General features: G+C 32.6%; 3 protein-coding genes across 3 annotated transcripts; 2 read left to right on the plus strand and 1 right to left on the minus strand.

The window, feature by feature from the left end:
• The first annotated feature begins 621 nt into the window (after positions 1 to 621).
• Positions 622 to 25,685, plus strand: LOC134694511 (coagulation factor X-activating enzyme heavy chain-like). Its single transcript, XM_063555523.1, has 13 exons — positions 622 to 839; positions 2,247 to 2,455; positions 5,130 to 5,219; positions 8,085 to 8,220; positions 13,538 to 13,646; positions 14,533 to 14,611; positions 16,454 to 16,531; positions 16,911 to 17,068; positions 21,023 to 21,060; positions 21,696 to 21,801; positions 22,287 to 22,451; positions 24,632 to 24,773; positions 25,665 to 25,685. Exons 1-13 carry the CDS (start codon positions 728 to 730, stop codon positions 25,683 to 25,685), a joined length of 1,443 nt encoding a protein of 480 aa, XP_063411593.1. The 5' UTR covers positions 622 to 727.
• Positions 25,686 to 28,492: 2,807 nt separating this feature from the next.
• On the plus strand, positions 28,493 to 35,764 carry LOC134694622 (mucin-4-like). Its single transcript, XM_063555661.1, has 6 exons — positions 28,493 to 28,616; positions 29,401 to 30,213; positions 31,337 to 31,443; positions 33,133 to 33,242; positions 34,029 to 34,819; positions 35,599 to 35,764. The coding sequence occupies exons 1-6, from the start codon at positions 28,520 to 28,522 to the stop codon at positions 35,640 to 35,642; spliced, it is 1,962 nt and encodes a 653-aa protein (XP_063411731.1). The 5' UTR covers positions 28,493 to 28,519; the 3' UTR covers positions 35,643 to 35,764.
• A 1,039-nt stretch (positions 35,765 to 36,803) lies between these two features.
• Positions 36,804 to 45,893, minus strand: LOC134695186 (perlucin-like). The gene is made up of 5 exons (XM_063556396.1): positions 45,774 to 45,893; positions 45,136 to 45,242; positions 40,051 to 40,138; positions 39,358 to 39,574; positions 36,804 to 36,876 (listed from the first exon to the last, which is right to left on the minus strand). Exons 1-5 carry the CDS (start codon positions 45,811 to 45,813, stop codon positions 36,849 to 36,851), a joined length of 480 nt encoding a protein of 159 aa, XP_063412466.1. The 5' UTR covers positions 45,814 to 45,893; the 3' UTR covers positions 36,804 to 36,848.
• Between the last annotated feature and the right edge of the window lie 5,915 nt (positions 45,894 to 51,808).

A 51,808-nucleotide genomic window follows, 5' to 3' on the forward strand; every position in this document is an offset into this window, starting at 1 on the left:
ATTGTGGCCTGCTCGTTGGTCTTTGACATATTCCCCACTTTCATTCTTAATTTCACTATATACCATAGAACTTTGGCTTTCCAAACTACAGATGTATCAAAAGATGTTGCTATAGAAGTTGTAAAGTCACAATACAATCTTTGTTATCAATGAGGCCCCTCGTGTTGATAGTAACGTGTATCCATTCATGAAAATTAGTTCCGTATTTGCATAAAATGCTGATTTATTTCTTTTATTTAAAATACTTTGTAAAAGTAGAACAAATTAGACTACGGTAATTACCTACAACGTTGTAATTTATAATAGATTAAGAATAATGAAAATATCTCATATTTAATAACCCATTCAGTGGAACGTTAAAAAGTACAAATAAACTTTTTTGAAATTTAACAAAAGAAGTTATAAGTTAGCAAAGTCATTGTTTAATTGTTTTACAATATATGTTATTTAATCACGCTAATATCGACGACCTATTTAAAACAAAAACGGTGTGTAATTTTAACTAGGTGTTATACGTTAATGAATTAACAAAAATGTAAAGAATAGTTCTTATTCCTTGTTAACCGTTTTAAAGTATACTTTGTATATATATAATAGTTTTCAATAATGGGATTTGACAAGTAAACAAAACAATTTTGATGTCCGCAGAATGAGCTTTTGTTGCAGTGTTGCTTTTGGATAAATAACGTGTTGATGTTTCGATGTATTGGTGCTTTACGTCTTAAAAATGACACTTCTTAAGTATTTTCCGATAGTCTTGCTCTTTTCTTGTCTAATTTTGGATTTTTCTACAGTTAATAGTCTACATTTGCCAGATTCATACAAATCTAACCATCAAGGTACAGTTATTTTTTGTACTTGTAGCTAATTTTAATAAATCGTTGATATATGTCACTCTTTTTTTATTTTAAATTAGTGTTTTAAAGTAGAAAAAACGCACAAAGGGAAATTAGCAATTGTGCGGGGTATCAAAAGCACAACCCATCAGTTGGATTGGAAATCTGAATGACGAGAGAGTGTACCACTATCTGCATGTTAAAGATCTCCTCCCCGTAACAATCTTTCAATTCTCGTTAGTGTCCGACCTGTCCCAGGACCAAGTTCTGACCTTTCTCAAACGTCCTGCCATCGAATCTTGTCAACCACCTCTTACATATGCAAAGTATTGCTAAAGGTGTTCTCGTCTCGAACATGCATAAACTATTTTCCACTGAGTCTTTTAACAAACTACAAACAATTAATTGGTATAGAATAGAATAGAATAGAATAGAATATTTTTATTTCCCAAATTACAGGGCCCATAAAGGGCATAAAATGAGATACAATTGATTTACATACGTAAACGTTAAACATTACTATAAGTGCGCATGAATTAATTATCTGAACTCGAATAAATACTGATCCCTCTATCCGTCAATGTCTTTAATAGCTGAAGTGATAGTACTGAAGGGAATATCACGACTGAATTATTCAATTTACATCTTTCTTATTTGACTTCCAAGGGGTGAGGGGAATGCGTAATACTAAAACGGGAAAATGCACAATTTCAAATGGTCTAAAGCAAATTATAATGCCTTGAAATAACAGTCAAAACAGTATAGGGTTATCTTTCTTATTCCTAATTCACTATTCTATATGTCATTCGGCAATCCTCGGTAGAATCCGCTACTCTCCGTTAGATGGGGGTACGGAATCGGCCGAGTTGAGACGAATGTTCTATATGAGTCTGATGCACTTTTCTCTCTCCTTGGTTTGTGCGGCCCATTTTTATCAATCTAATTTGTTTCATATTATTCTTTAATTTGTTTTCATAATTGTCTATTGGCTATACCCCTAAATGTGAGTGCGGAATAGTGTATACTAAAGAGCCAATCAAACCCAACGTCGAAGAAAGCCAGAAAGCAACAAGGCAAACAAAAAAAGATGCAAGAAAAAACAGCAATCGAAAAATCAAGCACATGAGATGTTTACTCAAATTCTTCAGTAGACGGTTCCGGAATATACTAAAAATCTTAATCAAGTTTCACGCATTGCTGTATTAAGTATCGTTTTAAAATCGAAATCACATTTAATAATTTATTGTAACAAGGCGTAGAATTGTAATTTTTTTTCAATGCTTAAAATAACTTAAAATTGAGAATTGAAATTGAATTGTTTACATGTCTCTTTGAGATTTTAGTTATCAACTCTACAAACATTTGTACTAATTTAAATGTCGGAGATGGATTTTTTTCTTTCTTTTTCAGCTTATGTATCCTTTTCATTTTCTTCTGATGCTTCTATACGAGGAAAACGATCAACCGTTCTTAGTCTACCACGCAAACTATCACCTAGATTCGTATTCCAGGATGAACTAGTGAATCTTGATCTCTTTACAAACACAAAGCTGTTAGCACTGCCACCTATCCATAGAAACATTAATGGGAAAATCACCAAAGATGCAGAAATAACTAAAGTACGTTCTCACTTTTTCATTTGTTCACTAAGTATGCATTACGATAAAACGTAAGAAATACCAAAAGAAGCACAGAGGCGGATTGAGGGGGGAGGGCAGGGGCCCGGGCCCCCAAAAAATTGGCTGCTTATTATAGGGAATCACTGAAGCGTGACGAGATCGGGCCCCCTCTTAAGCAGTCAATGAGCCCCCACTTATGAAAATATCTGGATCCGCCAATGAAGCAGAGGCATCGGAGCTCATGTTCACCATCCATTTTTCACTTTGGTTGATATTTGTCTCCATGGCAATTATACCACGTGATCCTTTCTGAATAAAGGAGTAGGTCCAGTAAGACCCCTTTTTTGCCCCAAAATATAGCAGTTTTACAAAATTGTTAAAATGTATACTTTTAGTTATTTATTGGACAGTATAATGCTTCTGCTACAGAAATATGGGCTGTTTTTGACAATACGTTGTACATATATCGAGTACTAGCACCAGTAAGTCATGCTAAATTACTGAAATCTTCACAATTCTAGCATTTTGGTTAAATTTTAGACGATTTCCGGGTAAAACGAAGGTGGCCGCATTCGTGTTCATCCAAAATATTTAAATGTAAGTTGTATTTGATGATAATACATAACATATATAAAGGTCGAGGATGAACACGGATGCGGCCCCTTTTATTTTTGACAAAAAACATCTGAAAAGTGACATTTTTCAGCATATTTGGTAGATTTTTCATATTTTGAATTGGAGCGTTTTTAATAACTAAATTAGTTAAGATCTTTCACATAAATTAATTGAGTCAAATAAAATAGACACTTAAGTGTTTAAAAAGTGGTCAACATCTTTCGTTACATGAACCTGAAATTTGAGGCCAAAATCGGTCCTTACCGGACGTACTCCTTTATAATCAGAAAGTAGCTCGATATTTTGTATTTGAATTTACTAACTATAATCTGCGCAATATCTAAACTTATAAAGTTTTACCTAAGCCGTATACATTTTGAAAAATATTTCAGAAATAGTCCGATATCGCATCACACTTGACCATTTTTCGGTTTCCTGTTTTCGGAGACCTGATACAAATCTTAGATTTTGACTCGAAATAGTGATATTTTTTGTAATACAATTTTGTCTATTTCCGTAAACAATCATCATTGTTATCAATTGTGGAGAAATTTCCCGGTTTCCTATTCCTCTGAACGGAGATTTTAAGATAAAATTTTAGGTTTTATCTATGATTATTAATTCCTGGTCATGATATTTATGATAGTTTCCTTACACATCTATGCCTGTGAGGTTTCAAATAAGATATATTGCAATCATCATTATGCTGCTCCATCAAATTTTCCAGTTTTCATTGTTTTTTATGCCCTTTTTGCATTACGTTTTACAGTATGTACGTCCGTCCGTTCGTCCGTTCGTCCGTCCATATGTCCCGCTTCAGATTAATGATTTGATCAAGGTAATTTGTTATGGAGTGCAAGTCCCATCAACCTCAGCCTTGTCAATTAGTACACATGTTTTCTATATAATTTTTCTAATTTTAATGCCAAATTAGAGAGTTTTTAACCCAATTTCACAGTCCACTGAACATCGAAAATGATAGTGCAAGTGGGCTATCTTTGTACTGTGGACACGTTCCTGTTAAATATAAAACGATGACTTAAACTAAATCAGATATAGTATTTCAACTTTTAACTTAGCCTTTCAGCTAACATATAGAAAATATAAAGACATCCTGGACAGTGTCACTTGTGTTACTTGGCGAAAAAAATAATAAAGTGGCGAAAAATATATTGTTTTGGCGAAAGAGGTGGCGAAAGAATAACAAACCCAGGGGAAACACTACTGGACACCCAAAACACTAAGGAACCTGTTATTCAGTGGTTGCCGTTTGTTGCCGTGTAACATATTTGTTTTGCGTTCCTTATTTTGAAGATAACTTAGACTGTATATGATTAGCTTTGCATTTGTCATTTCAAGGCCTGTTATAAACGCCTATGTGGTATTGGCTTTGTTCATTGATGAAGGCCGAACATTGAGCTAAATTTTATGTGTTATTTGGTTTCATGTGGAGAGTTGTCTCTTTGCCACTCTTACCACATGTTCTTTTCATATTTTATATTTTACAATGCAATTTAATTGATATTTAAGCCTTTTCTATATAGATTGACTGAACCATAAGCCGCCAGTCACTGATTGAAAATGCACTCATTTCCAGGGATAAATATGAAAATAAAATATTTTTACAAGAAACACTGTTGACTCAGAGATATGCCTCGCCTTTATGTCATTTTGATATTGTAAGGCAAACTTTTAAATGGCGAAACTTGCAAAACACACAGCATCATTGAATAATGAATAAAGCGACAGGACCAACTAATCTCTATGGACATGAGATAATCCACACTAAGCAGACACCACTTAAGTTTTCTTTCATTCTGAAGGATTTCCCATGCTTGGGGAAACGTAGCAAAAACGACACTGTCCTCAGCAGACAAGCTTGACTAATGAAATCACGTGCACCTAACACAATAATATACGACATTTGATATCATGAAATATCTTCTATACGCCAAAAATGTTTTATAAAATTTATTTATTTTATATATTCACAACAGCAAATATTTTAGCATATTTATTTACTGTCTGAATGTTGCATTTTTCAATTGTATTCTTGTAGTTACAACCAAGTGAAAGATATTATCAAGATTTGAACAGAGGCGCATCATTTCATGTCGAATGCCGGGATCCATGTATTGATTACTTAATGGTAAGATTAGTCCCATAGATAGGGAGCTACCATTTGATATTTAGGGGGCTGCGCTATGATGAAACATTTTGACATGCATTGCACAAGGTCATGTTTTTATCTGGCTATTTATGACCTCTTTACACTAAATCCATTGGATGTTGGATGTGTACAGATTTATAGAATAGTCTTAGATGCATGATTTTTTTTATTAGTTGTTAGTGGCTTTGAAGTAGCTGTCAGATAACTGCGAGTACTCCCAGATCTGTTCATTGTGTTTTTGTATCGGGATGTATAAGTACCTTGCCACGTCCACTTGCATTTTTGTCCATCTGATGAGTTAAGCCTTTTTCAGCTGATTTTTATAGTTCGTTCTTATGTTGTACTGTTATACCACTTTCCCAGGTTAGGGGGAGGGTTGGGATCCCGCTAACATGTTTAACCCCGCCACATTATTTATTTATGTGCCTGTCCCAAGTCAGGAGCCTGTAAAGTCAGTGGTTGTCGTTTGTTGATATAAATGTGTTACTTATTTGTTTTTCGTTCATTTTTTTTACATAAATAAGGCCGTTAGTTTTCTCGTTTTAATTGTTTTACATTCCCTTATCGGGGCCTTTGATAGCTGACTATGCGGTATGGGCTTTGCTCATTGTTGAAGGCCGTACGGTGAGCTATAGTTGTTAATGTCTGTGTATTATGGTCTTTTGTGGATAGATGTCTCATTGGCAATCATACCACATCTTCTTTTTTATATTTGAATTGCAATCTCTGTCCTGACTTTTTATTGTTGTGTCTATCCGGTCCTGCCTGTCTTTGATTAGTTTATCCTGATTTTTTTTAACATTTTTGTTTTAACACAGTTTTTTATCCTCCCCTTTTCACTCGAAACTCCTGTCCTGCATTTTTTAAAATTCATCTTAGCCCCTCCCACTTTCCCCCTCATCCCACCACACCGCTAGATATCAAATGGTGGCTTCCTTGAATATAAGGATTAAACCTTTATTTACATGTACTTTGACGCATGCACCCAACATATATCTTCGTCTTTCGACCCTTTCTATAGATACTTGAGTCGACCTTGGGTTTTGAATTTCTATGTATTTTAACGTTTAATGTTAAAGGGAATTATCTATGGTTAGCCATAGGGTTAATCCTCTATTTTCCCTGACGTATAAACTCAAAAAATATCTTCCTGTTTCGCTGTTAATACGATAGATACTGGATCCGACCCCGGTTTTTTGAACTACTATGTACTAAGGGAAATATACGCAATGCAAAATAATATATTATATTGTTTGTTTACGGAGAGATAGTGTAATACTGATAGTAAGATATGTATGTTTATCTATTATGTCAAACAGGAAGTGAAGATAGTAAGATAATTATACCTGTTAGTTATCAAAGGTCAATATCCGATGGCAAAAACTATGGGGAAATTTCACAAATAAAGCATTATCCTGTTTGAATGCTTAAAATAGTTAAAACGAAAATCTTTTCGGAGATTATTATATAACATCATATAAAGGTCGTTTAAAAGTACTTTAAGATTTTAAGTACCTGTAAGGGACGACATCAAAAGATCGATGTAGGATAAAAAAAAACTTAAATCAAGTAGTTTGGGGGTAAAGGGGGGGGGGGGAGGGGGGGGGGTCAACATTCCTGCAAGTTTTGTCAATCTAAAATCAATTTTACATATATCTCTATAAGTCAATCAAATTTTTCCCAAAGTAAGTTAAGAGGGGGTCAGTGAAAAAACTATGTGAATTAAGTTTTTTTATCCTTCATTGAACTTTTGATGTAGATATAGGAAGATGTGGTGTGAGTGCCAATGAGACAACTCTCCATCCAAATAACAATTTAAAAATTAAACCATTATAGGTTAAAGTACGGCCTTCAACACGGAGCCTTGGCTCACACCGAAGAACAAGCTATAAAGGGCCCCAACATTACTAGTGTAAAACCATTCAAACGGGAAAACCGACGGTATAATCTATATAAACAAAACGAGAAACGAGAAACACGTATATATTACATAAACAAACGACACCTACTGTACATCAGATTCCTGACTTAGGACAGGTGCAAACATTTGCAGCGGGATTAAACGTTTTAATGGATCCAAACCTTCTCCCTTTTTCTGAAACAATAGCATAACATCACAACATAGAATGTCGTCCCTAATGAAATGTTGTCCGCGATTTTGAAATTTATATGACTTTTTGTTTGCTTTTGTAATATATTTGAATCTTAGTCGATAAAAGACAACGGAAAGATATCGAGCGTATGTATATCTGGATTTAGCGATTGCAAGGACGCTTTATGTCATTTTTTTTTTGTAAATTGAAGACCTATAACTATTTGAAAGGGATTATATCATGAGAACCCAAAGTAGACAGAAAAAGACACTAAAGGTTAGCCCTGAATTATGATGAATGTTTCCATAAAGTAAGCAAACTGTGAACTAAGCCATTGCTTTATACAGTAGTATCCGTGTCTGCAGGAAGTATAAATCATAAGATAATTATAATTTTTAGTCAATAGCAGTTAGCAAAAACTACAGGGAAATTTCCCAATAATTCATAATCCTGTTTGCTTAAAATATTAAATACATGCATAATTCAATGGTAAACATTGAATTGAATTTATTAAAAACTTAAAAGGAATATTGACACAAACACATAGCTCTATTTAGTATTCTTTTATCTAAAAATATATTTAACTTAAACAACATATTTACAAAACAGCATATAAAACATAAATGAAATATTGACAAAAACACAATGCTGTTTTTTTCTTTCTAAAATTGTATTTGACTAAAACAGCATATTTACATAACAGCACATATATTATTAAAATATAAATATAAAGAATCTCATTTGTTTTCAGACTGGATCATTCATGCTGAGAGAAGAGACATATTTCGTATCTCCAATAAATACCATGAATAATACCACGTATAGAATCATTCACCAAATAACTAAACCAGATCCGTTAATGTCCTTTAATGATTTTATTGTAGAAGGTATGTGCAAATATATTTCCCTAAAGTCATCAAAACCTTGTCACAGAATACAGAACAAATATCTAGAAAGACATATCCTATATCTTTATGATTTGAAGGGTAGTATGTGCAACTGGTTTTACTCATTGTTACTCAGTAACCTATGGTTGTTCATTTCTGTGTGATTTGGTCTCTTGTAGAGAGTTGTCTCATTGGCATTCATACCACATCTTCCGAGTGACCCCTGTGAAAAAAGGCAAATAAATCTTTAAAAAAAGCACTCTGTTGCTATGTGGTAGCCAACAATCTTATGACTAGTTGCAAAATTGTTCACTTTACGTCATGTCTAGGAAGTACGATAGTTATATGATTAGAGCACCATAAAATGTATTTTCCCTCATTGTTTGAAAGCATAATGTTTATCATTTCTAAAATATAATATTCACAACGCGAAAAAAAAGTCATGAGATTTGGAGCAGCTAACATGTATAACAAATACTTATGTAACTATTCAATATCAATGCCGTTTATAACATCATGTCTTTGGTCTTTGTGGATACACATACATGTATCATAGGCAATCACACCTCATGGAAGGTTTTCGTTTTTCTTCCAACAAAATTTCGTTGTAATTTTAAATAGTTGATAAATTTAACATCTCTTCTACTAAAAGAAGTTAGAAATTGCCATAGCAGTCGATACATGTAGCACGAACAAGGAGCAGCTTAATATTTTGCGATAATATAAGAAAATTAATGATGAATATTTAAAAAACCGAAAACATTGTTAACAGTAGATATCAATTGATACACCTAAATATCAAACCAACAGACATGCCATTCACCCTTGGCCGTTGTTCTCGATGAAAACTATATCTCTGGGGTTAAAAAATATTGCATCAACATAATCAAAATGTATAATGTCCTGACAATGTATAAAAAACGTGACTAAGAGTAAGATGACAATCGTTCGTTTTGTTTGCTATTCTTCTTGTTTTCTCTATAGTGTCATACACATTACTTAATCACATTTGTATAACACGCACATTGGGAATCGTAAACAATATCAATGTAACAAACAAACAATTATGAACCATTGAAATTTGAAAAGGATGAGCTATTGTCCTGTTGATGTACATTAGATATATTTCGAGCTTAAAAACAATAAAATGTTTTCTAAAGTTTAAAATGTAAAATAAGGAAGAGCGTAAACATCTGCAACTAATTCACGTTGTAACATCTAAAGTCGACACAGAGACGACCAGGTTGACATATCAAATAAACACCTTTCCATTGTAATACATAGTATTCCATATTTGTGATATTATGTTTTGTTGTTGTAGCCTGCGATCCGCTAAATTAACGTATACTACAAGTCTCATGTCAGTCATATCATAAGCATAGCATGCAATATAATCGCACCTTTAGCAATAATTTACAATCATCGTTCTCAACAACAGTCTTCGGTAAATACCTTGCAATATATGAAACTTAAGGCTGTGCAAAATTTTTCGGAATTATAAAGTTTACCTCACCCGAATAAGAAAGTCTGCTTCAATATGTGTCGATATTTATCTTAAGGAATACTAGTTGAGCTTCACTTTTGCCTTTTGTTGATGAACAGCCTATTTTCAAAATGTCATTTTCTCCTATGCATACACTACATGGAGCAATAAAGTTAAGCTGCATTGTTTTCTGGCACAATAACACATCTCCTTTCATAGATAAAACATGTATAGCATGATTGTTACAGTCAGTAATGACTATATGACCTTGAGAGGTCGTAGCTATTCCTTCAGGGTTAAATTTGTTCCATCCACCGTTCACATCTGGATTCCCTATATAACTCCATTTCACTGAGCCGTCATTACCAAGAACAGTAACTCTTCCAGAGTTATCGGCAGTGATAATGTCAGACACACAAATATCACCGTTAATATTCGTTGTTATACGGTACGGACACGTAAATAACCTTCGTTTGTCTTTGTCGTATTCGAAAGTAAATTTCACTTTTCTGTCCATACCAAGTTTTCTAATTCCTCTGCGAGATGTTTCAGTTATTGGAAAGGTTGGGGCATTTTCCTGGAATCCGACTAAAATATCGTTTTCCCTAGTGATATGAATTCCTAATGGAAGAAATGGTGATATACTTGACAATTGTTTTAATTGTCCTTTAGGAGTTAACATTTTAAGAATATGATTACTGTAAAATGACAATAAATATTCCTCATCATTGACCAGTTTCGCTATGTCATACACTTTAACACTGGTCAATTCTTGAATTAAATCTATTTTTTCATTGACTTTCACTTTTTGAAGTATTTTTTCTTGAGGATTATTGATCCACAGAATATCACCATTTTCTACTATTCCAACAACAGCCGGAAGTTCGGTAGTGACTACTTTAATGACGTCCATAGTCAAAGCAAGTTTTGTTCCTTTTTTCTATATTTTACATTATCCAACTGTTATATCCATACTCTACTGATATATATATACGACTCCGTTATCTAAGTTGCACTAGGTGTAATATATGGGTTTTAAATTTTTGAATTTAAATTTAAATTTAACGACAAGCTTAACATGACCTTGTACCGTGTTCGATCCTTTTATACTGAGCAACACGACGTATAAAACATTGATTTAAAATGGTTTTCATTTCCGAGATTCATCAAAACTGAAACTGATTAACATAATAAACGGAAACAAAATGGTAAAATATCTTTTCTAGAGTATTCATCAAATTTGTTATAATTATATGCATGTATTATAATAATTATCTATCATTATATCGTTATGACTTACTGAATCAACTATTAATAATAATAGTCATATTCAGACTAGAAATTTGAAACGACGATTTTATTTGTACAATATCATATATCCACGATCAACAACAAGAAAAGATAGATTATAAGGAAAAGCATCAGCTTTATTTCTCAGAAATTTATCTTTTTTTTTTAAATCTTTATTGTCTAGTTCAGTATTGATGTCATTTATACAAAGTCCAGCGGAAAATATGTCATGCATAATCAGGATTTTTAAAAACATAATGGTAGAATACGATATTGGTATTCTGTGTAATTGTACCATTAGTACGTTAACTTCAATTTCTCTCCTTCTAATTGTACCTGTACTTTCCTCTACTGATTGTACATATACACCTGCATTTCAATTTTCGGTCATTACAAATTGTTCAGAAAATGGACGATGAATAAATTTCAGGTTTTTTGTTTGATCTCAATTTGAATAAATGTTTACCTTGAAAATAAACTTCAATCAATCAACCAATCAATCAATCAATCAATCAATCAATCATGCATGCATGCATTCAATCAATCAATCAATCAATCAGGTAACTAATTGATTAATCGATCAGGTAATTAATCAATTCAACCAATCAGCTATTTTATGTCTTTTATCAATTACTCAATAAATCAATCATTTCATAATCAATCAACAACTGAATCATTATTATTTCTCCCGCCATCACAAATGCAATGTGGACTATTTCTTCATCTCATACAATAGTGTAAACATGGCACTTAGTATACAATGTTTATATATAGCAACTAATTGATTTTGTAATGGTAAATCTTTAATTTACAACATGCAATAATTTATATTTATTTTCACCACTACACCATTGTTGAACTTCACATGCAAAGAATTTTAATGTCCCATAAATAAGTTTACTATACAACGTTCCTTTTAAAAGATGATTTTGAAAAGAATTTAAACAGGTAATCATATCTGTTTTGGTATACTAATTTTAATTGTATAAATGAAATGATTGAGGATTAAATAGATCGTCAAAAGTTCAAAAAGATTAAAATCGAATGATAAACATGTGTAACAAAGGGTGTTTGGTCTACTTTAATCATTTATTATTAATAAACGAATGTGTTGATTATATATGAAAACCTTGAACGAGTCTATGTCGAAAACCTCAGGGTAAAAAATCACAGAGAAAATTATAGGGTAAAAATTACATTGAAAACCAAAGGGTACAAATCATAAGAAAACCATAGGGGTAATTCAAAAAGAAAACAATTGGGTAAAAAGAAAAAAAAAAACCATAGGATAAAAATCAAATAGAAAACCATAAGGTTAAAATCGAATATAAAACCATAGGGTAAAACTCAAATAAAAAAATCAAATAGAAAGCCATAGGGTAAAAAACAAAATGAAAACCTGAGGGTAAAAAACAAAATGAAAACCAGAGGGTAAAACAAGACAAAAAGAAAACCATAGGATAGAAATCACATACACAAATCAAATAGAAAACCATAGGGTAAAAAACAAAAGAAAAAAACATAGGTTAAAATCTAATAGAAAACCATATATAAAACCATAGGGTAAAACTCAAATAAGAAAATCAAATAGAAAACCATAGGGTCAAAATCAAATAGAAAACCATATAGGGTAAAAAAAAAAGAAAACCATAGGGTTATAATCACATAGAAACAATAGAGTGGATATCAAATAGAAAACCATAGGGTAAAAACTCAAAAGAAAAACCATAGGTTAAAAATCTCATAGAAAAACATTTACGGAAATATGTAAAATTCATCCAAATCTTTGATAATATGAAATAGGGTTGCTGTCCCCACATTTCCTTACAGATTGAAATGAATTGCATATTCAGTAATTAATGTGCCATTTTGTCTTATGCTTAGTTCGTTTCTGTGTGTGTTACATTTTAATGTTGTGTCGTCATTCTCTAATATTTAATGCGTTTCCCTCGGTTTTGGTTTGTGAACCGGATTTGGTTTTTTTCTATCGATTTATGAGTTTTGAACATCGTTATACTACTGTTGCCTTTATTTATTGAATTAAAATGCATGAGAATATTAAAAAGCGAAGCATCGCAAAATATGAAACTTAGATGTAATTGAAATGGAAGCAATGTTCTGCTCAATCTAGTAAAAATAAGTTCCCTGCACTTGCTCTTTTTTGTTTATATGACGCTCGCGACAAATATGCACACGGGGCAAGTTCTGCTTTAAAATCTACAACAATCGCATGAGATCTCTTAACATTGCCGCTTGTCAAAAATTATCAATAATAGATGTTGGTTCTGATTTTTTGAATAAACAGAAAACAAGTATTGGCAATCATAAAACATCTTCTTTTGTATATATGCCTACCATGTAAAATCTCGCCACAAAAACACATTTAAAATACGCATATAGTGTTCAGGATAATAACAGTCGTACATTGTTTGGAAATCAAAGGTTTATTATACTGGACTTGGTAAATAAGATTAAACTTCATATAAATTCGTCAGATTCGTGTTACCTGACCTATTATTACAAGCTGCTTTCCATTCATTCTAGGTAATGTTTCTCACAATAGCCGAGCAGAAGATAACCAAAGGTTCAAAAGACAAACATTTAGATATGCAATAGAAATATTTCTAGTCATAGATTATTCAGTTTTCAAATTGTAAGTATTTATGAGAGTATATAAAAAGTAATTTTGCTATAAATTTGTTAAAAACATCATTTACAGACTTTAAATTCCATTCTCAATTTTAATATATTTTTTTTTAAGGTAAACGTACTTTTTTTATACGGTTATAAATGAGAATGGAAACATTAAAATGCGTCAAAAAGACATTGTCAACAACCCGACCAAAGAGCAAAAATACAAACCAAGGCAAACAATGATTCTTCAACACAGCGTGAAAATCACGCTCCCGGATGCAGGCTTCAGGTAGCCCATACACAACAAATTGTATGTAAAGTTATTAAATCATTGCAAATGGTATTTGAGCATGAACACGTTTTTTTGTTTTTTTGCATTCTGCAATTTCTTCGTGGTCTTGTATAAGATAATATCTATCCGTGCTGTGAATGATGTTAAAGTATGAAATCATTTAAACGAAGAATATATATTAAAATTAGACTGTGGAACTAAAGGGATATCGTTATATGCATATTTTCCTTCTTATTTTGGTTAATTAAATGTAAATTTTAGATCTTTGATAGTTTACACTACATATAATAGTTATCAAAGGTACCAGGATTATGATTTAGTACACTAGACGCGCGTTTTTTCTACATAAGACTCATCAGTGACGCTCATATCGAAATAGTTATTAAGCCTAAAAAGTACAAAGTTGAAGAGCATTGAGGATAAAAAATTCCAAAAAGTTGGGTGAAAAAACATACATGTATTTCACCTCCGAAATATTGACTACACGGGATTGGATCATATGACAGTCGACAGGCATATCTAAAATACAATAAAAAACAACTTAAAACATACATTATATCATTGAATTGTGAAGCTAATCTGAAAGATTTTTAATCATAACTTTATTTTTTAGTTGGATGGACGAAAGTGAACAGAATAAAACAGTTGCTATGGATAGAATTAACACATATTATGCGTTCATGATCAATGGGGTAAGCAAATAAGCTAAAAAAAACCTCAAACAGCAACGATTGGTATGCCAGTTTAACAGACTAACCAAGAGGGAGTTCGCTTAATAACCAAATTGTGAATACCAAATCACATTACAACTTTACTTCAGTGTGTAACCTTACGATTTGCATGATGAGTGTGATGAAGAAAAATAATGCATTAGTGATAAATATAAACATCAATATGAAAAAACAAAACAAAACAAAAATTGAGAGAGAAGAATTGATCCCAAGTGGACAATCATCAGTAATGGAATGACAGACAACATCATGGCCAAAAAAGAAATCAGACAGACAATTTTCCAGAACATAAATCAGACTAGACAAATGTAAAATCACAAAAATACTGAACTCAGAGGAAAATCTAATCGGAAAGTCCATAATCACATGGCAAAATCAAATGACAAACACACATCAAAAACGAAATGACAAGAACTGTTATATTCCTGACTTGGTACAGGCACTTTCAAACGTAGAAAATGGTGGATTAAACAAGGTTTTATAGCACTTAACCTCTCACTTTGACGACAGTCTCATCAAATTCAGTTATATTTACAATGATGCGTGAACTTAACAGACATAGACTGAACTAGTATATATTTGTTTAGGGGTCAGCTGAAGGACGCCTCCGGGTTCGGGAATTTCTCGTTACATTAAAGACCTGTTGGTGACCTTCTGCTGTTGTTTTTTCTATGGTCGGGTTGTTGTCTCTTTGATACATTCCCCATTTCCATTCTCAATTTTATAATAAATAAAATAGTACAAATATGGGTACAGCAGTCATCATTGTGTAACAATTTTTAAAGGAACAATGATGCGTGAACTAAACAGACATAATGAATAAAATAGTCAAAATATTGGTACAGCAGTCATCAAAGGGATGTCCCTCACTCTACACTGAAGCAACTGTATCATAACAAGTTCAATATAGGACTATTTTTGAGGCATAATGGTGTCTTGGAAACACAATAGATGCCCTTGCAGATGCAAAGTGTTATTTTAAAATACCTCAAATTGAGCATGGAAACGCTCCTCTTATTCAAGTGAATACTAAAAAAAATACTGTTCAACTATCTCCCAATAAAGCTAATATTAAAAAATTAATAAAAACTCTGACAACATGTAGACCTTCAATATATGTACAAACAGACATCAAAGTGAAAACGTCCTAGGATCTAAACTGTAGGAGGAGTTATGCGAAATAACTATATACCCATAATGGGGCGGACGTACAGAAGGACGTACCGTCCATCCTACCAACAGGGGTAAAACAAACCCCTATCTCTTAGTTGCTGAGGTATAAAACACAAGATTGATAAACACGAATATAACAGGGAAAAACTGGGGGTAGATAAATTTACAGTATGAGTTTTTCTTATTGTTGAAGGTGGTACGATTGTATGTCTATATAATATCGTTGATCATCTCAACGAGATTCATTTTCTCGCTATAGTCGGTATGGCGAAAGTTAGAAACACAATTGAGTTTAGATGACCAATAATAATCTGTTTACCGCTAGTATACCTATAGTGACATTGTTAATTTCATTGACAACGGGCACGTACACCCTTAGTTCCTAGCGATAATTTTGCATATCACTCGACTCCGCTGAGGAAGTAAATTATCAGTCATCAAGATCAAAGAAAAATTTCGTCAAATAGCGGTAATCTTGCTTATATCCAATGCCGAATGAACTTTGGAGGAAAGTAGTCTCATTGGCACATCACTATTAATCATGTATCATATAATCTACATTATTTTATTTTACTTTATCTTTGAGTGGGCGTCACATTTGAATATATATTTTTTTTAATTTTATTTCAGGTAGACATACGGTACAATAATTTACCAAACGCACCATTTTCAATAGGATTGACGTATATAGGTATCTATATATCCGAGGTAAGTGCGACAAAATCAACTAGATACATATTATTTCACTTCTGTTGATATAATATTTTGCGTTAAGTCCAATGATTTAAAAAGAAAATAATGACATGCTTGATATTGCAGGTCACACGTCTTAAAAAGCATATGTTCTTTTTCAACTTATGCGTTTATTTAACTCATCTGTGGCGACCTTTCCCCTATCTTTGAGGATACACAATACACAGAAAGGATGACAAGAAATAAACATGATAAACATAACATCAAAACACGCCAACACTCGACTCTTCTGAATAAATATAATTATACACAAAAACAAACAACAAACAGCACATTGTTTTTTTAAGTGTTTCATAAAATAAATCTTAATTAGCTTTTTATATATTTTTACAAGACACAAAGTGATTCATACTGGACGGAAAACAGAAAGATAACCCAACCTTCAGGTGAAAGTAGAATAGATCCTGATACAACATTAGCAATATTCAGCAGCTGGGTTCAACAGAATTCACAATCATTATCAAATCCTGATCATACCATGTTGTTCACAAAGTAAGTCAATTTATAAAAGATAAGATGGGATCTAAGATTGCAATTTCTTTTGCTAAGATTGCTAAGATTGCTCGGTCCGTTTCTCTGTGTGTTACAATTTAGTGTTATGTCGTTGTTCTCCTCTTATATTTAATGCGTTTCCCCCGGTTTTAGTTTGTTACCCCGATTTTGTTTTTTGTCCATGGATTTATGAGTTTTGAACCGCGGTATACTACTGTTGCCTTTATTTATCAGTATGAAACATCGGTATTGACAGGTGTAAATGAACTGCATATCAACACGGACTATGTTTATCCTCATTGTTACGTCCAAGTATGTATGTTTGGACACAAAGAAAAAGCATTTCTATTTCTTCGGATGATGCTTGTTTTCTATGAAATATGTACTATGATGTCAATTAAGAGAAGTCTAACGATTTAAAAAAAATGTGAATTTAATTGGGAGAGGAGGCCGTTCATACCAGGGTAGTTGATGGTATATAACATTGTGTGATATATAAGTAATTTTGAGAGGGTTGAATTTGAAAAGCGGAATGAGTCTACAAACCATAAAAATAACTGCAAAGATATACGGATTGACTTCCCAAAACAAAAAGTTATAAGAATACAGAACTCCAAGAAAGATTTATAAAGGGAATCTATAAAATCTTACATAATGAAACGCTCAACTACACAAAACAACAGAACGAACTGAAACCATCTGTGAGATCCCTAACTTGGTTCAGGGTATTATGTGCACTTTCATGGGATCTAAAATAAAGTGAATCAGATAAACAAGAGTAAATTTTCAGATAAGTAGGACGAAAAAACCTGTTTCAAACAAATAACATTAAAAAGATAAAAGGATACTTTTAGTCAATATCGTCTAGGTCAGACTGCATACCAAAACATAAATTCAACATCATTTCTTAGCTTTATTTATGTGTTGTTAAAGTCAGACTGAATACCAAAACATAAATTCAACATCATTTCTTAGCTTTATTTATGTGTTGTTAAAGTCAGACTGAATACCAAAACATAAATTCAACATCATTTCTTAGCTTTATAAATGTGTTGTTAAAGTCAGACTGAATACCAAAACATAAATTCAACATCATTTCTTAGCTTTATAAATGTGTTGTTAAAGTCAGACTGAATACCAAAACATAAATTCAACATCATTTCTTAGCTTTATATATGTGTTGTTAAAGTCAGACTGAATACCAAAACATAAATTCAACATCGTTTCTTAGCTTTATATATGTGTTGTTAAAGTCAGACTGAATACCAAAACATAAATTCAACATCATTTCTTAGCTTTATATATGTGTTGTTAAAGTCAGACTGAATACCAAAACATAAATTCAACATCATTTCTTAGCTTTATATATGTGTTGTTAAAGTCAGACTGAATACCAAAACATAAATTCAACATCATTTCTTAGCTTTATATATGTGTTGTTAAAGTCAGACTGAATACCAAAACACAAATTCAACATCATTTCTTAGCTTTATATATGTGTTGTTAAAGTCAGACTGAATACCAAAACACAAATTCAACATCATTTCTTAGCTTTATATATGTGTTGTTAAAGTCAGACTGAATACCAAAACATAAATTCAACATCATTTCTTAGCTTTATATATGTGTTGTTAAAGTCAGACTGAATACCAAAACATAAATTCAACATCATTTCTTAGCTTTATATATGTGTTGTTAAAGTCAGACTGAATACCAAAACATAAATTCAACATCATTTCTTAGCTTTATAAATGTGTTGTTAAAGTCAGACTGAATACCAAAACATAAATTCAACATCATTTCTTAGCTTTATATATGTGTTGTTAAAGTCAGACTGAATACCAAAACATAAATTCAACATCATTTCTTAGCTTTATATATGTGTTGTTAAAGTCAGACTGAATACCAAAACATAAATTCAACATCATTTCTTAGCTTTATATATGTGTTGTTAAAGTCAGACTGAATACCAAAACACAAATTCAACATCATTTCTTAGCTTTATATATGTGTTGTTAAAGTCAGACTGAATACCAAAACACAAATTCAACATCATTTCTTAGCTTTATATATGTGTTGTTAAAGTCAGACTGAATACCAAAACATAAATTCAACATCATTTCTTAGCTTTATTTATGTGTTGTTAAAGTCAGACTGAATACCAAAACATAAATTCAACATCATTTCTTAGCTTTATAAATGTGTTGTTAAAGTCAGACTGAATACCAAAACATAAATTCAACATCATTTCTTAGCTTTATATATGTGTTGTTAAAGTCAGACTGAATACCAAAACACAAATTCAACATCATTTCTTAGCTTTATATATGTGTTGTTAAAGTCAGACTGAATACCAAAACACAAATTCAACATCATTTCTTAGCTTTATATATGTGTTGTTAAAGTCAGACTGAATACCAAAACATAAATTCAACATCATTTCTTAGCTTTATATATGTGTTGTTAAAGTCAGACTGAATACCAAAACATAAATTCAACATCATTTCTTAGCTTTATATATGTGTTGTTAAAGTCAGACTGAATACCAAAACATAAATTCAACATCATTTCTTAGCCTTATATATGTGTTGTTAAAGTCAGACTGAATACCAAAACACAAATTCAACATCATTTCTTAGCTTTATATATGTGTTGTTAAAGTCAGACTGAATACCAAAACACAAATTCAACATCATTTCTTAGCTTTATATATGTGTTGTTAAAGTCAGACTGAATACCAAAACATAAATTCAACATCATTTCTTAGCTTTATATATGTGTTGTTAAAGTCAGACTGAATACCAAAACATAAATTCAACATCATTTCTTAGCTTTATATATGTGTTGTTAAAGTCAGACTGAATACCAAAACATAAATTCAACATCATTTCTTAGCTTTATATATGTGTTGTTAAAGTCAGACTGAATACCAAAACATAAATTCAACATCATTTCTTAGCTTTATATATGTGTTGTTAAAGTCAGACTGAATACCAAAACATAAATTCAACATCATTTCTTAGCTTTATATATGTGTTGTTAAAGTCAGACTGAATACCAAAACACAAATTCAACATCATTTCTTAGCTTTATAAATGTGTTGTTAAAGTCAGACTGAATACCAAAACACAAATTCAACATCATTTCTTAGCTTTATATATGTGTTGTTAAAGTCAGACTGAATACCAAAACATAAATTCAACATCATTTCTTAGCTTTATATAAGTGTTGTTAAAGTCAGACTGAATACCAAAACACAAATTCAACATCATTTCTTAGCTTTATATATGTGTTGTTAAAGTCAGACTGAATACCAAAACACAAATTCAACATCATTTCTTAGCTTTATATATGTGTTGTTAAAGTCAGACTGAATACCAAAACATAAATTCAACATCATTTCTTAGCTTTATATATGTGTTGTTAAAGTCAGACTGAATACCAAAACATAAATTCAACATCATTTCTTAGTTTTATATATGTGTTGTTAAAGTCAGACTGAATACCAAAACATAAATTCAACATCATTTCTTAGTTTTATATATGTGTTGTTAAAGTCAGACTGAATACCAAAACACAAATTCAACATCATTTCTTAGCTTTATATATGTGTTGTTAAAGTCAGACTGAATACCAAAACACAAATTCAACATCATTTCTTAGCTTTATATATGTGTTGTTAAAGTCAGACTGAATACCAAAACACAAATTCAACATCATTTCTTAGCTTTATATATGTGTTGTTAAAGTCAGACTGAATACCAAAACATAAATTCAACATCATTTCTTAGCTTTATATATGTGTTGTTAAAGTCAGACTGAATACCAAAACACAAATTCAACATCATTTCTTAGCTTTATAAATGTGTTGTTACTGTATCAATATATAGTGTAAATAATTTCATGAAATCATATGCACTAAAAATGATGAATTACTTTATATATACTTTTAAGATACCAACTTGTGCGAGGTGGGTCAACTAGTGCCAATGGTAAGTATTTTAGTGTTTCAAAAAATTATCTGTGCTATATTTATACTTTTCCAAATTTAGAAAGTTGCTTGATAGAAGTTCTAACATTACAAGTTTGTTTTAATAAAAGGCAACTGAACTTGACACTTGTGTATAAAACTCCGAAATTGTTTCAACAGTTCGAAATTTTGTCATAAAACATGTTTTTCGTCTTCAACTTTATATGACATGCATATTTTTGCATAATGGTATCAAAGGTACCAGGATTATAATTTAATACGCAGACGCGCGTTTCGTCTATATAAGGCTCATCAGTGACGCTCAGATAACAAAAGTTATGAGGCCAAACAAGTATGAAGTTTAAGAGCATTGAAGACCCAAAATTCCAAAAAAATTGTGCCAAATACGGTTAAGGTTATCAATTTGTGATTTATCTTATATATACAAAAATATGTCACTTCCTTGGGCGTGAATGTGCTTTAACGGTAATATGTGAAAGACGTATTTTACGAAATAGGAATACATTTATATTATTTTCTCTCCCTTATCTTGGAATGAGTTCTTAATACTAACTGCCAATAAACGTCTAGTTTGGTGCATTGCATTTATTCCATAATAACTCTATTGTGTATGACAATGTTATATTTTAATTACAGGAGTTGCCTATCTTGGTGCAATGTGTTCCCCATTAAGTCAGTCTCTCGTGCGAGACAATTTTAATTTCATATCACAAACTGTGGCAGCTCATGAATTAGGACATAGGTGAATATCAAGTAAATGATGTATAAATATAAACATAAAAGGGAGATTACATTTTGATATATATTAATGATATAGCTGATGTTTTTTTCTGGATTTGGGAGGCTTTTTGCAGATGACACTTCAATAGGTCATACTGCTCCTAATGAATCTATTTTAAAAAATTTAATAAGTACAGATCTTGTTTATTTAAATGCGTGGTCAAACAGATGGCTAGTGAAGTTTAACCCAAATAAAACTGATATTGTGATATTCAGTATGAAAACTATACAATGTAATTTTTCTTTTGATTTTGATGTATTTAACACGGAAAGTACCTATAAAGATGGAAGAACATACAGAAACAATCATTAAGAACAATAATTTGTAAGAAGGTTATTAAAAGATAGTAAAATTCGATTTAATTGATGATCAAACTTACCGCGATATGGATATGTAGTAGGCATTATAGGAAACGAACTGAAAACAAAATAAATTTACATTTTTAGTCTTGGTGCTATTCATGATGGGGATCAAAATGTGTGCAATAAAAGTGCTGCCTTCATTATGTCCGCTACTGGAAGTGCTAAGCTTGATGATACAGCCAGACATCCGTGGATTTTCTCATCTTGCTCGGTTACAGAGATACAGACAGTGATGGATAAACTCAATAGGTAAGATAGAGGAAACACGCGGTCGAAGGTAGACATCATACTAAACGACACAGCATGTAAATATTACCTATATTGGATTTATAGGAACTTGTTTTGCACTTTTTACTTTATTCGGCCTTTTCAACATTTTTTATTTTGAGTGTCACTGGTGAGTCTTATATAGACGAAACGCGCGTATGGCGTAAATATAAAATTTCAATCCTTGTATCTATGATCAGTTTATTTTGCAAAGAATGTAAGCAATTGAACACTATGAATAAATGCCTTTTTCAAAACAATACATGTGCAATCGTCTCTGTACCTGTGCTACAGTTTTGATTGATGGTTTGATGTATATATATATACGTAAATGTAGTGTACAGGGAAACCAATAGCTTTTATTTGCATAGTGTCTGTACGAAGCAAAAACTAAAAACTAAATCAATTACTAGTACTAGACGCCAAATAATTTATTAGGTTTAAACAATTACATTTTGCTTTGCACACAAGACATTCTTATATATAGATATAAATATATATATACCTCACGAGAACAGTCTTTATACTTTAGTTTCCATTATATGCTATCTCTTTGAACGGAGATGGTATACAAGTAGTACTTATGAATATTTTGTAGATAAATGTATTTTTTTTGTGTCTGCTGTACCCATAATTTGACTATTTTATTTATTATGTCTGTTTAGTTCACACATATTATAAATATAACTGAATTTGATGAGACTGTCAACAAAGTAAGAGGTTTGAAAATGCCTGTACCAAGTCAGGAATATGACAGTTCTTGTCCATTCGTTTTTTATGTGTTTTGTCATATGATTATGCTGTGTGATTAAGGACTTTCCGATTTGATTTTCCTCCGAGTTCAGTGATTTTGTGATTTTATTTTTCACTATCTCCCTTTCTCTTCTTGTCCAATTGAATACAAATTAACATCCTATTCATTGCAATCATACCACATTATGATTATCTTTAATTTCACATATCATTTGAATGCATACACAGGCAGTATGGATGGTGTACGAGTATGTTCGAATTAATACCACAAAACAACTAACATCCTACAAAAGTAAAGTTTTCATACCCGGATGTTGAAAATTTGTTGCCAGTTGTGCACTTACCCCAAGATTGAAAAGTTGATAGTATTAAACGTTAAATGTAAAATCAAGGAAACTATATGGAATCAAATACAGTTGGTATTAATGCTCAAAGTTAAGACCTCGTGACCATGCTGAATGAGTATGAGATAATTATTGATTTAACATTGACTTCTCAAATAATGATTAGAACGGTGAGTGGATATCCTTCTGGGAATAACCTTAAATTGATTCTTTGAGGTAGAACTATTTTTTAAATATATATACTTTGCAAAACTGTTCCTTATTCCGTACTTTTTTTAAATATAATCAAAACTAAAGTTTAAACTGTTAATGTAAATTTATGCAGAATAAACAGGTTAATTTTGGATAAAGTATTTAACTTCTATTAGATATTATACTCCACAGAGAACAGTAAAGAATCTAGACAAACAATTAATATTACCTGTTTACAAACCACCTAATATCTAAATCAATATTGCCTTACATTGTGCAAATTTTATATGTTTATTTGTTTATTTATGACACCAATATACGTTGATGTACCCATATTTTGACTATTTTATTAATTGTGACTGTTTATTTAACGCATCATGTAAATATAACAGAATTTGATGAGACTGTTATTAAAGAGAGAGGGTTAGCGCTATAGAACCAGGTTTAATCCACCATTTTCTACATTTGAAAATGCCTGTACCAAGTCAGGAATATGACAGTTCTTGTCTATTCGTTGTTGATGCGTTTTGTTATTTGATTTTGCCATGTGATTATGGACTTTCCGAATTGATTTTCCTCTGAGTTCAGTATTTTTGTGATTTTACTTTTTGCATATACTCAAATACATTCATCAAGTTTTATGCTAATCTTTTTTGGTTAAATGTAAAACAGAACGTATACACTGGTTTGTATACTGTCAGCTAGATTTTTATAATGGAATCATAGATGTAAGATTGGATCTTCTTTATGTAAGAATAAGAGACAGGCAATTATATTACATATTCTGATCTTTGCAATCAATTATGTTATAGTATGATAATTTAACTGACAATGTGTCTAGTAACCATTTTTTCACTTTTTTTTAAATTTTAGTCAAGGACCAAATTGTTTGCTGTCCACCACTTCAACGTCAGTTATAGATATCTACCAGTACATGTCAGACCCTATAGGACAAGATTTTACCATAGATAAACAATGTCGTCTCATATTTGGTTCAACGTCATATGCTAGCAGGGTAAATAAAGGCAACAGTAGTATACCGCTGTTCAAAACTCATAAATCCGTGGGAAAAAATCCAAAAAAAAAGGGGTAACAAACTAAAGCTGAGGGAAACGCATTAAATATGAAAGGAGAACAACGACACAACATTAAAATGTAACACACAGAAACTGACTAAGCAATAGACAAAATTCTATATATTACATTATAAAATTATCTATAAGTAAAAACGAAATCTTATGTAAGAAGTGACCATTTTAAACTATGGTTCTATAATACATAGAAAAAAATCATATAGAGAACAATATTTTACCATAGATAAACAATGTCAGCTCATATTTGGCCTAACGTAAGATAATAAAGATATATAATGGAGAACCGCACAAGTCTATCTTTAGAAGTACCTTAGCTGTATTTAGTGAAACATTTCGGAATTTTTCATCTCCGACGCTCTTCAAATGCGTACCTTTTTACTTTTTTTAATTCGATTATACTTTATAATCCTTTGAAGACGAAACGCGTGTCTCGCGTGCAAATTTTATAATCCTGGTATAGATGATGAGATATTTTAAAGAGTACATAAAATTCACAGCAATTATGAATTAACCAGTAACAACTCATCAACGATGCAAGCTTTAAATTACCACATCAGAAGCGCGTTAAATATACATACCTCACATACGCACATACCGTACTGACATTTTGAGGTCTTGATGAGTAGGCATATCTTGCTTCACATGCGGTAACTATCGAGCATGGTGAGTTCACATGCGGTGTTAAATCTAATTCGATGTTGTAACAATCGAGAAAACTAGGAGGGGAAATTCATGATCGTGACGGTAATACTTACAAAGTGATGACTTGATATTTTAACATTGAAAACTGCTATAACCTTAATTCTTATTAGAAAGAAATTAGACAACTTTAACAACTTTAACACTTTAGAAATAAATTTATATCATACATAAATATTTATTTCCAGGCTATATACAGTAACAGTTTCGCCAATATATGTACCGGACTATGGTGTTCAACAGGAGGAACCAGTCTATCTCTAGTTATACCGGCCGATGGAACAACGTGCGGAAACAACATGGTAATTCTAATAAAAAGTAAAATTACAAAAATACTGAACGACGAGGAAAATTTAATCGGAAAGTCCGTAATCACATGGCAAAATCAAATGACAAAACAAATAAAAAACGTCTGGACAACAACAGTAATATTTGTGACTTGGTACCGGTATTTTCAAATGTAGAAAATGGTGGATTGAACTTGGTTTTATAGCGCTAAACCTCTCACTTGTACGACAGTCTCATCGAATTCCGTTATATTTTCAACGATGCCTGAAAATAACAATCATAATAAATAAACTAGTTAAAATATGGATAAAGAGGGATTTGTAGTAAATTATTTTAATCGAGTTTTTCTCTTTGACAGTGGTGTGCTGGTTATTCTTGTGTTAATGATCTGTCAGCTCCATCCATTACAGGTAAAATAAAATTAAATGTACAATAAAGATCAAATTCAGTAAGAGTTTTATGATTACTATCCCAATTTATTTGACCATGAGGCAAAAAACTGTTATGGAAAATATACGAGTTTGATATTTAGTAGGTTCCTAGAAATTTGTCTTTTTTATATCAGTTAGTTTAGAATTGTTATGATCAGGGGCGGATCCAGCCATTTTAAAAAGGAGAGGTTCCTAACCCAGGACATGAGGGGGGTCCAACTACATGTCCCCATTCAAATACATTGATCATCAAAAAGGGGGGGGGGGTTCCAACCCCCGTAACCCCCCTCTGGATCCGCGCCTGATGATTTATATTTATGAAAAACTTGTTGTTTTATTTTTAAAAATGTATATTCACTTACATAGTTGTTCAAACTTTCAATCTAAATCCATTTTTATTTGTTTTTAGTCTCAAAATAAATCTATAATTGCTTGATAGCTATCTACATTCTTATTCAATAGATGAACTACGAATGATTCTGATTCATATTCACAATATATTGTAGATAGTTGTATGTTTGGTGATACCCCATTTACTCCAATCAATGGGGAATCATGTGCATCCTATATTGAGAGTCAACCATGGCAGTGCTATAGAGATGATGTTTTCAATATATGCTGTCAATCCTGTTTGAATCATAGAACTAATGATACCGGTAAGCTTTCATGTCGCACACCTCGTAAATTAGGATAAGGAGATGCAATATGATTTCTAAAGAGTGAAATAACAATAATATCTCCGTGAAAAATGGTCCTTTATCATGGCAATATCAAAAGCGCAAAACACACCAAACGAAAGAGCCAATATACCACTATTGTGAAAGGAATGTTTACAATAACAGGTCACCGTAGAAGTTGCAATGAAGAAAACAATTTACGTTTTGCTGACCTAATGCCTAATGACAAACAATATAATTAGTGTTTCTTGTTTATATTTATCTTTCCAATCTATATAATAACTCCTACCGTTTCACTTGAAAGTTACAAAGTCAGACTATCAAAGTGCAGTTGCAAATATTTATAAATTTTATTTTGACAAAAGACAAATTAGAATGCCCTTATTCAAATATAAAGAAAGCTCAAATTCAAATTTAATTTATATGGGCAACATTTTAGTGAATCGAAGGTAGATCCCAATAATCTATTAAGAAAACACAGCTAGTGGTAGCACATAAAAGCCGAGGGAATTGCATAAACCCGTAAAATAGCTAAACCGATTGTCTCAACATGGTAGTAGTCTCTTGTTATGCGTGCATCAAACGCCATCCATGCTCACTGTTGATTTCCATGCAACTACTGGATAACTCATGAAAATGAATTGAAATATCAACAACGAGCATTTTAACCTTAACACAGTACAATAACCACCAGATCATTTAATATATAAATTGTGCATGACGCAATTTTGTACAAGAATATAGTTGTCGTTTTGACAAGGTTTTACATCTCCCCCCTTTTGTTTATTTATATTGTATTAATGTGATGCCTGAGCTGCTATTTGTTTGTCCTGTGTTTGTTCACTTGTGTTTGTTAAACATGTTGTAACGTACCATTATATTAATCATATATCTCGGTATCGAACGTGCTTGTGACCCAGATTATTTACGCATAACTGAGTTATGACTATTGAACAGCGAAATAATACTGTTGCTTTATTTACAAGCAGATATAAAAACAATGGCATGAAAAATATGAAAGAAATTTTATTATTGAAGAATTTTTGCAATTTTCGTTATAGAATGCATTTTTGGTGATATTGGTGACTGTTCGTCATTAAGTCCAAGGGATTGCTATACTACTGCCTTAGAAAACCAATGCTGTAGATTTTGTCATCAACATAAAACAAATATCAATGGTAAATAGTCTACATAGTTGCATTAGTAAATTGATACATAATATTTTAAAAAGGGCTGATATAAGAGCTATTTGTGAAATGAAATAACTATTTTCTAAGATGTATGTAAAATGAATACATATGCCGTAAAAGCAACAACAAAAAATATCCATTGAAAGACATTTAAGTGTTATAACTTTAATTTACGAAATTGAATAAAATTGATCGTGGAAGGAAGAAATCGCACAAGAAGGTGTGGTCAAATGGCGGAATCGAACTAATTCCAGTATTTGTAAGATCTTTAACGACACTTTAAGTAACGTATTACATGTTAAGTGAAACTGCTTTGGAATTTATCTATTCAAGTATTTGCTCAATTGTAGATTGTAGATTCGGAGACAAAACGTCAGGTTGTATGGATACGTTATGTCCATATTATGTTAATCCTGAGTGGTGTTGTGAAACATGTCACAACCATCTGTTTCCTACGACTGTTGCAACAACAAATATAGGTCGGTTCAATGTCATTGGTTATACACAAAGCATCGACTTTAATGTGTTTGGTCATACATATACCGTTTATGCACAAAAAATGGGATCATTTCTTCATTTTTGAAAAATGCAAAATGCTTAGACTATCATTTTGCTTTTAAACCATTATTGTCATACATATATGCAGTACATGCTTTTTCAAGACAGCAATGAAATCAGAAAGAAATAAAGTGCTGTGATGCATTATATGGCTTTAATTTAAACAACTACTACTTTAACGTATGTAAAACATGTCGCATCCAAAATTGAATCTACAGAAAACCAGTTGAATTCAAATATTAAGTTTTTAAACAGACCATGCATCAAAGCTTTTTATTTCTGGCTTAAATTAGTATTATATGTTATAGGCTCTGCGTGCTTCATATGTATATTTCAAGGTTTTTTTTAAAGCTTATTGCAAGATACGCATCACATATATTTTATGGTTGGTCTCAATTATTTACAATGATACTGCACATTGTCATTAGTTATGGGTGATGAATGCAGCTACATCGGATATCATTACAAACGTTTGCATAATTTCTAGGTATTCATTGTTTAGGTCATGCACAAGTAAACAATTATTTGTCAATAAACTGCAAACTTTATATTGTTAAAGAACTATATTTCAAAATATTTGGTATTCACAATGTTAACATTTTTTGTTTTAATTAAATTTAAATGAAATCAATTAAAGACATTTCATTGCATTTTACTGTTTTACCGCACAGATAGTTTTATTTAAGTTTTATACTTCTTTTTAAGATTGTTTATATGGCGACCTATGGCAAGGATGTATGGAAAACCTTTGTCCATATTATGTTAATCCTCAAGGTTGTTGTCATACATGTAGACAATATATTGCAAATCGTAATGTGACAACAACAACACCAAAAACAACATCGACAATTACAACTCCGACAACAACTTCTACAACTACAACTCAGAGGACTACAACACCCACAACTACAACTCCGACAATAATTTCTACAACACAGACAACTACAACTCCGACAACAACTTCTACAACTACAACCCAGAGGACTACAACACCCACTACTACAACTCCGACGACAACTTCTACAAAACCGACAACTACAACTCCGACAACAACTTCTACAACTACAACTCAGAGGACTACAACACACACAACTACAACTCCGACGACAACTTCTACAACACCGACAACTACAACTCCGACAACAACTTCTACAACTACAACTCAGAGGACTACAACACCGAAAACTACAACAGCTCCGACAACAACACTGGCGACTACAATAACTCAAACAACAACTTCTACTACAACTTTGACTACAAAAAAAACATCGACAACAATACCGACAACTACAGCTCCGACAACAACAACACCGACTACAACAACTCAAATAACAACAACTACTACGACAACAACACCATCAACTACAACTCCGACGACAACAACACCGACAACTACGACTTCTACCTCAGAACCAACTATCAAAAATACAACTTTTTTATCATTTACTGAAGCCACAACGAAATCTGCAACAACTCCAGAAAGTCTTTCGCCTGCTCCCCTAGGATCCGATACTAAAGGTTAACATATATGATATTTTACCAGTCTTTTTATCATATCTAATAGATATAAAATATTCTGTTAATATCGGATGAATAACCAGTTTTGTATGCGCCTAGATTCTGATTAGCAAACTTTGGAACAGTTGAAATCATCACTTTTCAGAAAAGCATTATTATGTAATTCATGGAATATAGATAATTTGAGGATATGAAACTAAATTGCTTTTCCCATATTCACTAATGTATTAATAGCACTTCTGAAAACATTCGCACTGTTCTGTCTTTCAATTGCAATGTGAAGGGTGAATATGTAATTCAAATTATTAATATACCATTGGCTTCAAAATAAAGGCAACAGTAGTATACCGCTGTTCAAAACTCATAAATCCATGGACAAAAAACAAAAATGGGGGTAACGAACTAAACCCGAGGGAAACGCATAACGACAAAGCACTGAAATGTAACACATACAGAAACGGACCAAGCATCAGACAAAATCCCACGAGAATAACAAATATAACATCAAAACCAAATACATGAATTTGAGATAGACAAGTACCGTGACACGTCTTATCGCAATGTGAATTTACTCTAAAAAATAAGAGAAAACAAACGAAGCAACGTTAAAATGTAACACACACATAAACGAACATTAATATAACAATGGCCATCTTCCTGACTTGGTACAGGGCATTTTAAATGGGGAAAAAATGGTGGGTTGAACCTGGTGGCATGCCAAACCTTGCACTTTAATGGCAATGTTAAATATAACATTGAAATGACAACATAACATAACAGGACTACAATACAAATAAATAGGAGAACATATTAGACAAAGAAACACATGATTGATAGATAACAAAAAAGCATCCGGTTTATAAATCAATACGCCAAAAACGCGCCTCGTCCACACAAAACTGTATTAATTATGAAATATGTGCTCCTCTTTTCCTTCATATTTTTGTTTTCATTTATTCTAGAAGAGAATATTTCAGTATAAATTATCATGTTATTGATAAACAAACTAGTTGAACGGGCATCTTCTGATATATATTTTGCTCTTACGGTTTAAAAAGATCAGTTTAAATTAACTACCCGGTTAAAGCAAAATGATATCTACCTTTATCTTTATATTTTATAGACAAATGGATGATACCGGTCATTTCAGTTCTGGGCGGCATTTGTCTTTTACTGTGCATCATTGTCCTGATATTATTTCAATATAGACGCAGAAATGGTAGACAAAAGGTAGGAATAATGAATAAAAAAATAAAAATGTTTTTCATTTTGTCTTCAATTTAAGTGACAAAAGCCAGTTATCTAACGCATTGAACGCATATTTGATTATAAATCCTTTTTTGAAATATTGTATATCTATTTTATAAATATCAGTTGCTAAGGGTCCGATAAAACAAAAGCATACTCGCTGAAGTTTCCTCGTTTAGAATATAGAGTATAAAGATAGGAAATATAGTGTTGATTTATTTGCAAGAATCACAGACAATAGAATATTGGACGACACTGTAATTTTACATGGTACACTATCAAAACTTAAAACAAAATCATTAGGGATGGAATTTTGGCTTAATGTAGTAATACACAAATTCAGCTTTCGATTTAAACATCTAAGTCTAAAATAATTTTGTCGTGTGGATTGCTGTATATTAAGCGGACCCTATCAGCAATTTTGTTTTATTTTGTCAGTTCTAGATTTTCTGAAAATGAGCACTTTTGTGGTACGCTTACTAAAACAGTTTAGAGGGTCAACTTTTTAATGGTTTGCCTATGGACCCATAAGAAACAAAATCTCAACTGTTTTTTATGAGAGAAAACGTAAAAAATCATGATTTTCGTCTTTGTTTACATCTTTTCATTGATCACCAGCACCCGTCAGGACCGAATCACCAGCACATTAAATGTTAACTGGTGATTCAATATATAAGTATCAGTAATCTGCTATTAATCAATAATCGGCCAAATTAAATAATTATTAGAGATTGCATAGGAAAAAACTCACTTCCCAGTTTTAATTTTGTCATGATTTGTTTTTGTCATTTCTGAAGCATAAGTATATTGTGGTAAGTAAAATCACTAACATCTTCGCTGTCGTTCATATCTTATAATGCATTGTAGTTATTTTACATCTATTTGATTTTCAATTATCGAAATGCGATTATGCTAAGTGACCAATACACATTTATACATTAACAATGCTCACCTTCATTCGTTACCCAACGTGAAACTCAAAGAATCTCTTTTATGTTGCGTAGATGCATAACTGAGTGTAACTGAGTAAAAATATATGTTAGCTATCTATAAAACCAGGTTCAATCAAAAAATTTCTACATAAGAAAATGCTTGTACTAAGTCAGGAATATGAAATTTGTTATCTATTCGTTTGATGTGTTTGAGATTTTGATTTTGTCATTTGATTAGGGACTTTCCGTTTTGAATTTTCCTCGGAGATCAGCTTTTTTGTGATTTTAATTTTTACTCTGTTTTGTCTTTAATGTTTGTATTTGCTGCATGCAGACAATTACGTATGCCTATTTTGTTTTTAATATTCATTGCTGAGTCATGAAACTTCTAATTCAATCTGCTGTTGCGTTTGAATGCACTAACTGAGATTTGTGATATTAAATATTAAACTAAATTGAAATGATCCTATATCTATATTTCAATCCTGGTATCTACACACCATCAAAGCGACGTTTAAATGCAGTTTGTGCGATTTGAGTGTTCAGAAATAATGTCATTTTAGTGAATGTGATTGATCTAAGGGGGACGAATATGTTTATATGGTATTTTTTTTATAAATCTATAAATAGTGCTTTCCAATGTTTTCCTTTCTTGGTTGACTTAGCCAAGCAAAGCAAGTAGACGTGATATCAATAACAATAATTCGATGAATAACCCACGTTTGTATGATTTTTGTAGAAGCAACCAGAAAGACAAGCTATTCTTCGAGAGAGTCCCGTTTGGCAAACTGTTGAACCCGATAAACAGATATTTGATAACAAAGGGTTTCAACCAGAGGACAATCACAAGTATGAATCAAAACGATATGTCATGCATTGTATTTCTTATTTTCTTAAAATTCCTTTGATAAACTTTTTTTTTATCAAACAAATGTTTGTGGAAAACAATAACTAAATTAAAGCTAGTAATTGTTTTGGGATCGTTTGCAATCTAATTTTTTTCAAATTAATTTTACTATTTGTCATTTAAAAAAATATATTCCACATAACACATCAAACTTCAAATAAATGCAATGGGCACCAAAGTTTGAAGTGAAATGTTTCAAAAGGTAAGATTTTCCGGATCCAGTAGGTAATGTTTCATATATAATATGTTGGTGAGTAATATTCGGCATCATAAAAGAGTGTGTGATCAAGTGATCATTTAAGGTCCTGAAGTGTTCATCATGGCATTTTTCAAACTAATTATATTTTAGCACATTAATAAAAATATGTTATGCGTTTGATTTTATAAATAAAGGTTCTTTCAGCATATGTTTCGCTATCAACAGTTTATTACAAATCATAGAATGTCATGCGACCGTCATACAAGTGAGGGGTTAAAAAAGCTATAAAACCAGGCTTTATCTACCATTTTCTACATAAGAAAATTTTGGACAAGTCAGGATTATGACAATTGTTTACCATTCGTTTGATGTGTATGAACTTTTGATGATTTTGCCATTTGATTAGAGACTATCCGTTTTTTTTAATTTTCGTCGGAGTTCAGTACTTTTGGGATTTAATTTATTGCTAATAACAATGCAATTAAACCTTATATTGATTTTGTATTGAATTCACCAATTTTATCTGCAGTGTTGTACAGAAAGGGACATTTATCTCATACAATGTGAGTCGACCTGGGTATCCAGATTACAATCGACCAGTGTCTGCTGCTGAAGTGACCCTTACTGAAACCAATATAGACAAACAAGTCAATCAGATCGGTAAGACGTATGGATTGTCAACAGAAAATGAAAATAGGTTGAGTGGCATTATTGAGGACCGACAAATGCAGAGGAATGGTGCATTGATCAGCGAAACAAAAACATCAGTACCAAGACGTTCGGAGTCGGATAGGACCGTACGAATTCAGACTTCGACACCTCGATATGAAAAGAAAGACAGTCCCCGAAAAATTATCGAAAAAGCTAGAGAGACTAGCTTGAGAAGGCATGCAAGTGATAGTATTATAGAAGGTTCGATGCTCGATCGGAGACTACATTTAAGAGACAGATGGTTACGAGAACAGCAAATGAGGAACTTAAAACAGCAACAATACATCCGGGGCACTGACGTTTCTCCACGACATAGGCAACAAAATATACAACCTTTAAGAGGTCATGCATTTCAAGCTGTGAACAAGAGTGAAAGTCCTCGTGCGTATTATACGACAGGGGAAGAATATTTACTTGTCACACCGAGACAGCAAGCACATAGATCTCCTCGGTTACAGAGTACTCCAAGGTCACCGCGTCATAATAAACCAATGACGTCTGATGCCCATGGCACAGTTTCTGGGAAACCAGTTGTTGTTTACACTGAAGGTGGGGAACCAGTAATGCTTTATCCAAATCAACACTCTATCAATAGAAAACGGAAGAAAGGTTTGTATACTGCTTAGCCATATCTGATAAGATTAAAGTAAGCCAGTAAGTTTCAATTGCATATAAATTTCTGATAAGAGTATATAACCCGCAAGGTTCATAAAACCTTGATGGTGAACTTGAAATGGCGATTGTCATCTGCTGAGTTGTAAAATAAACTCAACAAACATACCAATCTCGCAGGTTAACTTCAAAAGCGGAAGTTCATACAGACTGACAAATTATACGTTAACAACCAACCGAACGAGTTTTTGGAAAGTTGTCTAATTGGCAATCATATCACATCTCATTTAATTTATTTCATTGAATGATTACGAAATCAGGTATTTTTCATAAACGAAAATTAAAAATAGGCTTCATGTATATATAAAATTCAAAGCATAAAACAATTAAAGGGAAGATTTAACAGGCTACTGTTTAACCGAAATTACACAGGAACGGTAGCCGCTGTTGCCATTTTATTCCCATACATTAAATGGTACACGTGTAACTCAACTTGTTCAAAAGGTATGTATGTCATAAGAATTTATTAACTATCAATGTCAATGTTGAACGTGCATGAAAATGATTCATCTTCAAACTTTTTCATGAAAACACACTGATGCTTGAATGAAAACAACATAAAAGTGTCTTGAATACGTAACGTTTGCGTCTATATTATGTACTAACACGGAATGTGAGTATATTATTTTCATTGTTTAGCTATATATATTTATATTGTTGTACAAAAATAATTTGCTCTTTGTTCCTGCTTAGTATGTATTCTTTCATTTTTTCAGATCGGGTTCGCATCAACCGTGCTGGATATTTTACAGACTTGTGATTCGTATATTATATAACCTATTTATCTACTATATAGTGTGGTAGTATTATGAACAACCACTTTTTATATAAACTTATTGTGATGTTCACCAAAATACCATAAGCTTTTCTTGAATAAATATAATAAAGGGTATATTTGTTTTTACACAATGGTTTTATGTTCGAACATGATAATACAAAAAAGTTGATAAAACATTAATGCACAAAGAGTATCTTTTCACGCTAGAAATATATCAACAGATAAGTACTTGTAACAATCAATATTAACAATGCATCATTTCAGTGAACGAGAAGCAAAAGATACCAAAAGGGACAGTCAAACTATATGATCAAAAATACACTGACAACGTCATGGCTAACAAAGAAAAATACAAATAGACACGCAATAGTACACAAGAAACAATGTTCAAGGAATCTGCGCACAAATCAGTTGACTATTAACATATAACTATAAATGTTAACTCAACTGATTCAATTGTGACAATTTTACGGTAATAAATGCAGTTCCGTAACTAAACTATTATTTCAAACGATTTGAAGCTTTTGAGTCGATGCTTCAGTGCGGGTTATGCATTATAGTTCATCGGCAAAAATGGCAACGAAAAAGTGATTTTAGCATTTACAAATGCAAAACACAATTGAGTTATTACTGTTTCATAATGAACTATGAAGCCTGCTTAATAAAGATAAAGGAACATGTCGGTCAGATGTGGAGCACAGTTGGTTCCCATAGAAATGTACACTTTATATATTTTATTCTGATTGATACTATGTGCTGTGTATTGTATTTTATCTCACTTTATCATACTTGATTGCGTTCCTTTTAAATCAGATGGGTGTGTCTGTTGTGTTACTCGATAATTGAAGCTACGCCATTGGGTTGTGTATCATATTTTTGAATGGTATTTGATCAAACGCAATGCAGCTTCATTGCTATGTAGTTTGTGTCATGTGGATATTATATCAGTTTTGATAATATCAAAATAATTATCGTTATATAGATAAAGAAATCCCCCCAAATATCCAAACTGATTTAGATTTACCAGAATTATGAACTGACATGCGTATATGTAAAGGAAGTGTTCAAACATGATGGGTATTAAAAAGAAGTATAAACACAACTACTGTGACCTTTTGAATCAATTTCAATTGTCAGTCAGTCTAATAATTCCATGATTTTATTTGTTGAAATTCATGTTGTGTCAAATCATCCAACGATACCTCCATCAATATCTCTAAAACAAAATTGAATGATATTATTCAATATTTCAAAACTTTCACATATCTACAAGAGCGGCTAGATAAATGTAAGGCTGAAGAGTCACGTGACTTTGGTAAGCGTGATGCAACAATCAAATATCTTTCATTAAATTGATCTATCTTATAAATGAGATAAACCGTAATATTTTAGTACAAAATATACCAACGAAATCAGAGTAATAGATTTTACCGTTAGAACTTTTCATCTTCTGTTTAGTTTTTAGTTTTCAAAAATTTCAATGGTCAATCCAAATTCATTAGTCTAAGAAAGAAAAACATGCAACTCTATAACAAAACGATAACACTGTTCAAAATATTAACAAAATAAAACACAAGGCGACTTCGAGTGCTCCTAAGCGATTGACGATTTTTATAGTTAAAAAATGGTTCGTTCTTCAAAACAAATACCACTCGTACAGAAACCTAAACGGTCATAAGAGTTTCACAGACCACCATCATATTTAAAAAAAAACAAAAAACAGACAGGGTAAGTAAGCCTTCTTCCATAAGACAGGAATTGCAAGGTTTTTCATAAACTCCGCATAGACCCCAGGATTACGCCAGATTTGCGTTTCGTGTACAAAAGACTCACCAGTTACGCCCGCATTGGGCAAAATAAAGTACAAAGTTGAAGAGCATAGATGACCATTAATTTCTTCATATTTCAAATATGTTTTTTTTTTATTAATTTTCCCTTTTGTATATCGAATGCATGGGTCTACCGTTTTATGTATTTACTCATATTATAGTTTAACTTGCACCAAAGATCAAAATTTGTACATACAATATAATCAAGTAGGTTAATTTATAACGTTAAGGATTTTTTATCCCAGACATAGATAACCTTATCCGTATTTGGCACAACCTTTGGAAATTTTGGGTGCTCAATGCTCTTGAACAATGTACATTTTTTGGCTTTATTACTATTTTGATATGAGAGTCACTAATCAGTCTTGTGTAGACGAAACACGCGTCTGGCGTATTAAATTAGAATCCTGAAACCTTTGATAACTATTTATACCCGGATTTATTTTCAATCTTGCGATTGACAATACATTTCGTTAAAAAATGGTTCACTCTTTTAACAATACCATTCGTAAGGAGATCAGAACGGTCATAGTGGTTACACAGACCTCGATCATATAATAAAAAACAGACTGGACAAAACAAAGTAAGCCTTCTTCCATTGGACAGGAAGTTCAAGGTTTTTCATAAACTCCTCGTCGATACTAGGAGTACAATTGTGTACGCCAGATGCACGTTTCGTGTACAAAAGACTCACTATAAACGCTCGCATCGGGCAAAATAAAGTACAAAGATAAAGAGCATAAATGATCCTCAATTCCGTCATATTTTAAACATAATTGGTTATCAAAGGTACCAGGATTATAATTTAGTACGCCAGACGCGGGTTTAAATGTTTAATTTTCCCTTTTGTACATCGAACGATTGCACGGGTCTTGTGTATTAACTCATATTATAGTCTAACCCATGAAATTCATGCATCAAAGATCAAACGTTTTACATAAAATATATTCTTAATCAAGGGGATTAATGTATAATGTTATTATAATGAGTGTCTTTAGGTATGCAACCTCTCCATGTAGTTTCCATTTCATATTGATACAAAATGACGAATTTTATTTGAAAAAATTACCAATCATTTTAAGTTTAGACATATTAGAGTTGATCTTTTTCCAACAATTTTCAGAGCTTTTTGGTTTTTTTTTCATATTCAAACCTTTATTCTACAAACTTCTCTATTTTATCAAACAAAATCAAGTTTCGCGATAAGGAAGACAAATGTTCACAATAATGGACACCTATAGAAAAGTTTGTCATACAGTAATGCAGAATAAAAATTTGTGTATCTATTTTTGTTTTAGATATGTGAGCTTTCATATTGACAACTGTAGGACTCGTCTCAAGTTTCTAATCTGCAAAAAGTCCAAGTAAGACCAACTGTAAGAATAAAATGCAGCCACGGGTTTTACAAAAGAGAAGCAAAAGATACCAGAGGGACAGTCAAATTCATTGATCGAAAATAAACTGACAACGACATGGCTAAAAAATAAAAAGACAAACAGACACATAATATTATACAAGACACAACATAGAAAACTTAAGACTAAGCAACACGAACGCAACCGAAAACACGGGTGATCTCAGGTGCTAAATGCATTGATTTAATATTTTTGTACTATCATTCATAAGAACCCATAAAAGCTTTGAATATGACGTGTTGAGTATGTATCGGCACTCAGTATAAATCGCCTTTTCAGAATCTAAAGGACTATTGTACGTACACCAAAATGAAACTAACGTTACGTCATTGGTTGAATTTGTATTGTTTAGAACGTTTTAAACCAATCATAACCTTTTGATGTACGCTTTTGAAAATATTACCCAGAATGCATTAGATTCTGAAACGCCGAATTAAACTTTCAAAAACTCACTCTGTTTGACAAATATAATACTCCTTCCATTCGCAGTCTCCATCTGCCCATTTGCCTTTATGGGTCCAGTTATTTAGAACACAGTCCTCCCCACTATTGGCATTATTCGGGTCTCCTGGGATCCAGTTATTATATGATGTAATTCCTGTTTGGCTAGTTGTCCACAGAAAAGTACCCTCTTGTTCCAAATCACTGAGTCCGAGCCAGTACTTTCGTCCTTTAATGAAACACAATAACACAATTAATGGCAAGCGGAAAATTCGACGATTTAAGTGCCCAATGCAAATCTTTGTCCTTCTATGGATTTTAATCCTAACATGTATATGCTTAGTAACACAAATGCTTTCTCCATGAGTTAATAAGATAATTCACATGCATTTGAATGTTTAACGCATCAGATTCGATCGATTAGTGAGTACTATATTTATTTCAGTATAACAGTAAATAATTACAATTATCTTTAAAGAGTGATGATTCTTATAATACTTCTTTTTTAAATTCCTTAAAATTCCTAAAGGAACCGTGCCAAATATATAAACAACGCCAGACAATGTCAATGAATCTAGTCAAAAAACTAGATAACCTGCTAACACGATGGCATATACAATAGTATATGTGCGGCCCACTGCTATTCAAAACAACTGTTTTTGTTATCTTGTAATAATTACATAAATTAGCCAAAACACTCCTTACCCGTTTTTAGAGTTTCTGAGATTAAATAATCATCAATAGGTTTATTTATTGGTTCTGCTAAATATCCTTCAAATGACCTGCATATTTCCTACAATATACAAAAGAATAAGGGATCACAATAAAAATACTTTTTAGAAAGGCATATATGTGAGTTTATATTAGTTTTGATAACAATCATATTAGCTTCTAGTATGCCAGCAATCATATTAGATTTGATAACAATCATATTAGCTTCTAGTATGCCAGCAATCATATTTGTTTTGATAACAAGCATATTAGCTTCTAGTATGCCAGCAATCATATTAGCTTTGATAACAATCATATCAGCTTCTAGTATGCCAGCAATCATATAAGCTTTGCTAACAATCATATTAGCTTCTAGTATGCCAGCAATCATATTAGTTTTGATAACAATCATATTAGCTTCTAGTATGCCAGCAATCATATTAGCTTTGATAACAATCATATTAGCTTCTAGTATGCCAGTAATCATATTAGCTTTGATAACAATCATATTAGCTTTGATAACAATCATATTAGCTTTGATAACAATCATATTAGCTAAGATAACAACCATATTGGCTATGATAATAATTATTACATTACAAATACAAGTTTATGGTTTAGCTAGCTATAAAACCAGTTTTTCTAATTCTATGGAAATTTATCCCTTTCCGAACCCATTGTATAAAAAAATTTAATCAACGTGTGGTTGCTGGTGATCTCAAAAGATCATTGGATGATTTTAAGGGTCATGACCTTTTCAGCTTAATGGATGAATCAAAATATACTAACAGTTATTAATGAAATTGACAACATCGTGCAATGTGAAAGGCACTCTAAGGGGATTTTCGGTTAACAAAAAAGAAAATGTAATTTTTAATCATTAAAGAAACAGATTTTTACATAGTTACTCGTGGATTATCGGATTTATCCAATCTCGATAGTAAAATTATAAATTTTAAAGTCCTCGCCGTGGCGGCTCATACTTAAAAATTGATAATTTAACTATCTCGATTGGATAATTCCGATAATCCACTGGTATCAAGGTAAGAATCTATATTTAATCAACCATTCACTGCATAAGGAAATGCATGTACAAAGTCATGAATATATGACAGTTGTTTTCTTTCGTTTGATCTTTGATTTTGCCATTTGTTAAGTGCTGTCCGTTTTGAATATTCCTTAGAGTTCAGTATTTTTGTTATTTAATTTTTTTACGTTGCAACTACTTGGTTTAAATTGAACCAATACTATTGCTGTTCTTATGCTTTCCATCCACGTTAACCCTTCTAATTAGTGTATCGGCACTGGTGTACATCCACGTTAACCCTTCTAACTAGTCTATCGGCACTGGTATACTTACAATGATGACTGTCCATCCACGTTAACCCTTTTAACTAGTGTATCGGCACTGGTATACTTACAATGATGACTTTCCATCCACGTTGACCCTTCTAATGAGTGTATCGGCACTGGTATATACTTACAATGATGACTTTCCATCCACGTTAACCCTTTTAACTAGTGTATCGGCACTGGTATACTTACAATGATGACTTTCCATCCACGTTAACCCTTTTAATTAGTGTATCGGCACTGGTATACTTCCACGTTAACCCTTCTAATTAGTGAATCGGCACTGGTATACTTACAATGATGACTTTCCATCCACGATAACCCTTCTAATTAGTGTATCGGTACTGGTATACTTCAACGTTAACCCTTCTAATTAGTGTATCGGCACTGGTATTCTTACAATGATGACTTTCCATCAACGTTAACCCTTCTAATTAGTGTATCGGCACTGGTATACTTACACGTTAACCCTTCTGATTAGTGTATCGGCACTGGCATACTTACAATGATAACTTTCCATCCACGTTAACCCTTCTAATTAGTGTATCGGCACTGGTATACTTACAATGATGACTTCCCATCCACGTTAACCCTTCTGATTAGTGTATCGGCACTGGTATACTTACAATGATAACTTTCCATCCACGTAAACCCTTCTAATTAGTGTATCGGCACTGGTATACTTACAATGATGACTTTCCATCCACGTTAACCCTTCTAATTAGTGTATCGGCACTGGTATACTTACAATGATGACTTTCTATCCACGTTAACCCTTCTAATTAGTGTATCGGCACTGGCATACTTACAATGATGACTTTCCATCCACGTTAACCCTTCTGATTAGTGTATCGGCACTGGTATACTTACAATGATAACTTTCCATCCACGTTAACCCTTCTAATTAGTGTATCGGCACTGGTATACTTACAATGATGACTTTCCATCCACGATAACCCTTCTAATTAGTGTATCGGCACTGGTATACTTCCACGTTAACCCTTCTAATTAGTGTATCGGCACTGGTATACTTACAATGATGACTTTCCATCCACGTTAACCCTTCTAATTAGTGTATCGGCACTGGTATACTTCCACGTTAACCCTTCTGATTAGTGTATCGGCACTGGCATACTTACAATGATAACTTTCCATCCACGTTAACCCTTCTAATTAGTGTTTCGGCACTGGTATACTTACATTGATGACTTTCCATCCACGTTAACCCTTCTGATTAGTGTATCGGCACTGGTATACTTACAATGATAACTTTCCATCCACGTAAACCCTTCTAATTAGTGTATCGGCACTGGTATACTTACAATGATGACTTTCCATCCACGTTAACCCTTCTACTTAGTGTATCGGCACTGGTATACTTACAATGATGACTTTCTATCCACGTTAACCCTTCTAATTAGTGTATCGGCTCTGGCATACTTACAATGATGACTTTCTATCCACGTTAACCCTTCTAATTAGTGTATCGGCGCTGGTATACTTACAATGATGAATTTCCATCCACGTTAACCCTTCTAATTAGTGTATCGGCGCTGGTATACTTACAATGATGACTTTCCATCCACGTTGACCCTTCTAATTAGTGTATCGGCGCTGGTATACTTACAATGATAACTTTCCATCCACGTTAACCCTTCTAATTAGTGTATCGGCACTGGTATACTTACAATGATGAGTTTCCATCCACGTTAACCCTTCTAATTAGTGTATCGGCACTGGTATACTTACAATGATAATTTTTCATCCACGCTAACCGTTCTAATTAGTGTATCGGCGCTGGTATACTTACAATGATAACTTTCCATCCACGTTAACCCTTCTAATTAGTGTATCGGCACTGGTATACTTACAATGATGAGTTTCCATCCACGTTAACCCTTCTAATTAGTGTATCGGCACTGGTATACTTACAATGATAATTTTTCAGCCACGCTAACCCTTCTAATTAGTGTATCGGCGCTGGTATACTTACAATGATGACTTTCCATCCACGTTAACCCTTCTAATTAGTGTATCAGCGCTGGTATACTTACAATGATAATTTTCCATCCACGTTAACCCTTCTAATTAGTGTATCGGCACTGGTATGCTTACAATGATGACTTTACATCCATGTCAACCCTTCTAATTAGTGTATCGGCACTGGTATACATCCACGTTAACCCTTCTAATTAGTGTATCGGCACTGGTATACCCCGCCACATTATTTATGTATGTGCCTGTCCCAAGTCAGGAGCCTGTAAATTTAGTGGTTGTCGTTTGTTTATGTGTTACATATTTGTATTACGTTAATTTTTTTACATAAATGAGGCCGATAGTTTTCTCGTTTGAATTGTTTTACATTGTCTTATCGGGGCATTTTATAGCTGACTATGCGTTATGGGCTTTGCTCATTGTTGAAGGCCGTACGGTGACCTATAGTTGTTAATGTCTGTGTCATTTTAGTCATTTGTGAATAGTTGTCTCATTGACAATAATACCACATCTTCTTTTTTCTATTACAATGATGACTTTCTATTACAATGATGACTTTCTATTACAATGATGACTTTCTATTACAATGATGACTTTCTATTACAATGATGACTTTCTATTACAAAGATGACTTTCTATTACAATGATGACTTTCTATTACAATGATGACTTTCTATTACAAAGATGACTTTCTATTACAATGATGACTTTCTATTACAATGATGACTTTCGAATACAATGATGACTTTCTATTACAATGATGACTTTCTATTACAATGATGACTTTCTATTACAATGATGACTTTCTATTACAAAGATGACTTTCTATTACAATGATGACTTTCTATTACAAAGATGACTTTCTATTACAAAGATGACTTTCTATTACAATGATGACTTTCTATTACAAAGATGACTTTCTATTACAATGATGACTTTCTATTACAATGATGACTTTCGAATACAATAATTGGTCGTAGAATCAAAACTACGGTTGAAGTCAAAGATGATCATAAACGATTTTGGCCACATCAGTGGCGGATCCAGAGGGGGGGTTCCGGGGGTGCGCACCCCCCCTTTATTTTTGCCGATCAATGCATTTGTATCGGGACATATGTTTTGCACCCCCCCCCCCCCCGCTTTTGCCCTGGGTTAGCACCCCCCCCCTTTCGAAAATTCCTGCATCCGCCCCTGCACATTGAGGTTGATGTGGATCCTTTGGCTAAAATGGTTGCATCTAGGGCATGCCATGCCTTAAAACTTTTCCAAATGCACATGTTTGTCTGTACTCAGAGTAAATTTTGAGGTGAAAATGCATTCCTTTTAGCCATAGGGTCCACATGAACCTGAAATCTTGTGTTTTGTTTTTTCGTAATTTTTAACTCACGTATACAAGAAAACCCATATTACAATAAGCTCATATTGTTATAGCTTGAAAGCATCCTCCAATCGAACAAGCCACATGAACATGGTCGCCTGTCGATAAAATATGTTATGTAAATAGCTTTTAATGAGCAGTTAAGTCAACACTGAGGTTGTGTTGTGAGTTCGAACCCCGCTTGTGCGGGTGCACTTGACTCCAATCTAAATTAACTAGAATTGTCAGTTTTTCTATCGAAGGTCGGTGATTTTCTCCGCGCACTCCGGCTTCATAGGGACGTAAAAACACAAAATATATAATAAGCAGTAACCTGACAGTCCCCCTCTAGCCAACCCATTTACAATATATACCTCAGCCTCGGCCCAAGTCACTTGATTATGTGAGAATAGAAAACACCATCCACTTAGACTGCTAGTCTTCTTCCATCCAGGGGCACAGCAAGTTATTACCGATACACCTGTATATGTAAACAATTAGATTATTAGAATCAGCACAAGACACCTAGGAAATTGAAACCCCCTTATTTTAGCATCTCGTTCAGATCAGCCTATTGGTCAACCTTAAGTCCGGAACTTCGTCTGGGGTTGTTTTTTTGTTTAATATCTTAGTGTTTTGTCGAATATTATATTGACGGAAATCATTTCGTAATTGATGAGTTATTCCTAACGTGTCTCGACTCGGGCTTATTAAATTTTGTTCATAAAGTGTTTTTCCATCTGTTTTAATCATGTTGTTGTTATTGTTGTGTCTAATGTTTTCCATGCTGCTTTTGTTTTTTCCTACTTTAAACCTAGGGTAAAAAAAAAGAGGCGGAAGGTATCAAAGGGAAACTGGCAAAACCGTCGTTAAAAAAAAAGAAGAAAAACGACGAAGACATACAACAGTATACAAAATATGTATTATAAATTAAAGATTGCGTTTTACGAAACCCACCGATAAACCGGCCAGGATTTATTCTATAAAAATGCACTACTCATATTAAACTTACATATTGAAATGAAAAGAGATTTCAAAACAAACGACGCCATTTCTAACACAAAGAGAAATTAAGTATGTCAATCTAAACTTTGGTACGAAGTAACTCCTTGTCGTTTATCAATAACTGATAAGATATATATATATGTCTTGAAAGGTTATTCCAGAAACACGTACAGTTATGGGAAGTCATGTTACTACTAGTGTGATTGTACCGTTTTTAGAGACTGATAAGTCCCATAAGTTATTATCCGCCTTGTGAATAGCTAATGTTACGGTATCATTCTTGTACATTTGCAGGTGTCTGAGGTTTTGAATACATTTTGAATTTGGTATCCCCATGATTTCAGTGATTCTTGTATTGTAAGTTGTTTGCCTATAATCAATTTATAATACGATTTGCTTGGTGTGCTGAAGGCCGATTGGTTGCCCTCGATGCTCTGATTTTCCGGGTACATAGCTAAACACAAAATAATGACTAAGTAGAAAATACACAGAATAAAGCCCCTTTATACATGATAAGTTTAAGTACATTTACTAAAATTACAACTCTTTTAGCAAAGTTGAACTTAGACATCTTATGTTACTTTTAGTGTTTATACTAACATTTAATGTATATTTTATGTATTTTATTTCCAAAATATCGAGTAGGGAGGAAACAATTATGTTTGGAAATTAAAGTTATGACGAGAAAAGCTGTCACAATGGTAGAATCTGCAATGGCTCAAAATGTCCTTAGCTGTTCGTATGGTATAATAAAAAAAAACAATAGTGGACGCTTAGAAGCGACAAATATCCAAAATTGTTTACTGTAAAGAGTTATTACACCTCGGACTACGCCCTCAGGAAAATAACCTTCCTTTGGGTTGATAATTTTGGATATTTACATTTTCTAAATATACGGGTGATAATTGTATGTTATGATTCCATTTTTGATACTTGGGTCAATCAAAAGAAAATTAAAGATGTATCAATTCAGCTATTATAGATGAAAAAAGAGACAAAAAGAGACACAGAAGGTAACAACTTCAGGTCACCATACGGCCTTCAACAATGAGCAAAGCCCATACCGCATAGTCCTATAAAAGACCCCAAAATGACAATTGAAAAATGATCAATCGCAAAAACTAACGGTCTCATTTATGTACAAAACAACTATAACGAAAAACAAATATGTTATGCATCAACAAACGACAACTACTAAACTACAGGCTCCTAACTTGGGACAGGTACATACATTCAGAATGTGGCGGGGTTAAACATGTAAGTGGAATCCCAACCCTCCCCTAATCTGAGACGGCAGTGTTGTAACAGTACAAGAACGACCTATAGCTTTTTTTAAATCTTGAGTGTTATGGTGTCATAAAATGGTGTATATCACTGTTAACATACAAGAACAAAAGAGAAAACAATGAAATACAATGTAGTACCAGTTAGAGTAACATCGTGCTTGAAACAATAATTGGTCATTTGGCAAATGACTTTGTGAAGACTGTGCGTTGACCCCTCAATTGCTTTTGCATATTTGTGTCGTTGGTTGTCTTTCTCCATGACGTGTTCTATTTCCACTTTGTTTTTTTGATTTATAGTATCGTTTGCCTGGCGTTGAGTCGGGTTTTGGTAATGTCTTTTTAATTTCAAATAATAAATAATTTAATCAGTGGTTTAAACATTTCTGTGGAAACGCTGTACTTAAATGGGTATTTTTTAAAAGTCTATAAAAGAGGGACGAAAGATACCAGAGGGACAGTCAAACTCATAGATCGAAAATAAACTGAAAACGACATGGCTTAAAAAAAGAAAGATAAAAAGACAAACAGACAAATAAAAGTAGATAAGACACAACATAAAAAAACTACAGACGAAGCAACATGAACCACAACAAACACTGGGGTTGATTATCCGGATCCCATACATATATCTCACGTTATATGTTCTAATTAGACATTTTGCTTTGCTTGAATAGAAGTTACTTATGTACTAAATAAATGTTTCAAATAGAGTCCTAATAAAGAGCATGTTTAAACTTTAGGCAAATATGAAATGTGACCAAAAGTAGAGAAAACCGCGTGTCCTTGTGAAACCCTTTATTAATTATCCTTTAAGTTTTATGAGTATTTTCCATGTTATGTAATGAGACCTTTTACTGTTTTATTTTACTTGCAAAACTCAAATGTGCACTTTTTCTATATAACCTATAACCGTATATCAATTTAGCAGCTTTGTTATATTTGGCATTTAGAACTATTTTTAAATTGGTTTGTTATTAAAATTTTAAATCGCGAAGTTTAACGAATACTTGAGTCATTGATTTTAAGAAGAATGTAAAAAGTTTAAAACCTTGGATAAATATCAATAAATAAATCTATAGTGGTCATGCCATGTGACCATGTCGGGTATGTATTCTATATTGTTAATTAAGCTTATATGTTTGTAAATATCTAATATCACACTTTTGAATTTGTATATGGTGGTTGTGTGTTCACAAATGTTGGTGTAAACTCTCTAAATCATGACAGTTCTTTTCTTCGATTGGAACTTATTTAGTTAAGATTATGTAACAGGAGGGTCGGGTGGCTATGGCTATATATAAGTTCTACCTGTACTAAGGGGAAGCGTCACTGATGAGTCTTTTGTAGACGAAACGCGCGTCTTGCGTATATACTAAATTTAGTCCTGGTATCTATGATGAGTTTATTAAGCAACCCCGCTACCCTTGTATATCTGATATCAATGAAACTTAAACAGAGCGAATTTGATTTAGGTTCAGCTTATCTTTTATATGTCTATAGGTTTGTATCCTATAAACCAATCTACAGCAAGGCTAATACTATTCGATACAGCTGTCCTAGATGATTCAGGGAGAAACACCATACATCTTATGCTTTACCTAAGTGCGTGTTATGGTAACGGTACCAATTTTGTTGCACCAGATGCGCATTTCGACAATACATGTCTCTTCAGTGATGCTCGTGGCCAAAATATTTGAAATCCAAAGCATATATAAAAGATGAAGAGCTATAATCCAAAAGGTCCAAAAAGTATTACCAAATTCGTGAAAGGAATTTAAGTTTTTAGTTCTGTGGTAAAAGGGAAGTAATTCAATTTGATATTAACCGAGCTTAATTTGAGAGCTGATTATAAGTCTGATAACACGTACAGTCAGTTAAGTCTGCCTCATACTATTAAGTCTGCTTACAGTTGGATCTGCCTCATATATTGCCTTACAAATAAAAATTATCAATGAGGGTCAGTTGAAAACTAAAACTTTCCGACAAAAGCAGTGATTTCAGCTTCCCAATTGTAAACTTTCCATTTCTATGTAGCAACATCCAGTAGCGCCAGTATGCAGAGTATATAGTATCTCCCAGTTGATACGATATTTTAGTGCTTGTATTTTCTTTTATGATATAGACATAAAGCTTTATTTAGAGTCGGTATAAGCAAGCAATTACAAAACATAAGCTCTGAAGAGCTTTTAAAACCGACATAACAACAAATAAAACAAAAACATACATATTGAGTTATGCACACAACATTAAACATATACAGCAAGAGTTCAATCAGTATATAAACATGCAGCACAAAAGTTCTTTAAGCATCTTACAAGTTTAACACATAAAACTGATACATGCAATTATGAAATAAAAACACAAAAGCACAAATGAAATGGTTTGCACATAAAAAGCATATGATTTCCTTGATAGAGGATTGCTGCTCACAAGAAAGCTATTAAACTAAAAGCTCCAAGTGGTGTAGTCGAAATCATACATTTGTAATTTCAGGGTCATAAGTTGGTTGATCGTTATGGAATATTTGTTTCAAAGATGATTGCGGATATGCTCCGAATTTCGTCACCACTACCAAGTCCCTTTTTATCCCAATAAAGTCTTGATGATATACATTAAAGTATTCCCAACAATTCCGCAATTATGCTTAAAACAATATTATTAAAGTGCTTGAGTTTGAAGAAAATAAGAAGCAATAATGCAAATTTTAACGTTTTAGTTTTTAAAATTGAAGGGATGTCAACCTTATCCAAAATGACTGTATTGGTATTTTAAAGACCAAACAAGCAGATTAACAGTTCGGAGGAGATTACGTCCAAAATTTCGACCGAAGGTGGCTGCGTATATCTTATATCAACTTCACAGCCAAAAAGATGCGCCTCTTAAGTATATGGAGAAGTCAATGGTTAACAAGATATATGTTTTCACTTAAAAGAATAATCTGTAAGGGTTCCGCGGAACCCAGTGTCTCGCCTATTTTTGCTGTAAATTGCAGGCTCAACAACAATGAGGAAAAAAATCAATAAAAATATTCTTCTTGTTACTATTTTATGGTTGCAAGAAAATCTAAGTCCATTTAAAAGTAAATTACAGAAAAAACGGAGTAATCTTTTTACAAACTTTATTTCTGGATTCAATCTTATGATCATAAATAAGCTTCTGTCCATGTTTAGTACAAACCCAGGATAATATAAGAAAGTTATTAAAATTTTAAAAACTTTAACCACAGAGTGAATGTAATGGTTCCCCGCAGAAAAAAACTAAGTCCATTCATAAGTAAAATACGGAAAAAATGGAATTTTATTTTTACAAAATTTACTTCTGGATATTATCTTATGATCATAAACAAGCTTCTGTCCAAGTTTGGAACAAACCCAGGATAGTTTGAGAAAGTTATTAAAATTCTAAAAACTTTAACCACAGAGTGAATGTAATGTTTCCCCGCAGAAAAAAAACTAAGTCCATTTATAGTAAAATACGGAAAAAATGGAATTTTATTTTTACAAAATTTACTTCTGGATACTATCTTATGATCGTAAACAAGCCTCTGTTAAAGTTTGGTAGAAATCCAGTATAGTTTAAGAAAGTTATTAAAATTTCAAAAACTTTAAACACAGAGTGAATATTTGTTGACGCCGTCGACGACGCCGACGACGACGGAATGTAGGATCGCTTAGTCTCGCTTTTTCGACTAAAGTCGAAGGCTCGACAATAATTAAAAAGCACAAAACGAACCTTCAAATTGATGACATCTTACATGTAGCAATGTGCAAAAAATGAGGAAGTTCAGAAAGTTATTGTAGAGTCTTCTATATGATTCAAGATTTCAAGATTTATTAGGAAAACACTCAGACACATTTACAATGTGTTACAAGAGGTCATTATTGATAACATATATATACATTAAATATGACAGAAATGAACAAGTGATTAACAAGTTATTACAACCAAAATTGAAAGAAGAGAAGACAGTTTTCTGATAAACATTAACAATTTCTTATATAATTATTTCAATATTGCAAAGTGACAAGAGACCTTCCATTCAAGTTTAACAATGTTTGGATTATTTCTATAATATTGTGGTAAATATCTGTTTCTCAAATCTACTATCTCTGCATTTTTACAAATAAATAATAAGAGTGCACGTTGCAAGATATTTGCAACTTAATTAATCATGCAAAAAAAGTAGAATTTAAAAGTTTATTTGTACTTTATATTTCAGCTCCCGATTTTTCAGTGAGTGGCGTCCAAATTCCGGTACAAAAGCTAAAGAATTTAAATAAAATAAAATTACAACTGAAGCAAACCATTCTATCCGAAGGGAATGAAGTGAGAGGAGGTTGCATTCTTCCGAATGGAAACTTGGTTTTTACGGACTACTCGGAAACCCGACAGAGTCTGGCCGTTTAGAAGAAAGATGGAACATTTCTGTATGATATTTCATTATCACCAGTGTCAGCTTTCGGTGTTGTATCGTTCGTAAAAAGCACCGTTGTTGTTTCTGGTGGCCATACCAAAACTATCTCAGTAGTAGATGTCAATAATAAGAAAATACTGGCCTCAATTCAAACTGATTGTGGTTGCTATGGTATAACGAAACATAAAGGACAGACCTTATTCTGTGGTGAAAACACTGGACTTCTTAAGTATGATGTTGACAGAAAATCAATTTCTTTGTTCATTAGTGATAAGACCGTATCAACGTACTCAAACATAATTTCAAATGGGGACAAAATATGTTATACAAACCCCCACGTTG

This window comes from Mytilus trossulus, chromosome 13 (genome assembly GCF_036588685.1).
Source record: "Mytilus trossulus isolate FHL-02 chromosome 13, PNRI_Mtr1.1.1.hap1, whole genome shotgun sequence".
Classification (NCBI taxonomy): Eukaryota; Metazoa; Mollusca; class Bivalvia; order Mytilida; family Mytilidae; genus Mytilus; species Mytilus trossulus.

Coding starts and splice junctions, on each gene's coding strand:
- LOC134694511 (XM_063555523.1), top strand. CDS start 728: ATGACACTTCTTAAGTATTTTCCGATAGTCTTGCTCTTTTCTTGTCTA. Junction 2,456..5,129: donor AAGATGCAGAAATAACTAAA/GTACGTTCTCAC, acceptor GTATTCTTGTAG/TTACAACCAAGTGAAAGATA. Junction 24,774..25,664: donor CAACGTCATATGCTAGCAGG/GTAAATAAAGGC, acceptor AATTCTTATTAG/AAAGAAATTAGACAACTTTA.
- LOC134694622 (XM_063555661.1), top strand. CDS start 28,520: ATGGATACGTTATGTCCATATTATGTTAATCCTGAGTGGTGTTGTGAA. Junction 28,617..29,400: donor TGTTGCAACAACAAATATAG/GTCGGTTCAATG, acceptor CTTCTTTTTAAG/ATTGTTTATATGGCGACCTA. Junction 34,820..35,598: donor CAATAGAAAACGGAAGAAAG/GTTTGTATACTG, acceptor TCATTTTTTCAG/ATCGGGTTCGCATCAACCGT.
- LOC134695186 (XM_063556396.1), bottom strand. CDS start 45,813: ATGGCGTCGTTTGTTTTGAAATCTCTTTTCATTTCAATAT. Junction 45,243..45,773: donor ATCTCTTTTCATTTCAATAT/GTAAGTTTAATA, acceptor TTACATATACAG/GTGTATCGGTAATAACTTGC. Junction 36,877..39,357: donor TATTATATTTGTCAAACAGA/GTGAGTTTTTGA, acceptor ATTTTGTTTTAG/AGATATTGATGGAGGTATCG.